At 34.2% G+C, this 72089-nt stretch overlaps 1 pseudogene; it reads left to right on the top strand.

The window, feature by feature from the left end:
• Nucleotides 1-35348: 35348 nt before the first annotated feature.
• Nucleotides 35349-69352, top strand: LOC139874999 (disease resistance protein RUN1-like; annotated as a pseudogene).
• Nucleotides 69353-72089: the final 2737 nt, after the last annotated feature.

The following is a 72089-nucleotide window of genomic DNA, read 5'->3' as shown; positions in this document are numbered from 1 at the left end:
CCAAAAGGTATCTACACCATCATTACCACGACTACCCGCCAATAACATGAAAACTCATTCTACAATCCCGCTAGACATCACCGATACTCCGGAGTCTAGACTTTACACGTATAGAGATTATCAATCAACCACTCTCTCGCATTCATCAACGCCTCTTACCATGAAATTTAGTACAACAAACTTCCAATGATCGAAACATCTGCTTAGGAAACACGGAAGGCACCACGCATTTCTACGACTTCTCTTAAGTACTTCTCTCGACAAGTTACTTTTCATGACTACATCGCCCACTGCGTTCTACCAAGTTCGTTAGGACGTGAACTTAGTCTTGAATTAATCCAAATCGGGAAGGATTCATGTAGCAATAAATTCTCCGTACTTCCTCAGCTTACACCGATATAACACAACCGGTCGCACATCCGCTTGCGCGTGAGCATTCATTTTCCCCAACTACAACATGTAATACTCAGTTTGGAAAATCAATGCTAATGGAGCAATCGACACGCTCCTCAAGTGAGCAATTCTTACGATGGTGCTCCAATACTTTAGCACCAGGCTGTCATCGTAATAGAATTCCACTAATGGCAATAATCTATACTGAAACCAAGAACATTACCAGACCCTTCAATCGACCTCATGTAATCCCACAACACTGAGTTTCTTCATCATACCTTACCGCGCATCAACATAAGGCGGCTCCTAGTGCTAGCAAAAAAGCTATTATTATACTAGCATTCCACCCACAAGAGGTTTTCACCCCATCAAATGCCGTAACCCGTCACACAACCCACAATATGCTCACCAATGCCGGATGAGCATCCCGCCTTGACCGCCCGCTAAGGATGGTCTTGGCAACCCAACACAACCCAAATCTCAGCGATTCACTCCCAACACTAGGGAACACGCACGTGTACCCAAATAACAACTGTGTGTCTCTATAATAGACATTCGGAACTAGAACTTCAAACTAAGCAGTCGTCCTTATAGTGGAAAAATCCACTAATGATACCCACGAACATATTTCCCGAACAGGGAAAATGCATCAACTGACTTGACACAACTCGAAATCTCTCGCAACACTAGGGTCGCACCCTTACAATCAAACAACGCCCGCGCGTCTCTACGTGAGACAATTGGAATAAACACTTCATGAATAACAATCGTCCTTAAGGTGGAGTAATCCACCGACGATTCACACGATCACACTTCCCGATTAGGGGAAATGTCTTAAACACCTCGACACATAACTCGTGATCCATTCAAGATTCACATCACCCCGGTTAAATGTTGCGAAAACACCCTTCACAATATACTCAAACAATCACTTCGGGATTTCTAGAGATCATTTTAGACTTCCACCCCCTTAACGGAGATACCCAATTGTTCTTCATACAAGATCCAACTCTTCACCCAAGCACATCACCATAGACTCCTCACATGGCATTCGCGAAACATATCAGCGATCGAAACATCCAACCTCAAGTTCGTTATCAATGTCTCGTTATTCTACCTCGTTAGGAAATTTGAATCCTCATTATGGCCTAGAACGGTACACCCACAGACTTATTCTGATATTATGCCACTAGAGCTTCTCCGTGCTGTAGTATAAACTCCCTCTCTTAGAACTCTCCACCACACCCACATCACCAAGATGATAACACCCCGCGAACTCACCACACTCCGACAAACATAACCGTTCTTATCGTTGGTCATAACCCTTGAATTCTCAAGAATTCATCTCAAGTCATTAAAGCCAACGTACACACTCACCCTTTGGCGTTAGTCAGGAGGTGACATAGCGCCTACGTAACATATACCTCGTACAACACATCACTGCTACCCATTAACTAGGCTTCTTTAAAAATCCTACCTACGCCTTTGAACCTAGGCATAAGCCATCTCGCTTCAACAATCATTCTATCGGTTGGGTCCACTCGACCCTTTACTCACATTACCTTCCAACTGCCAACATACATTTGCTCACTCTCATGGGAAAGAGTGATCACTTCGGCATCATAAATGTGTCGCCTACATTTAACACTTCAACACCTCCCTTGACCTAACCGGCCGTTAAGTCCGTTATGGTCCCACCGGGAAAACTTATACTCTACATTATGTTAGAGAGACGAGATTCACCCACCTCATAACTTATACCATCAAACTTTGCTCCAACGCAGAGCATACGAAGGATCTTAGATTGTCCTACTTCAACTTCATGTAAAATGTTTACTACAACGTTCTCAAACTTCGACCTTCGTAATCGTCGCATCGTTAACACCTGTCGTACAACACGACCATCCACCATTACCCTCAAGGGTCTCTCACTGGTCCTCTAAGCACGACACGACTTCATCTTCACTGGAGTCAAACATTACACTAACAGGTATAAAAAGGGCACCTGATGTAGCGTTATGTAGACTCCCACTACCAACCACCGAAGTTTAGAAACTTGGTCCCTAGGGTTCCATACACCCGATGTCACCCAATACGCAACTAAATGACCAGAGGTCATACTTACCCGATGAACCTTACGGTCGATTAGCTCACCAATCCTCCTTACGGACACACGCCCCATACGAACTCACCTATGCTAAGCAATATAGCCTGGCTAAAACCTTCACAACACACTAAGGAATTGCTTGGAAAGACCAAGTCTTGCATTCCTCCGAACTGATACCATTGTCAATACAGGGAAAATTCCATACGGAACTTACCCTTCATTCCCGCAAACATACTAACACGAATCGTCTTCATAAGGGTCTCACTCCCAAGAGCTTAACGACCTAAAACTCACCTACACATCATCATCAGAGATGACTTACCATTGGAATCACTCTCGAATTCACTAACCCCTTACTCAATCAAGTACCGATACATAATACACTTACGAGACTTATTGCATCCCAATACGGGGTCCAAGTCTCCATTACACACCTGATCGGTCATCCTAGTATACTTGAAGACCACAACCATACAACCTCAATCACTCACCCACTACTTGGGGTGGCTACAACATAAAATCTCACAAGCCCACCTACTTACCCTAGGTGTAGATTTACTCATCTCAATTGCTTTGTGACAACCCGCACATCACTCGAGACCACTACAACCTAGGAACCACAACACGATTCCTAATTCACCCCGAACATATCCCAACCATGCCACATTTCCTCCGCTCAGTTGAAATGTCCCGTTCATATTGATTATAAACGTTCCATATTAATTGATTTCATTGCGAGGTTTTGACCTCTATATGAGACGTTTTTCAAAGACTGCATTCATTTTTAAAACAACCATAACCTTTATTTTATCAATAAAGGTTTTAAAAACATTATGTAGATTATCAAATAATGATAATCTAAAATATATTGTTTACACACGACCATTACATAATGGTTTACAATAGAAATATATTACATCGACATATGTTTCTTGAATGCAGTTTTTACACAATATCATACAAACATGGACTCCAAATCTTGTCCTTATTTTAGTATGCAGCAGCGAAAGCTCTTAATATTCACCTGAGAATAAACATGCTTTAAACTTCAACAAAAATGTTGGTGAGTTATAGGTTTAACCTATATATATCAAATCGTAACAATAGACCACAAGATTTCATATTTCAATACACATCCCATATATAGAGATAAAAATCATTCATATGGTAACACCTGGTAACCGACATTAACAAGATGCATATATAAGAATATCCCCATCATTCCGGGACACCCTTCGGATATGATATAAATTTCGAAGTACTAAAGCATCCGGTACTTTGAATGGGGTTTGTTAGGCCCAATAGATCTATCTTTAGGATTCGCGTCAATTAGGGTGTCTGTTTCCTAATTCTTAGATTACCAGACTTAATAAAAAGGGGCATATTCGATTTCGATATTTCATCCATAGAATGTAGTTTCACGTACTTGTGTCTATTTTGTAAATCATTTATAAAACCTGCATGTATTCTCATCCCAAAAATATTAGATTTTAAAAGTGGGACTATAACTCACTTCCACAGATATTTCCTTCCTCGAAAATAAGATTTGGCCACGGATCGATTCACGAACCTATACAAATATGTACATATATATCAAAGTATGATCAAAATATAATTACAACCATTTTTATTATGTTTTAAAGATTTGAGTGTATTAAGTCAGCTATCCTCGTTAGTAACCTACAACTAGTTGTCCACAGTTAGATGTACAGAAATAAATCAATATATATTATCTTGAATCAATCCACGACCCAGTGTATACACGTCTCAGGCTAGATCACAACTCAAAGTATATATATTTTTGGAATCTACCTCAACCCTGTATAGCTAACTCCAACATTACTGCATATAGAGTGTCTATGGTTGTTCCAAATAATATATATACATGGGTCGATATGATATGTCAAAACATTTGCATACGTGTCTATGGTATCCCAAGATTACATAATATATTAGAATGCATGTATAATACAATATAAGTTAGCTAGGATATGATTTGTATAGATTTGTTAAACATTTCCCGTAGCTAAAAAGATCAAAAATATCCAATCTTGTTTTACCCATAACTTCTTCGTTTTAAATCCGTTTTGAGTGAATCAAATTGCTATGGTTTCATATTGAACTCTAATTTAAGAATCCAAACAGAAAAAGTATATGTTTATAGTCGAAAATTTAAGTTACATGTCAATTACTAAAGAGGTAGTCATTTCCGTCGAAAGAACGACATCTTGATGACCATTTTGAAAAACATACTTTCACTTTGAGTTTAACCAAAATTTTTGGATATAGTTTCATGTTCATATGAAAAATCATTTTCCCAGAAGAACAACTTTTAAATCAAATTTTATCATAGTTTTTAATTATCCAAACCAAAACAGCCCCCGGTTTCACTACGACGGCGTATATCCGATTTTTATGGTGTTCATCGTATTTCCAGGTTTTAAATCATTAAGTTAGCATATCATATAGATATAGAACATGTGTTTAGTTGATTTTAAAAGTCAAGTTAGAAGGATTAACTTTTGTTTGCGAACAAGTTTAGAATTAACTAAACTATGTTCTAGTGATTACAAGTTTAAACCTTCGAATAAGATAGCTTTATATGTATGAATCGAATGATGTTATGAACATCATTACTACCTCAAGTTTTCGGGATAAAACTACTGGAAATGAGAAAAATGGATCTAGCTTTAAAGGATCCTTGGATGGCTTGAAAGTTCTTAAAGCAGAATCATGACACGAAAACAGTTCAAGTAAGATTTTCACTCGAAATAAGATTGTTATAGTTGTAGAAATTGAATCAAAGTTTGAATATGAATATTACCTTGAATTACAAAGATAACCTACTGTAAATAACAAAGATTCCTTAATCTTAGATGATTACTTGGAATGGATTAGAAAGCTTGGAAGTAGACTTGCAAACTTGGAAGTATTCTTGATTTTTATGAAACTATACTTATGGAATTTATGAAGAACACTTAGAACTTGAAGATGGAACTTGAGAGAGATCAATTAGATGAAGAAAATTGAAGAATGAAAGTGTTTGTAGGTGTTTTTGGTCGTTGGTATATGAATTAGATATAAAGGATATATAATTTTGTTTTCATGTAAATAAGTCATGAATGATTACTCATATTTTTGTAATTTTATGAGATATTTCATGCTAGTTGCCAAATGATGGTTCCCACATGTGTTAGGTGACTCACATGGGCTGCTAATAGTTGATCATTAGAGTGTATATAGCAATAGTACATACATCTAAAAGCTGTTCATTGTACGAGTACGAATACGGGTGCATACGAGTAGAATTGTTGATGAAACCGAACGAGTATGTAATTGTAAGCATTTTTGTCAAGTAGAAGTATTTTGATAAGTGTCTTGAAGTCTTTCAAAAGTATATGAATACATATTAGTACACTATGTGTATATACATTTTAACTGAGTCGTTAAGTCATCGTTAGTCGTTACGTGTAAATGTGGTTTTGAAACCTTTAGGTTAACGATCTTGTTAAATGTTGTTAACCCGTTGTTTATTATATCAAATGAGATGTTAAATTGTTACATTATCATGATATTATGATATATAATATATCTTAGTATGATATATATACAGTTAAATGTCGTTACAACGATAATCGTTACATATATGTCTCGTTTCGAAATCATTAAGTTAGTAGTCTTATTTTTACATATGTAGTTCATTGTTAATACACTTAATGATATATTTACTTATCATTTAACATAATTAACCAAGTGTATCAATATCTTAATATGATTCATATGTACCTAGTAAGACGTTGTTATAACGATAATCGTTATATATATCATTTTCGAGTTTCTTAATTTAATAGTCTCATTTTTATGTATATAACTCATTGTTAAAATACCTAATGAGATACTTACTTATAATAAAATTATGTTAACTATACGTATAACCATATATATGTCATCGTATAGTTTTTACAAGTTTTAACGTTCGTGAATCACCGGTCAACTTGGGTGGTCAATTGTCTATATGAAACCTATTTCAATTAATCAAGTCTTAACAAGTTTGATTGCTTAACACGTTGGAAACATTTAGTCATGTAAATATCAATCTCAATTAATATATATAAACATGGAAAAGTTCGGGTCACTACAGTACCTATCCATTAAATAAATTTCGTCCCGAAATTTTAAGCTGTTGAAGGTGTTGACGAATCTTCTGGAAATAGATGCGGATATTTCTTCTTCATCTGATCTTCACGCTCCCAGGTGAACTCGGGTCCTCTACGAGCATTCCATCGAACCTTAATAATCGGTATCTTGTTTTGCTTAAGTCTCGTAACCTCACGATCTATTATTTCGAAGGGTTCTTCAATGAACTGAAGTTTTTCATTGATTTGGATTTCGTCCAATGGAATAGTGAGATCTTCTTTAGCAAAACATTTCTTCAAATTCGAGACGTGGAAAGTGTTATGTACAGCCGCGAGTTGTTGAGGTAGCTCCAGTTGGTAAGCTACTGGTCCGACACGATCTATAATCTTGAATGGTCCAATGTACCTTGGATTTAGTTTCCCCCGTTTACCAAATTGAACAACGCCTTTCCAAGGTGAAACCTTAACCATGACCATTTCTCCAATTTCAAACTCTATATCTTTTCTTTTACTGTCCGCGTAGCTCTTTTGTCGACTCTGGGCGGTTTTCAATCGTTGTTGAATTTGGATGATTTTATCGGTAGTTTCTTGTATTATCTCCGGACCCGTAATCTGTCTATCCCCCACTTCATTCCAACAAATCGGAGACCTACACTTTCAACCATAAAGTGCCTCAAATGGCGCCATCTCAATAATAGAATGATAACTGTTGTTGTAGGAAAATTCTGCTAATGGTAGGTGTCGATCCCAACTGTTTCCGAAATCAATAACACATGCTCGTAGCATGTCTTCAAGCGTTTGTATCGTCTTTTTGCTCTGCCCATCAGTTTGTGAATGATAGGCAATACTCATGTCTAGACGAGTCCCCAATGCTTGTTGCAATGTCTGCCAGAACCTTGAAACAAATCTACCATCCCTATCAGAGATAATAGAGACGGGTATTCCATGTCTGGAGACAATCTCCTTCAAATACAATCGCGCCAACTTCTCCATTTTGTCATCTTCTCTCATTGGCAAGAAGTGTGCTGACTTGGTGAGACGATCAACTATTACCCAAATAGTATCATAACCACTTACAGTCCTTGGCAATTTAGTAATGAAATCCATGGTAATGTTTTCCCATTTCCATTCCGGGATTTCAGGTTGTTGTAGTAGACCTGATGGTTTCTGATGTTCAGCTTTGACCTTAGAACACGTCAAACATTCTCCTACATATTTAGCAATATCGGCTTTCATACCCGGCCACCAAAAGTGTTTCTTGAGATATTTATACATCTTCCCCGCTCCGGGATGTATTGAATATCTGGTTTTATGTGCTTCTTTAAGTACCATTTCTCTCACATCTCCAAACCTTGGTACCTAAATTCTATCAGCCCTATATCGGGTTCCGTCTTCCCGAATATTAATATGTTTCTCTGATCCTTTGGGTATCTCATTCTTCAACTTTCCTTCTTTTACAACCCCATGTTGCGCCTCCTTTATTTGAGTAGTAAGGTTAGTACGAATAATTATATTCATAGCTTTTACCCAAATAGGTTCTCTGTCCTTTCTACTCAAAGCGTCGGCTACCACATTCGGCTTCCCCGGGTGGTATCGAATCTCAAAATCATAATCATTCAACAGTTCAATCCACCTGCATTGTCTCATATTCAGTTGCTTCTGATTAAATATATGTTGGAGACTTTTGTGGTCGGTATATATAATACTTTTGACCCTATATAAATAATGCCTCCAAGTCTTTAATGCAAAAACAACAGCACCCAATTCCAAATCGTGAGTTGTATAATTTTGCTCGTGAATCTTCAATTGTCTAGACACATAAGCAATCACCTTCGTTCATTGCATTAATACACAACCGAGACCTTGCTTTGATGCGTCACAATAAATCACAAAATCATCATTCCCTTCAGGCAATGATAATATAGGTGCCGTAGTTAGCTTTTTCTTCAATAACTGAAACGCCTTCTCTTGTTCATCCTTCCATTCAAATTTCTTCCCTTTATTCGTTAATGCAGTCAAGGGTTTTGCTATTTTGGAGAAATCTTGGATGAATCTTCTGTAGCAACCAGCCAATCCCAAAAATTGACGTATATGCTTCGGAGTTTTTGGGGTTTCCCACTTTTCAACGGTTTCGATCTTTTTCGGGTCCATCTGGATACCTTCTTTGTTCACTATGTGACCGAGGAATTGAACTTCTTCTAACCAAAATGTACACTTTGAAAACTTAGCGTACAGTTTTTCTTTCCTCAATACTTATAGCACTTTTCTCAAATGTTCTTTGTGCTCTTGATCATTCTTTGAGTAAATAAGCATGTCATCGATGAAAACAATGACAAACTTGTCAAGATATGGCCCACACACTCGGTTCATAAGGTCCATAAACACAGCTGGTGCGTTAGTCAGTCCAAACGGCATAGCCATAAACTCGTAATGACCATAACGAGTCGTAAAAGCAGTTTTTGGAATATCATCCTCCTTTACTCGCATTTGATGATATCCAGAATGTAAATCGATTTTCGAATAAACCGACGAGCCTTGTAGTTGATCAAATAAGTCGTCAATTCTCGGCAGTGGATAACGGTTTTTGATGGTAAGTTTATTCAACTCTTTGTAGTCAATACACAACCTAAATGTACCATCCTTCTTCTTGACAAACAAAACAGGAGCTCCCCATGGTGATGTGCTTGGTCGAATGAAACCACGTTCTAATAGTTCTTGTAGTTGGCTTTGCAGTTCTTTCATCTCGCTGGGTGCGAGTCTGTAAGGAGCACGAGCTATTGGTGCAGCTCCTGGTACAAGATCTATTTGAAATTCAACAGATCGATGTGGAGGTAGTCCCAGTAATTCTTTCGAAAATACATCGGGAAATTCTTTTGCGACGGGAACATCATTGATGCTCTTTTCTTCAGTTTGTACTTTCTCGACGTGTGCTAGAACAGCATAGCAACCTTTTCTTATTAGTTTTTGTGCCTTCAAATTACTAATAAGATGTAGCTTCGTGTTTCCCTTTTCTCCGTACACCATTAAGGGTTCTCCTTCTTCTCGTACAATGCGAATTGCATTTTTGTAACATACGATCTCTGCTTTCATCTCCTTCAGCCAGTCCATGCCAACTATTACATCAAAACTCCCTAACTCTACTGGTATCAAATCAATCTTAAATATTTCGCTACCCAGTTTAATTTCTCGATTCCGGCATATATAATCTGCTGAAATTAATTTACCGTTTGCTAATTCGAGTAAAAATTTACTATCCAACGGCGTCAATGGACAACTTAATTTAGCACAAAAATCTCTACTCATATAACTTCTATCCGCACCCGAATCAAATAAAACGTAAGCAGATTTATTGTCAATAAGAAACGTACCTTTAACAAGCTCCGGGTCTTCCTGTACCTCTGCCGCATTAATATTGAAAACTCTTTCGCGGCCTTGTCCATTCGTGTTCTCCTGGTTTGGGCAATTTCTAATAATGTGGCCCGGTTTTTCACATTTATAACAAACTACATTGGCATAACTTGCTCCGACACTACTTGCTCCACCATTACTCATTCCGACACCATTTATTCCTTTCGTTCTGTTAACCCCTGGTCCGTAGACCTCACACTTTGCCACGCTATGACCATTTCTTTTACACTTGTTGCAAAATTTGGTGCAGAACCCCGAGTGATACTTTTCACACCTTTGGCATAGCTGCTTCTGATTGTTGTTGTTGCTGCGGTTGTTATTGTTGTTGGGATGATTGTTGTAGTTGTTGTTGTTGTTATTGTTTTGCCGTTTGTTGTAGTTGCGATTGATGTTGCGATTATTGGGATAGTTGTTGTTGTTTTGGTGACTCTTATCATCGTTTTCCTCCCACTTTCTTTTGACTAGCTTCACGTTGGCCTCTTCAGCCGCCTGTTCTTTAATTCTTCCCTCAATCTGGTTCACTAGTTTGTGAGCCATTCTACATGCCTTTTGTATGGAGGCAGGCTCGTGTGAACTTATATCTTCTTGTATTCTCTCCGGTAACCCTTTCACAAACGCGTCGATCTTCTCTTCCTCATCTTCGAACGCTCTCGGACACAATATGCACAATTTTGTGAATCGTCTTTCGTACGAAGTAATATCGAATCCCTGTGTTTGTAACCCTCTAAGTTCTGACTTGAGCTTATTGACCTCAGTTCTCGGACGGTACTTCTCGTTCATCAAGTGCTTGAATGCTGACCACGGTAGCGCGTAAGCAGCATCTTGTCCCACTTGCTCTAGATAGGTATTCCAGCATGTTAACGCAATACCTGTGAAGGTATGCGTAGCGTACTTCACTTTGTCTCCTTCAGCACACTTACTTATGGCAAACACCGATTCAACTTTCTCGGTCCACCGTTTTAATCCGATTGGTCCTTCGGTCCCATCAAATTCTGAAGGTTTACAGGCAGTGAATTCCTTGTAGGAGCATCCTACACGATTTCTTGCGCCGTTAGCTGTGTTGCTAGATTCAGAGTTATTGTTGGTATGTAGCGCGGCCTGTACTACGGCTATGTTTGAAGCAAGAAAGGCACGAAATTCCTCTTCGCTCATATTCAAGGTGTGTCGAGCAGTCGGTGCCATTTCCTTCAAAATAGTCAAATGAAACAATTTAATCATACAGAATATTAAGAGTTGTCAATAGTATCTCGTAGCATAATATGAACTCATTTATAAAAGCTTTTTCTTCATATTAGCGTTTTATAAGTTTAAATTCAGGTACTACCTACCCGTTAAGTTCATACTTAGTAGCTAATATACAATTCAACTACTACAATTCCATATGAAAAACTGATTATAACAATATATCACATACAAATATTCTTCAAACTTACAACTTCGCTATATTACATATAACATGAAATATAGTACACTATGATACAGGACAGTTTTGAAGATAAATCTAGTTAATACACAAGTTGTTCAGCAAAGGAAATAAAGACACGTAATTCATAAGTCCAGAAACAAGTCATGCATTCTGGTTTTACTAAGACGACTTCCCATCCTTGGTCTTGTGGAAAATAACCGTTATGACCATTAGCTAGGCAGCATGTTGTAATGTCGTCAAAAGGACGAGGGTTTCGTAATGTCCAACAGCCCCGTAATAATCTAAAAAACTTGTTTCTCACCCCAACTACTGAATCCGTCACTTGTGGGAAAGTTTTATTTAAAAGCTGCAATCCGATGTTCTTTTTCTCACTTTGGTAAGAAGCGAACATCACTAACCCGTAATGTGATGACCCGAAAATTTTCGACCAAATTTAAACTTAATCTTATATGATTTCGATACGATAAGCAAAGTCTGTTAAACTGAATCTCAAAATTCTTGAACTATTCAATTACCTTTCGTTTATTCACGATGATGCACGAATAATTATATGTAAATAGATACATATACTATAACTTGAAAACGTAACTAAGTGTTGGGTATATGATACTGTGCATTAATCTTATTTGATTGATTACCTGATTGATATATTTAACTATGGAGTTAAAAGATTATGCCAAACGATTCAAGTAAAAGACATTTACTAAGTCTCTTAAGGATTATGATATCATTACGGGTCTCTATTGAGAGGTCCACGTTTATTTGAGAAATCATTCATTTTTAACGGTATTCGGAACAAATGATAAAGTGTTTGTTTAAATAACGTAACTTGGACACATACAATAATAAGGAATATTAACTGTTGGAATTAGATATATGAATAACCTGTGTTATGTATTTTAAAAACGTGTTTATTAAATATTGAAGATATATATTTAAATATAATATTAACTTGGTCATAAAACAATCTGTTATTATATATATAATAACAAATAACGAGACGATGATTTATAGAAGTAAATGACCAAAATACTCGAAAGTTTAAGATATACTTTGAGTGGTATAGTTTAGGAATAATTTAAGACTATATTTTGACAAAGGTACGAGTCGCGAAACGTAATGTACAAGTTTTCTCAACGTACGAAGAGACACTCGAAAAACCGGAACCGGGACATAAGTCGAGTGATGACGTACGACTTATCGGAACAAAAATTACAAGTCAACTATGCATGTGAATTTAATATAATATATAATTAATTATTTAAATTAAATATATTATATATATTATATTAAATTATGTCGACAAACAAAATTACAAAAAATATGTGAGCTGGATCTGACGGCCATGCGATCGCATGGCAAATAGGCATAAAACCCATGCAATCGCATGGGCATCAGAATCAGGCCACACCTATAAAAGGTCAAGCATTTTGGTCTCTGTCTTACACACATACATATCATACTCCATATTTATATTATTATTATTATTATTATTATTATTATTATTATTATTATTATTATTATTATTATTATTATTATTATTATTATTAAGATTAATATTATTATTAATCTTATTATTATTAATATTATTAATTAGTATTATACATAAAATACTACGACGAGGTTATGAGTGTGTCGCTTTCAAAATGGTTTTAAGAGCGGGATAGAGCTAAGGAAATTATGGGTTATTGCCAAGGAGGTTATGGGTAATGTTCGGGGATATATTTATGAATCAAACCTAGTGTTTATCATCTCGTTACGTCTACGTACTTTCCTACAATATTGAATCTCAATATTAATACGTAAGTACTTATATTTTATCTATTATATATTAATAGTGTATCCATGTCTAGTACTCGAGTATATATATTTATAAATGCTTGTATGCTAAATTTCGTCGTTAAACAGTTTATAATGAATCACGAATTAAATCCATATATTACTGATAAAAGGTATATGATATACATGTTTTTGGAAAGCTGGCGAAAAATCGATAACTTTTCATTTAGACACCGAATAGTTTCGATGAACGGATTAAAAGATATGATCAACTGAATTATGATTGACGTTAATTGAAATTGATTTTGAATCTACAATTAAGATTTAAACAACTTGTTTACGAGATTGATAAAGTGAATTTTTAAATATTGCTAACCGAGTAAATGAATCTTTATATAAGGCACGTCTCATTTTGTTAAACTATTGTCAAAATTGACTTTTTAAAACGACTTTGGATAACTTTTGTATGTCGATCTCGAGCATTAGGATTGTGATACACTATGACCTGACCTAGCTTGATAGACATTTATTGACCAACATATGTTCTCTAGGTTGAGATCTACGATTCTTTGATATACCGAGTTTCGGTCACATTACGATGAACAACTGTATGTGCTGCTAAGGTGAGTTTCATATGATCCCTTTTACTCCCTACATTTTTGGGCTGAGAATACATGCAAATGCTTTATTAACCGATATACAATATTTATATGCGTGAGTTTCATTTGCTCCCTTTTTAATTGCTTTTGCAATCTATATTTTTGGGCTGAGAATACATGCACTTTATTTTAAACACAATGGACACAAGTACATACTAAATTCTATACTGAGTTTGAACCGAAAATCCCTTAGCTTTGGTAACTAGTAACTGCCGGTTATAAGAACTGGTGGGCGCGAATAGTAGTATATGGATCCATAGGGCTTGATATCCCCGTCCGAGCTAGAGCACTAGCCTTTTAACGGACGTATGCTATTTGAGAAGCGTACACGTTGGTTTGCGTGTATTATTAAGATGATTATACAAAGGGTACAAATTATATATACGTTAAGTTTAGTTACCAGGGTGCTCAATTTCGTAGAATATTTTGATAAACGTTTCTGGATGAAACAACTGAAATCTTGTTATCCACTTTTATATGCAGATTATGCGAAACACTAAAACTATGAACTCACCAACCTTTGTGTTGACACTTGTTAGCATGTTTATTCTCAGGTTCCCTAGAAGTCTTCCGCTGTTTGCTTATATGATAGACAAGCTATGTGCATGAAGTCTTACATGGCATATTTTTCAAGAAAACGTTGCATTCACCAATTCATCACCATGTACCTTATTTAGACTGCATTGTCAATAGAAGTACTGTTGTAAACTATTATATAAGGTGATTGTTTATATGTAGAAATCATCAGATGTCGAAAACCTATGATTTAATATTCATTTATGGTGTGCCTTTTCAAAAGAATGCAATGTTTATAAAACGTATCATATAGAGGTCAAATACCTCGTAATGAAATCAATGAATGACGTATTCGGCCAAATGGATTTGGAGCGATCGTCACACGTAAGCATAACATGCTTCTTTATGTTGCATGTTAGAAGCTCTTTCTTGAAATGTCCCGTTCTTATTGATTAAAAACGTTCCATATTAATTGATTTCGTTGCGAGGTTTTGACCTCTATTTGAGACGTTTTTCAAAGACTGCATTCATTTTTAAAACAAACCATAACCTTTATTTCATAGATAAAGGTTTTAAAAAGCTTTACGTAGATTATCAAATAATGATAATCTAAAATATCCTGTTTACACACGACCATTACATAATGGTTTACAATACAAATATGTTACAACAAAATAAGTTTCTTGAATGCAGTTTTTACACAATATCATACAAGCATGGACTCCAAATCTCGTCCTTATTTAAGTATGCGACAGCGGAAGCTCTTAATAATCACCTGAGAATAAACATGCTTAAAACGTCAACAAAAATGTTGGTGAGTTATAGGTTTAACCTATATATATCAAATAATAATAATAGACCACAAGATTTCATATTTCAATACACATCCCATACATAGAGATAAAAATCATTCATATGGTGAACACCTGGTAACCGACATTAACAAGATGCATATATAAGAATATCCCCATCATTCCGGGACACCCTTCGGATATGATATAAATTTCGAAGTACTAAAGCATCCGGTACTTTGGATGGGGTTTGTTAGGCCCAATAGATCTATCTTTAGGATTCGCGTCAATTAGGGTGTCTGTTCCCTAATTCTTAGATTACCAGACTTAATAAAAAGGGGCATATTCGATTTCGATAATTCAACCATAGAATGTAGTTTAACGTACTTGTGTCTATTTTGTAAATCATTTATAAAACCTGCATGTATTCTCATCCCAAAAATATTAGATTTTAAAAGTGGGACTATAACTCACTTTCACAGATTTTTACTTCGTCGGGAAGTAAGACTTGGCCACTGGTTGATTCACGAACCTATAACAATATATACATATATATCAAAGTATGTTCAAAATATATTTACAACACTTTTAATATATTTTGATGTTTTAAGTTTATTAAGTCAGCTGTCCTCGTTAGTAACCAACAACTAGTTGTCCACAGTTAGATGTACAGAAATAAATCGATAAATATTATCTTGAATCAATCCACGACCCAGTGTATACGTATCTCAGTATTGATCACAACTCAAACTATATATATTTTGGAATCAACCTCAACCCTATATAGCTAACTCCAACATTCACATATAGAGTGTCTATGGTTGTTCCGAAATATATATAGATGTGTCGACATGATAGGTCGAAACATTGTATACGTGTCTATGGTATCTCAAGATTACATAATATACAATACAAGTTGATTAAGTTATGGTTGGAATAGATTTGTTACCAATTTTCACGTAGCTAAAATGAGAAAAATTATCCAATCTTGTTTTACCCATAACTTCTTCATTTTAAATCCGTTTTGAGTGAATCAAATTTCTATGGTTTCATATTGAACTCTATTTTATGAATCTAAACAGAAAAAGTATAGGTTTATAGTCGGAAAAATAAGTTACAAGTCGTTTTTGTAAAGGTAGTCATTTCAGTCGAAAGAACGACGTCTAGATGACCATTTTAGAACACATACTTCCACTTTGAGTTTAACCATAATTTTTAGATATAGTTTCATGTTCATAATAAAAATCATTTTCTCAGAATAACAACTTTTAAATCAAAGTTTATCATAGTTTTTAATTAACTAACCCAAAACAGCCCGCGGTGTTACTACGACGGCGTAAATCCGGTTTTACGGTGTTTTTCGTGTTCCCAGGTTTTAAATCATTAAGTTAGCATATCATATAGATATAGAACATGTGTTTAGTTGATTTTAAAATTCAAGTTAGAAGGATTAACTTTTGTTTGCGAACAAGTTTAGAAATTAACTAAACTATGTTCTAGTGATTACAAGTTTAAACCTTCGAATAAGATAGCTTTATATGTATGAATCGAATGATGTTATGAACATCATTACTAATTTAAGTTCCTTGGATAAACCTACTGGAAAAGATAAAAATGGATCTAGCTTCAACGGATCCTTGGATGGCTCGAAGTTCTTGAAGCAGAATCATGACACGAAAACAAGTTCAAGTAAGATCATCACTTGAAATAAGATTGTTATAGTTATAGAAATTGAACCAAAGTTTGAATATGATTATTACCTTGTATTAGAATGATAACCTACTGTAAGAAACAAAGATTTTTTGAGGTTGGATGATCACCTTACAAGATTGGAAGTGAGCTAGCAAACTTGAAAGTATTCTTGATTTTATGTAACTAGAACTTGTAAAATATATGAAGAACACTTAGAACTTGAAGATAGAACTTGAGAGAGACAAATTAGATGAAGAAAATTGAAGAATGAAAGTGTTTGTATGTGTTTTTGGTCGTTGATGTATGGATTAGATATAAAGGATATGTAATTTTGTTTTCATGTAAATAAGTCATGAATGATTACTCATATTTTTGTAATTTTATGAGATATTTCATGCTAGTTGCCAAATGATGGTTCCCACATGTGTTAGGTGACTCACATGGGCTGCTAAGAGCTGATCATTGGAGTGTATATACCAATAGTACATACATCTAAAAGCTGTGTATTGTACGAGTACGAATACGGGTGCATACGAGTAGAATTGTTGATGAAACTGAACGAGGATGTAATTGTAAGCATTTTTGTTAAGTAGAAGTATTTTTATAAGTGTCTTGAAGTCTTTCAAAAGTGTATGAATACATATTAAAACACTACATGTATATACATTTTAACTGAGTCGTTAAGTCATCGTTAGTCGTTACATGTAAATGTTGTTTTGAAACCTTTAGGTTAACGATCTTGTTGAATGTTGTTAACCCATTGTTTATTATAACAAATGAGATATTAAATTGTTATATTATCATGATATTATGATATATAATATATCTTAGTATGGTGTATATACAGTTAAATGTCGTTACAACGATAATCGTTACATATATGTCTCGTTTCGAAATCATTAAGTTAGTAGTCTTATTTTTACATATGTATTTCATTGTTAATACACTTAATAATATATTTACTTATCATTTAACATAATTAACCAAGTGTATCAATATCTTAATATGATTCATATGTACCTAGTAAGACGTTGTTATAACGATAATCGTTATATATATCGTTTTCGAGTTTCTTAAATTAATAGTCTCATTTTTATGTATATAACTCATTGTTAAAATACCTAATGAGATACATACTTATAATAAAAACATGTTAACTATATATATAACCATATATATGTCATCGTATAGTTTTTACAAGTTTTAACGTTCGTGAATCACCGGTCAACTTGGGTGGTCAATTGTCTATATGAAACATATTTCAATTAATCAAGTCTTAACAAGTTTGATTGCTTAAAATGTTGGAAACATTTAATCATGTAAATATCAATCTCAATTAATATATATAAACATGGAAAAGTTCGGGTCACTACAGTACCTACCCGTTAAATAAATTTCGTCCCGAAATTTTAAGCTGTTGAAGGTGTTGACGAATCTTCTGGAAATAGATGTGGGTATTTCTTCTTCATCTGATCTTCACGCTCCCAGGTGAGCTCGGGTCCTCTACGAGCATTCCATCGAACCTTAACAATTGGTATCTTGTTTTGCTTAAGTCTTTTAACCTCACGATCCATTATTTCGACGGGTTCTTCGATGAATTGAAGTTTTTCGTTGATTTGGATTTCATCTAACGGAATAGTGAGATCTTCTTTAGCAAAACATTTCTTCAAATTCGAGATGTGGAAAGTGTTATGTACAGCCGCGAGTTATTGAGGTAACTCAAGTCGGTAAGCTACTGGTCCGACACGATCAATAATCTTGAATGGTCCAATATACCTTGGATTTAATTTCCCTCGTTTACCAAATCGAACACCGCCTTTCCAAGGTGCAACTTTAAGCATGACCATCTCTCCAATTTCAAATTCTATATCTTTTCTTTTAATGTCAGCGTAGCTCTTTTGTCGACTTTGGGCGGTTTTCAACCGTTGTTGAATTTGGATAATCTTCTTGGTAGTTTCTTGTATAATCTCCGGACTTGTAATCTGTCTATCCCCCACTTCACTCCAACAAATCGGAGACCTGCACTTTCTACCATAAAGTGCTTCAAACGGTGCCATCTCAATGCTTGAATGGTAGCTGTTGTTGTAGGAAAATTCTGCTAACGGTAGATGTCGATCCCAATTGTTTCCGAAATCAATAACACATTCTCGTAGCATGTCTTCAAGCGTTTGTATCGTCCTTTCGCTCTGCCCATCAGTTTGTAGATGATAGGCAGTACTCATGTCTAGACGAGTTCCTAATGCTTGCTGTAATGTCTGCCAGAATCTTGAAATAAATCTGCCATCCCTATCAGAGATAATAGAGATTGGTATTCCATGTCTGGAGACGACTTCCTTCAAATACAGTCGTGCTAACTTCTTCATCTTGTCATCTTCTCTTATTGGCAGGAAGTGTGCTGACTTGGTGAGACGATCAACTATTACCCAAATAGTATCAAAACCACTTGCAGTCCTTGGCAATTTAGTGATGAAATCCATGGTAATGTTTTCCCATTTCCATTCCGGGATTTCGGGTTGTTGAAGTAGACCTGATGGTTTCTGATGCTCAGCTTTGACCTTAGAACACGTCAAACATTCTCCTACGTATTTAGCAACATCGGCTTTCATACCCGGCCACCAAAAATGTTTCTTGAGATCCTTGTACATCTTCCCCGTTCCAGGATGTATTGAGTATCTGGTTTTATGAGCTTCTCTAAGTACCATTTCTCTCATATCTCCAAATTTTGGTACCCAAATCCTTTCAGCCCTATACCGGGTTCCGTCTTCCCGAATATTAAGATGCTTCTCCGATCCTTTGGGTATTTCATTCTTTAAATTTCCCTCTTTTAAAACTCCTTGTTGCGCCTCCTTTATTTGAGTAGTAAGGTTATTATGAATCATTATATTCATAGATTTTACTCGAATGGGTTCTCTGTCCTTCCTGCTCAAGGCATCGGCTACCACATTTGCCTTCCCCGGGTGGTAACGAATCTCAAAGTCGTAATCATTCAACAATTCAATCCACCTACGCTGCCTCATATTCAGTTGTTTCTGATTAAATATGTGTTGAAGACTTTTGTGGTCGGTATATATAATACTTTTGACCCCATATAAGTAGTGCCTCCAAGTCTTTAATGCAAAAACAACCGCGCCTAATTCCAAATCATTCGTCGTATAATTTTGCTCGTGAATCTTCAATTGTCTAGAGGCATAAGCAATCACCTTCGTTCGTTGCATTAATACACAACCGAGACCTTGCTTTGATGCGTCACAATAAATCACAAAATCATCATTCCCTTCAGGAAATGACAATATAGGTGCCGTAGTTAGCTTTTTATTCAATAACTGAAACGCTTTCTCTTGTTCATCCTTCCATTCAAATTTCTTCCCTTTATGCGTTAATGCAGTCAAGGGTTTTTCTATTCTGGAAAAGTCTTGGATGAACCTTCTGTAGTAACCAGCTAGTCCTAAAAACTGGCGTATGTGTTTCGGAGTTTACTCGTAATGACCGTAACGTGTTCTGAAAGCAGTCTTTGGAATATCATCTTCTTTCACCCGCATTTGATGATACCCGGAACGTAAGTCAATCTTTGAATAAACAGACGAGCCTTGTAGTTGATCAAATAAGTCATCAATTCTCGGTAGTGGGTAGCGGTTCTTGATGGTAAGTTTGTTCAACTCTCGGTAGTCGATACACAACCTGAATGTACCATCTTTCTTCTTGACAAACAAAACAGGAGCTCCCCACGGTGATGTGCTTGGTCGAATGAAACCACGCTCTAAAAGTTCTTGTAATTGGATTTGCAGTTCTTTCATCTCGCTGGGTGCGAGTCTGTAAGGAGCACGAGCTATTGGTGCAGCTCCTGGTACAAGATCTATTTGAAATTCAACGGATCGATGTGGGGGTAATCCCGGTAATTCTTTCGGAAATACATCGGGAAATTCTTTTGCAATGGGAACATCATTGATGCTCTTTTCTTTAATTTGTACTTTCTCGACGTGTGCTAAAACAGCATAGCAACCTTTTCTTATTAGTTTTTGTGCCTTCAAATTACTAATAAGATGTAGCTTCGTGTTGCCCTTTTCTCCGTACACCATTAAGGGTTTTCCTTTTTCTCGTATAATGCGAATTGCATTTTTGTAACAGACTATCTCTGCTTTCACTTCTTTCAACCAGTCCATACCGATTATCACATCAAAACTCCCTAACTCTACTGGTATCAAATCAATCTTAAATGTTTCGCTAACCAGTTTAATTTCTCGATTCCGACATATATTATCTGCTGAAATTAATTTACCATTTGCTAATTCGAGTAAAAATTTACTATCCAAAGGCGTCAATGGACAACTTAATTTAGCACAAAAATCTCTACTCATATAGCTTCTATCTGCACCCGAATCAAATAAAACGTAAGCAGATTTATTGTCAATAAGAAACGTACCCGTAACAAGCTCCGGGTCTTCCTGTGCCTCTGCCGCATTAATATTGAAAACTCTTCCGCGGCCTTGTCCATTCGTGTTCTCCTGGTTCGGGCAATTTCTAATAATGTGGCCCGGTTTTCTACATTTATAACAAACTACATTGGCATAACTTGCTCCGACACTACTTGCTCTGCCATTACTCGTTCCGACACCATTTGTTCCTTTCGTTCTATTAACCCCTGGTCCGTAGACCTCACACTTCGCCGCGCTATGACCATTTCTTTTACACTTGTTGCAAAATTTGGTGCAGAACCCCGAGTGATACTTTTCACACCTTTGGCATAGTTGCTTCTGATTGTTGTTGTTGTTGCGGTTATTATTGTTGTTGGGATGATTGTTGTAGTTGCTGTTGTTGTTGTTGTTGTTGTTGTTGTTGGGCCGTTTGTTGTAGTTGCGATTGATGTTGCGATTGTTGGGATAATTGTTGCGATTATTGTTGTAATTGCTGTTGTTGTTGTATTGGTGATTCTTATCACCGTTTTCCTCCCACTTTCTTTTGACTTGCTTCACATTGGCCTCTTCAGCAGTCTGTTCTTTAATTCTTTCTTCAATCTGGTTCACTAGTTTGTGAGCCATTCTACATGCCTGTTGTATAGAGGCGGGCTCGTGTGAACTTATATCTTCTTGGATTCTTTCCGGTAATCCTTTCACAAACGCGTCGATCTTCTCTTCCTCGTCTTCGAATGCTCCCGGACACAATAGGCACAATTCTGTGAATCGTCTTTCGTACGTGGTAATATCAAATCCTTGGGTTCGTAACCCTCTAAGTTCTGTCTTGAGCTTATTGACCTCGGTTCTGGGACGGTACTTCTCGTTCATCAAGTGCTTGAATGCTGACCACGATAGTGCGTACGCATCGTCTTGTCCCACTTGCTCTAGATAGGTATTCCACCATGTTAACGCAGAACCTGTGAAGGTATGCGTAGCGTACTTCACTTTATCCTCTTCAGTACACTTACTTATGGCAAACACCGATTCGACCTTCTCGGTCCACCGTTTCAATCCGATCGGTCCTTCGGTTCCATCAAATTCCAAAGGTTTGCAGGCAGTGAATTCTTCGTAGGTGCATCCTACACGATTTCCTGTACTGCTAGATCCAAGGTTATTGTTGGTATGTAGCGCAGCCTGTACTGCGGCTATGTTTGAAGCTAGAAAAGTACGGAATTCCTCTTCATTCATATTCACGGTGTGTCGAGTAGTCGGTGCCATTTCCATCAAAATAGTCAAATGGAACAAGTTAATCATACAGAATATTAAGAGTAGTTAATAGTATTTCGTAGCATAATATGAACTCATTTATAAAAGCTTTTTCTTCATATTAGCGTTTTATAAGTTTAAATTCGGGTAGTACCTACCCGTTAAGTTCATACTTAGTAGCTAATATACAATTCAACTACTACAATTCTATATGAAAAACTGATTATAATAATATTTCGCGTTCAAACTTTTATACAATATTTTACAAACTTACAATACCGCTTATTTTACATAAAGCATGAAATATAGCACACAATAACTTTGATACAAGATAGTTGTGAAGATAATTCTAGCTAGTACACAAGTCGTTCAACAAAGGCAATAAAGACACGTAATTCATACGTCCAGAAACAAGTCATGCATTCTGGTTTTACTAGGACTACTTCCCATCCTTGGTCTTGTGGAACATAACTGTTATGGCCGTTGATAGGATAGCATGTTGTAACGTCGTCAAAGGGACGAGGGTTACGTAATGTCCAACAGTCCCGTAACAATCTAAAAACCTCATTTCTTACCCCAATTACCGACTCCGTCACTTGTGGAAACGTTTTGTTTAATAGTTGTAGCCCGATGTTCTTGTTCTCACTTTGGTGAGAAGTGAACATTACTAATCCGTAAGCATAACATGCTTCTTTATGTTGCATGTTAGCCGCTTTTTCTAAATCACGAAGTCCAATATTCGGATATATTGAGTCAAAATAATTTCTTAAGCCGTTGCGTAAAATAGCATTTGGGTTCCCCGCAATATATGCGTCAAAGTAAACACATCGTAACTTATGGGTTTCCCAATGTGATATCCCCCATCTTTCAAACGAAAGTCTCTTATAAACCAAGACATTCTTGGAACGTTCTTCGAATGTCTTACAAACTGATCTCGCCTTAAATAGTTGTGCCGAGGAATTCTGACCGACTCTAGACAAGATTTCATCAATCATGTCTCCGGGTAGGTCTCTTAAAATATTGGGTTGTCTATCCATTTTGTGTTTTTAAACTGTAAAATAGACAAGAGTTAGATTCATAAAAAAATACTTATTAATACAAGCAATTTTTACATATATCATAAAGCATAAGCACACTATATTACATATATTACACCACACGAATACAACTATCTTATTCCGACTCGCTCATTTCTTCTTCTTCGGTTTTGGTTCGTTTTGCCAAGTTTCTAGGGATATATGATGTTCCCCTAATACTAACTGTCGTTTTCCACAACGGTTTAGAAAAACCTGGTGGTTTAGAGGTTCCTGGGTCATTGTTACAACTTAAGGACTTCGGGGGTTGACGATACATATAAAGTTCATCGGGGTTGGAATTAGATTTCTTTATTTTTATGCCCTTTCCCTTATTATTTTCTTTTGCCTTTTTAAATTCAGTTGGGGTAATTTCTATAACATCATCGGAATTCTCGTCGGAATCCGATTCATCGGAGAATTGGTAATCCTCCCAATATTTTGCTTCCTTGGCGGAAACGCCATTGACCATAATTAACCTTGGTCGGTTGGTTGAGGATTTTCTTTTACTTAACCGTTTTATTATTTCCCCCACCGGTTCTACTTCTTCATCCGGTTCCGATTCTTCTTCCGGTTCCGATTCTTCTTCCAGTTCCGACTCTTCTTCCGGTTCCTCTTCGGGAACTTGTGAATCAGTCCACGAATCATTCCAATTTATATTTGACTCTTCATTATTATTAGGTGAGTCAATGGGACTTGTTCTAGAGGTAGACATCTATCACATAATATCAAACGCGTTAAGAGATTAATATATCACATAATATTCGCATGTTAAAAATATATAGTTTCCAACAAAATTTGTTAAGCAATCATTTTTCAAGTAAACACGGTCGAAGTCCAGACTCACTAATGCATCCTAACAAACTCGATAAGACACACTAATGCAAAATTCTGGTTCTCTAAGACCAACGCTCTGATACCAACTGAAATGTCCCGTTCTTATTGATTAAAAACGTTCCATATTAATTGATTTCGTTGCGAGGTTTTGACCTCTATATTAGACGCTTTTCAAAGACTGCATTCATTTTTAAAACAAACCATAACCTTTATTTCATAGATAAAGGTTTTAAAAAGCTTTACGTAGATTATCAAATAATGATAATCTAAAATATCATGTTTACACACGACCATTACATAATGGTTTACAATACAAATATGTTACAACAAAATAAGTTTCTTGAATGCAGTTTTTACACAATATCATACAAGCATGGACTCCAAATCTCGTCCTTATTTAAGTATGCGACAGCGGAAGCTCTTAATAATCACCTGAGAATAAACATGCTTAAAACGTCAACAAAAATGTTGGTGAGTTATAGGTTTAACCTATATATATCAAATAATAATAATAGACCACAAGATTTCATATTTCAATACACATCCCATACATAGAGATAAAAATCATTCATATGGTGAACACCTGGTAACCGACATTAACAAGATGCATATATAAGAATATCCCCATCATTCCGGGACACCCTTCGGATATGATATAAATTTCGAAGTACTAAAGCATCCGGTACTTTGGATGGGGTTTGTTAGGCCCAATAGATCTATCTTTAGGATTCGCGTCAATTAGGGTGTCTGTTCCCTAATTCTTAGATTACCAGACTTAATAAAAAGGGGCATATTCGATTTCGATAATTCAACCATAGAATGTAGTTTAACGTACTTGTGTCTATTTAGTAAATCATTTATAAAACATGCATGTATTCTCATCCCAAAAATATTAGATTTTAAAAGTGGGACTATAACTCACTTTCACAGATTTTTACTTCGTCGGGAAGTAAGACTTGGCCACTGGTTGATTCACGAACCTATAACAATATATACATATATATCAAAGTATGTTCAAAATATATTTACAACACTTTTAATATATTTTGATGTTTTAAGTTTATTAAGTCAGCTGTCCTCGTTAGTAACCTACAACTAGTTGTCCACAGTTAGATGTACAGAAATAAATCGATAAATATTATCTTGAATCAATCCACGACCCAGTGTATACGTATCTCAGTATTGATCACAACTCAAACTATATATATTTTGGAATCAACCTCAACCCTGTATAGCTAACTCCAACATTCACATATAGAGTGTCTATGGTTGTTCCGAAATATATATAGATGTGTCGACATGATAGGTTGAAACATTGTATACGTGTCTATGGTATCTCAAGATTACATAATATACAATACAAGTTGATTAAGTTATGGTTGGAATAGATTTGTTACCAATTTTCACGTAGCTAAAATGAGAAAAATTATCCAATCTTGTTTTACCCATAACTTCTTCATTTTAAATCCGTTTTGAGTGAATCAAATTGCTATGGTTTCATATTGAACTCTATTTTATGAATCTAAACAGAAAAAGTATAGGTTTATAGTCGGAAAAATAAGTTACAAGTCGTTTTTGTAAAGGTAGTCATTTCAGTCGAAAGAACGACGTCTAGATGACCATTTTAGAACACATACTTCCACTTTGAGTTTAACCATAATTTTTGGATATAGTTTCATGTTCATAATAAAAATCATTTTCTCAGAATAACAACTTTTAAATCAAAGTTTATCATAGTTTTTAATTAACTAACCCAAAACAGCCCGCGGTGTTACTACGACGGCGTAAATTCGGTTTTACGGTGTTTTTCGTGTTCCCAGGTTTTAAATCATTAAGTTAGCATATCATATAGATATAGAACATGTGTTTAGTTGATTTTAAAATTCAAGTTAGAAGGATTAACTTTTGTTTGCGAACAAGTTTAGAATTAACTAAACTATGTTCTAGTGATTACAAGTTTAAACCTTCGAATAAGATAGCTTTATATGTATGAATCGAATGATGTTATGAACATCATTACTACCTTAAGTTCCTTGGATAAACCTACTGGAAAAGAGAAAAATGGATCTAGCTTCAACGGATCCTTGGATTGCTCGAAGTTCTTGAAGCAGAATCATGACACGAAAACAAGTTCAAGTAAGATCATCACTTGAAATAAGATTGTTATAGTTATAGAAATTGAACCAAAGTTTGAATATGATTATTACCTTGTATTAGAATGATAACCTACTGTAAGAAACAAAGATTTCTTGAGGTTGGATGATCACCTTACAAGATTGGAAGTGAGCTAGCAAACTTGAAAGTATTCTTGATTTTATGTAACTAGAACTTGTAAAATATATGAAGAACACTTAGAACTTGAAGATAGAACTTGAGAGAGATAAATTAGATGAAGAAAATTGAAGAATGAAAGTATTTGTATGTGTTTTTGGTCGTTGATGTATGGATTAGATATAAAGGATATGTAATTTTGTTTTCATGTAAATAAGTCATGAATGATTACTCATATTTTTTGTAATTTTATGAGATATTTCATGCTAGTTGCCAAATGATGGTTCCCACATGTGTTAGGTGACTCACATGGGCTGCTAAGAGCTGATAATTGGAGTGTATATACCAATAGTACATACATCTAAAAGCTGTGTATTGTACGAGTACGAATACGGGTGCATACGAGTAGAATTGTTGATGAAACTGAACGAGGATGTAATTGTAAGCATTTTTGTTAAGTAGAAGTATTTTTATAAGTGTCTTGAAGTCTTTCAAAAGTGTATGAATACATATTAAAACACTACATGTATATACATTTTAACTGAGTCGTTAAGTCATCGTTAGTCGTTACATGTAAATGTTGTTTTGAAACCTTTAGGTTAACGATCTTGTTGAATGTTGTTAACCCATTGTTTATTATAACAAATGAGATATTAAATTGTTATATTATCATGATATTATGATATATAATATATCTTAGTATGGTGTATATACAGTTAAATGTCGTTACAACGATAATCGTTACATATATGTCTCGTTTCGAAATCATTAAGTTAGTAGTCTTATTTTTACATATGTATTTCATTGTTAATACACTTAATAATATATTTACTTATCATTTAACATAATTAACCAAGTGTATCAATATCTTAATATGATTCATATGTACCTAGTAAGACGTTGTTATAACGATAATCGTTATATATATCGTTTTCGAGTTTCTTAAATTAATAGTCTCATTTTTATGTATATAACTCATTGTTAAAATACCTAATGAGATACATACTTATAATAAAAACATGTTAACTATATATATAACCATATATATGTCATCGTATAGTTTTTACAAGTTTTAACGTTCGTGAATCACCGGTCAACTTGGGTGGTCAATTGTCTATATGAAACATATTTCAATTAATCAAGTCTTAACAAGTTTGATTGCTTAACATGTTGGAAACATTTAATCATGTAAATATCAATCTCAATTAATATATATAAACATGGAAAAGTTCGGGTCACTACATTTCTAATTCACGAAATCCTATATTGGGATATGTTGAGTCAAAATAGGTTCTTAACCCGTAGCGTAAAATTGCATTTGGGTTCCCCACATTTAATGCTTTAAAGAAAACACGGCGTAACTTACGGTCTCCCCAATGTAATATATCCCACCTATCAAAGGAAAGCCTTTTATAAACTAAGGCATTTCTGGAAAGTCTTTCAAATGTTTGACAAGTTAATTTCGCCATAACTAAATGTGCTGATGAATTCTAACCGACTCTAGACAAGATTTTCTCAATCATATCCTCTGGTAGGTCTTCTAAAATATTCGGTTGTCTACCCTTAACGTCCATTTTTTTTACTGTAAAATAGACAAGGATTAGATTCGTAATAACAAACAATACAAGCAATTTTTACATAGAACATAAAAGTACAAGCACACTACAATATATTTATTACACAACATGCTCACACCCCTCTAATCTGAATCACTGGTTTCTTCTTCTGCGGACTTGGTTCTTTTTCCTAATCTTCTAGGGATATATGATGTTCCTCTAATACGATTCATCGTTTTCCACATTAGTTTAGAAAAACCTGGTGGTTTAGAGGTTCCCGGGTTATTGTCACGATACTGAAAATACGGGTGTTGGCGGTACATATAAAGTTCCTCGGGGTCGGAATCAGATTTCTCTATTTTGATGCCTTTTCCCTTATTATTTTCTTTTGCCTCATTAAATTGGGTCGGGGTAATTTCTATAACATCATCGGAATCCTCATCAGGATCCGATTCATCGGAAAATTGATAATTTTCCCAATATTTTGCTTCCTTAGCGAAAACACCATTGACCATTATTAACTTTGGTCCATTGGTTGAGAATTTTCTTTTATTTGACCGGTTTTCTGTGGTTCCTACTATTCCCCCCTCCGAAACCTCTTCTTCTTCCGGTTCTTCTTCTTCCGGTTCCTCTTCTTTCAGTTCCGTTTCCTCTTCTTCCGGTTCTTCGGGAACTTGTGAAGCTTGCCAATATATATTTGACGCTTCGTTATTATTAGGTGAGTCAATGGGATTTGTGCTAGAGGTAGACATCTATCACACAATATCAAACATGTTAAGAGATTAATATATCACATAATATTTACATGTTAATAATATATAGTTTCCAACAAAAATGTTAAGCAATCATTTTTAAAGAAAACACGGTCGAAGTCCAGACTCACTAATGCATCCTAACAAACTCGATAAGATACACTAATGCAAATTTTCTGGTTCTCTAAGACCAACGCTCTGATACCAACTGAAATGTCCCGTTCATATTGATTATAAATGTTCCATATTAATTGATTTCGTTGCGAGGTTTTGACCTCTATATGAGACGTTTTTCAAAGACTGCATTCATTTTTAAAACAACCATAACCTTTATTTTATCAATAAAGGTTTTAAAAATTTTATGTAGATTATCAAATAATGATAATCTAAAATATACTGTTTACACACGACCATTACATAATGGTTTATAATAGAAATATATTACATCGACATATGTTTCTTGAATGCAGTTTTTACACAATATCATACAAACATGGACTCCAAATCTTGTCCTTATTTTAGTATGCAGCAGCGGAAGCTCTTAATATTCACCTGAGAATAAACATACTTTAAATGTCAACAAAAATGTTGGTGAGTTATAGGTTTAACCTATATATATCAAATCGTAACAATAGACCACAAGATTTCATATTTCAATACACATCCCATACATAGAGATAAAAATCATTCATATGGTGAACACCTGGTAACCGACATTAACAAGATGCATATATAAGAATATCCCCATCATTCCGGGACACCCTTCGGATATGATATAAATTTCGAAGTACTAAAGCATCCGGTACTTTGGATGGGGTTTGTTAGGCCCAATAGATCTATCTTTAGGATTCGCGTCAATTAGGGTGTTTGTTCCCTAATTCTTAGATTACCATACTTAATAAAAAGGGGCATATTCGATTTCGATAATTCAACCATAGAATGTAGTTTCACGTACTTGTGTCTATTTTGTAAATCATTTATAAACCCTGCATGTATTCTCATCCCAAAAATATTAGATTTTAAAAGTGGGACTATAACTCACTTTCACAGATATTTCCTTCCTCGAAAATAAGACTTGACCACGGATCGATTCACAAACCTATACAAATATGTACATATATATCAAAGTATGATCAAAATATAATTACAACCATTTTTATTATGTTTTAAAGATTTGAGTGTATTAAGTCAGCTGTCCTCGTTAGTAACCTACAACTAGTTGTCCACAGTTAGATGTACAGAAATAAATCGATATATATTATCTTGAATCAATCCACGACCCAATGTATACACGTCTCAGGCTAGATCACAACTCAAAGTATATATATTTTTGGAATCCACCTCAACCCTGTATAGCTAACTCCAACATTACTGCATATAGAGTGTCTATGGTTGTTCCAAATAATATATATACATGGGTCGATATGATATGTCAAAACATTTGCATACGTGTCTATAGTATTCCAAGATTACATAATATATTCAAATACATGTATAATACAATATAAGTTAGCTAGGATATGATTTTTATAGATGTGTTAAACATTTCCCGTAGCTAAAAAGATCAAAAATATCCAATCTTGTTTTACCCATAACTTCTTCATTTTAAATCCGTTTTGAGTGAATCAAATTGCTATGGTTTTATATTGAACTCTAATTTAAGAATCCAAACAGAAAAAGTATAGGTTTATAGTTGTAAATTTAAGTTACATGTCAATTACTAAAGAGGTAGTCATTTCCGTCGAAAGAACGACATCTTGATGACCATTTTGAAAAACATAATTTCACTTTGAGTTTAACCAAGATTTTTGGATATAGTTTCATGTTCATATTAAAAATCATTTTCCCATAAGAACAACTTTTAAATCAAAGTTTATCATAGTATTTAATTATCCAAACCAAAACAGCCCCCGGTTTCACTACGACGGCGTATATCCGATTTTTATGGTGTTCATCGTGTTTCCAGGTTTTAAATCATTAAGTTAGCACATCATATAGATATAGAACATGTGTTTAGTGGATTTTAAAAGTCAAATTAGAACGATTAACTTTTGTTTGCGAACAAGTTTAGAATTAACTAAACTATGTTCTAGTGATTACAAGTTTAAACCTTCGAATAAGATAGCTTTATATGTATGAATCGAATGATGTTATGAACATCATTACTACCTCAAGTTTTCTGGATAAAACTACTGGAAATGAGAAAAATGGATCTAGCTTCAAAGGATCCTTGGATGGCTTGAAAGTTCTTGAAGCAGAATCATGACACGAAAATAGTTCAAGTAAGATTTTCACTCGAAATAAGATTGTTATAGTTGTAGAAATTGAATCAAAGTTTGAATATGAATATTACCTTGAATTATAAAGATAACCTACTGTAAATAACAAAGGTTCCTTGATCTTATATGATTACTTGGAATGGATTAGAAAGCTTGGAAGTAGACTTGCAAACTTGGAAGTATTCTTGATTTTTATGAAACTATACTTATGGAATTTATGAAGAACACTTAGAACTTGAAGATGGAACTTGAGAGAGATCAATTAGATGAAGAAAATTGAAGAATGAAAGTGTTTGTAGGTGTTTTTGGTAGTTGGTATATGGATTAGATATAAAGGATATGTAATTTTGTTTTCATGTAAATAAGTCATGAATGATTACTCATATTTTTGTAATTTTATGAGATATTTCATGCTAGTTGCCAAATTATGGTTCTCACATGTGTTAGGTGACTCACATGGGCTGCTAAGAGCTGATCATTGGAGTGTATATACTAATAGTACATACATCTAAAAGTTGTGTATTGTACGAGTACGAATACGGGTGCATACGAGTAGACTTGTTGATGAAACTGAACGAGGATGTAATTGTAAGCATTTTTGTTAAGTAGAAGTATTTTGATAAGTGTCTTGAAGTATTTCAAAAGTGTATGAATACATATTAAAACACTACATGTATATACATTTTAACTGAGTCGTTAAGTCATCGTTAGTCGTTACATGTAAATGTGGTTTTGAAACCTTTAGGTTAACGATCTTGTTAAATGTTGTTAACCCATTGTTTATTATATCAAATGAGATGTTAAATTGTTACATTATCATGATATTATGATATATAATATATCTTAGTATGATATATATACAGTTAAATGTCGTTACAACGATAATCGTTACATATATGTCTCGTTTCGAAATCATTAAGTTAGTAGTCTTATTTTTACATATGTAGTTCATTGTTAATACACTTAATGATATATTTACTTATCATTTAACATAATTAACCAAGTGTATCAATATCTTAATATGATTCATATGTACCTAGTAAGACGTTGTTATAACGATAATCGTTATATATATCATTTTCGAGTTTCTTAATTTAATAGTCTCATTTTTATGTATATAACTCATTGTTAAAATACCTAATGAGATACTTACTTATAATAAAATTATGTTAACTATATGTATAACCATATATATGTCATCGTATAGTTTTTACAAGTTTTAACGTTCGTGAATCACCGGTCAACTTGGGTGGTCAAGTGTCTATATGAAACCTATTTCAATTAATCAAGTCTTAACAAGTTTGATTGCTTAACACGTTGGAAACATTTAGTCATGTAAATATCAATCTCAATTAATATATATAAACATGGAAAAGTTCGGGTCACTACATCGGTACCCGACATGTCATGTTTGGTGCTAAGATACATGATTGTAATAATGGTGATCAAGCACTATTACGACTGAGTATCTTACCACTTCCACATGGCCACGAAAAGTACTTTACCCGGAGTAGTGCGATATTCACACAAAACCAACACGCAACAATTCCAATACGCCCGAATAATCAAAGTTTTTACTGTGAAATTGATCATTCATAATCACCTAATAACCAAATCTCTCCAATAGATTCGTCTCTATGACTCCACATAAAATATAATATAGTATTATATACATATACGTACTCTATAATAACACGTCAACCTACTACCTAGGTGACTATTATCCAAACAACGTCCAGTTCTGCCTACCTACCATTAGGCACTATCTACTTAAGGCAAAAATTTTAAGCACAAAATAAGGCCCCACATAATCACACATTGGACAACGCAAGTCCTAGTTATTCCACCTATTCGCTAAGGCACTAACTATTCTAAGTGCGACATGTATTTCTACAAGTCCCTCAATTAACGCATACACAAATCAGTTTAAGTCTAGGCACCTATCGCAAAAGTCACCTAGATCCCTCAGACCATGCTCTGATACCACTTGTAACAACCCAAATCCAGTTTATAAAAAACAACACTCTTTTTTTTTAAAGTAGAAAATCATCTGGCATGGGAAAACCGCACGGCGCGCAGGTTTGTGGCGCGGCGCGCTAATTCATTGTGCCAGACACCCAAAATCCAGTTTGCTGTCAGGATTAAAATCATGCCCACTAGCACGGCGCGCAAGGTTTTGGCGCGATACTCTAAGACACTGAAAAGTTGATGCAGTTTATAAGTTTTAAATCAAGACTTTAATTACCAACCACCATATACAAGTTATGAAATCTCATGTTCTTTAATTACCAACCACCTTGAAGAGATTCCAACTCCTTCCTTTGATCTAGCACTTTCTCACTCTAGTTCTTGCCTCTCTCTCTCTAAAATTGAAGATGAATGTGAGAAATGAGGATAAGATAAGTTATGGATCAGGTTTTGTGGCTCCAAACCGTCCTCCAAGTGAAAAGACCAAAGTGCCCCTCTTTGTTTAACTAATTTGCGAACCAGGACTGATCTGCCCGCTAACCAGCGGCGCGCGAAAACATGGTGCGGCGCGCCATTTAACTGCCTCAGAATCAGGGTGTTACACGTTTACTGCTTTCGTGATTAAGAAGATGAAAATAATCATTTGAGTAACATAAATATAATATCCGTCACCTAATCGTAATATGAGTGAGATCCTATTTAAATGATTGGATCCCAAAATAATGACATTAAATCATAAATATACAAATTATATATATTAAATTTTTTAAATTCGGTTTTGAATTCGGTTTTCGGTTAAACAGAATTCAGAATTTTCAAAACCGAAAACCGAATTCAAATTCGGTTTCGGTTTTACTCGACCCGAAAACCAGTTTTCAAATTCGATTTCGATTTTTTTCGGTTTGGTTCCTGTTTGGTTTTCAGGTTAAACAGTTTCAAACTAAATACTTATCACCCCTAATGCTGATGGGTTACGCTGCCGATGTCTTGTTTAAGAGGTTGCGGTGGTGATGGGTTGCTATGGTAAAAAGGTTGTTTATGGTTGCTCTGTTTTGAATTGAAATTCATATAATGTCTAGGTGTTGGTACCGTAAAAGTACCAACCTTAGTAACATTGATATTACTACTATTTTGGGTTGATTGATTTGAACAAGTTAGGCTATCGACTTTGGATATGGCAGCTTGATTTGAGGTTTATGATTGAAGCTAATTGAGTCTTTTAATCTAAGATCAACACCGGAGCTAATTGAGTGTTTTACACCAAAGTTGTAAAATAACTATGCATATGACATATGATATGATGATCGAAGAAAATGTGCGACTTCATTTCTTGACAATTATTTAGAAACACATCAAGATGAATTTTTCCCCGAATATATATATATATATATATATATATATATATATATATATATATATATATATATATATATATATATATATATATATATATATATATATATATATATATATATATATATATATATATATATATATATATATATATATATTGTTCACTCACTAATGTTTTGACGAATATATATACATATTGTTCATTCATGACTTGATCTCAATATTACGCAATGAAACTTACATTACATAATGTGTTTAACCACAAAGATAGATTATATCATAATTTGTATAAATAATGACACTGTGTGAAACCGGTGCATTGACTAAGTAAAAGATGCGACTTCCTAATGACAAGTTTAAAACGAAGTGGCATACTTATTTTTGTAAGTTTCCTAACAACTTCTTTATGAAAAAGTGATTGTTTACTTGGTGTTTAGTGTTTACTTGGTATAAGGGCATAATAATAATTTAAATTATTCAATCCCACATTATTTTTGTAACTTTTCTTTCAACTTCCTTATAATAAAAAGTAGTTGTTTACTTGGTAAAGTAAGGGGTAAAAACAGTGCCCTGTGAATCTAAAACTAACCATATTATACTTGTGTATATTCATCTCTCAAATTACTATTGCCTTTTACATTTCATTAATGGTTATCCTCTCATCAGAAGTTTCAGAATGATCACCATCGGGTAATCATCATCAAAAGTATGACGTATTTCTAAGTTTTTTAGGTGTTGATACCCGTCTTAGATTCGTTGATCACCTCCATAAAGCCCTTGAAGGTGATAATTTCAACACCTTTTTGGACGATAAAGAGATCGAAACTGGGCTATACTTGAAACCAGAATTGGAGATTGAAATCAAAGGATCAAGGGCTTCTGTAATCGTGTTATCTGAGAATTATGCTTCGTCATCATGGTGTCTTGATGAACTTGTATTGATCCTTAACCAACATAAGATCTGCAACCATATTGTCATCCCTATCTTTTATCATGTGGAACCCACATATGTTAGGAAGCAACAAAAAAGCTTCAAAGTTGCAATGGATGAACATAAGAAGAAAATGGAAGCAGAGTCAGATTTGGAAAAAAGGTGTATGTTGGCTAACAAGATAGACAAGTGGAGGGAAGCACTAATACAAGTTGCTGATTTAAAAGGGCAAAGATGCAAAGGGCAGGTAACTACTTTTTAATTTAATTTTGAAGTTTTCAGTATCATATCCCTACTAATTTATAAAACTGAATTTTCGGTAATCTTTTAAAAGTATAACTCAATATAACTAACTATATAAGCTCCATAAAATTTATTGTAACATACAACCACAAATAGTTATCTAAATTAATGGTTAAAGAGTAAGATTATATTACACATTAATTGAAGCTTATTGGTTGACTACTTTGACTTCCTCTAATTTTCAGGCCGGAAACGGAGTTAATAAAAGAAATCATTGATAATATCTACCGTAGATTAGGTGGAAGTATAAGGAATTCTCTTCCCCTCCTTACTGGAATGGAGAATTCCATTAAATTTATCACTTCCTGGTTGAAAGATGTCTCTTCACATACGGTCAACATTCTTACTATTTCAGGCATAAGTGGGATCGGAAAGACATCTTTAGCTAATCACGTGTACAAGTTACATGGTCGTGAATTTGATGCGAGTAGCTTTATTGAAAATATCAGTAGCGTATGTGCTCCTCCTAATGGAATGCTTGGTTTACAGAAACAACTTCTCAGTCACGTTTTGAAAACACGTCCGATAGAAGTTCAACGGGCTTCTGAATACACATCCATTATTGTTGGGAAAAATATGTTAGAATCTGATGAGTTAAACCATACTGGTTAAGTTTGTTTAAGTCTGTAATATAGAGTCTGGCGAACAGAGTCTGGGATACAGAGTCAGAAGCAATACAGACTCAATTAGCTCTTGAAGATACAGACTCAAAATGATAACTGGCAGCTGGAAGACTTATTCAAATACGCGTGTATCTTTGAAGATAAGAATGAAGAGATTACATCTAAGCGAATGTCTCTGCATTCTAATAGAAGATTTGATTTGATTCGATATTATCTAGTTTCCTATTATTTTGGTTAATTAGTTAGGAAACGATATATTACGAGGATGATGCTGTTGGTTTATTTTGGCTAGTAGAAGATATGTTTATCCCACATTGGTGGGAGGAAGATGTGAGGGGTGAGTGACTTGATTATATAAGAGGGGCTAAGTCTTCATTCCAAATAGCACCAATCAATACACTTTAAGTATTTGATTATTTCTTTCTTTCTTACCCTTGTTTGAGAGTTGTATTAGTTAAATATTTTGGAGAGTGTAGTTGGCTTAAGAGAGTCGTCTATATCATTGTAACAATTTGTGATATAGTGTATTTTCTCTCTTTGGGGGCCGGTGGTTTTTCTCCTGTTTTGGAGTTTCCACGTTAAATCTTGTGTTGTGTATTGTTCTTATTTCTTTACTATTATTGTTGGGCTGGGTGGTGGGAATTAGTGAGACCGTAATTTCCCAACAACTGGTATCAGAGCGTCAGGTTTGACGGGGGTCTCGGTTATAGGAGTCGGAGTATGCTCTGTGGTTGCCACGGGAGTGGATCGTCCACATCGGAAACGAGTTCTATTGATCGTATAGGGTATCTGGTTAGACAATATTTTTTCTGATTCGTAGTAATAGTTGGATTTGTTAGTAGCGAGTTGTGGATTTCCGATTTAAAGGGTCCTGGCTACCTGCTACATCTTTTGGCTATTCGAAACGTGAGCAAAATCAGAGAAAGTTGTTGTCTATAGGATACGGATACGATGTCGAAGTTCAGTCCAATGAGGTTTGATGTAGAGAAATTTGATGGGATGATCAATTTTGTCTTATGGCAGGTTCAAGTCAAGGATGTGTTGATTCAGTCCGGTTTACACAAGGCTTTGAAGGGTAAACCCACCCTTGTTCCTGGCAGTGATTCTAGCAGTAAGTTCGATGAAGAAGAATGGGATGATATGGATTTGAGGGCAGCAAGTGCGATTCGTTTGTGTCTTGCAAAGAACGTGCTTGCAAATGTGCACGGGTTATCACCGGCAAAGGAGCTTTGGGTTAAACTAGAGCAGTTGTACCAGGGCAACGGCATCTCAAATCGGTTGTGTCTTAAAGAACAATTTCATACTCTGCGTATGGATGGGGGTTCAAAGATTTCAGATCATCTAAGTATTCTTAACGGTATTGTTTCAGAACTGGAGGCTATTGGAGTTAAAACGGATGATGAAAATAAAGCTTTGAGGTTGATATTATCTTTATCATCGTCTTATGAACACATGAAACCTATTTTGATGTATGGGAAGAAAACTCTGAAGTTTGAAGACGTTACTAGCAAGCTCCTATCCGAGGAGAAAAGACTGGAAGGTAACGGGGTCTCGTCATCAGGAGATACGATAGTGTTGTGTTCGGATAGGCAGAAGAGAAACTCTAGAAAGAATCTGACATGCTGGAAGTGCGGGAAGACTGGGCATGTAAGGGTTAATTGTCCAGGTGGAGCTAATCCGGCAAATGGCTCCAAAGACGCTAACATTGTCTCCGTTGTTACGGAGAGTGACGAATTCCTCTGAAGTCACGTCATCCTCATGGTGTTTCCGTGCCACCGTGGAAAGGGATGTTCGTTAGCGGTTCCACAATTACACATGGGCATTGGTTTGGCGTTGATGCAGGTTGTGTGGTGGAAACTGATGTTGATGTTGTAGCTGATGGGACTTTCGGGAAAGCCAAACAGCGAAGTTGCACCATAAAGTTTCAGCTGGTTGTTCAACAACATGTGCCGAGGTGAAATGCTTGGAATGTGATATTCTAAGTGCTATACTCTTAATGGTGGAGTATGATAATTCTTGTTAAGAGTTATGCTTGTCTGTGATGACAATGATTGTCGGTTTAGACAATGTTCGATGAAGATGCAAGTTTTGTCTCTTGGGAGATAATGTCAACGGCATGAAGATGAGGATCTTGAAGTTGTCATCGAGGAAGCGTCTACATCGGTTATCCTAGCAATGTGGAAGCATGGTTATCTTCTTCTATCCAAAAGGTGGAGATTTATTGGTTTATTTTGGCTAGTAGAAGATATGTTTATCCCACATTGGTGGGAGGAAGATGTGAGGGGTGAGTGACTTGATTATATAAGAGGGGCTAAGTCTTCATTCCAAATAGCACCAATCAATACACTTTAAGTATTTGATTATTTCTTTCTTTCTTACCCTTGTTTGAGAGTTGTATTAGTTAAATATTTTGGAGAGTGTAGTTGGCTTAAGAGAGTCGTCTATATCATTGTAACAATTTGTGATATAGTGTATTTTCTCTCTTTGGGGGCCGGTGGTTTTTCTCCTGTTTTGGAGTTTCCACGTTAAATCTTGTGTTGTGTATTGTTCTTATTTCTTTACTATTATTGTTGGGCTGGGTGGTGGGAATTAGTGAGACCGTAATTTCCCAACAGATGCTTCCTCGGTTTCTTAGTATAAATAGATGATATGTTCTTCATTGTAAAACATCGATTACTTCAATAAAATCAAATCTTCTCTATCAATTATTCTTATCATTTCATATTGTGTGTTTGTTCTTATTATTCACAAATCAATTACTCTGCAACAAGACTATTCTTCGTTATTGATAAAGAAATCTTGTTTATTGATCACTGTAAAAGTTCTAGGTTGTTTAATCGGACCTAACAACTGGTATCAGAGCGGTTAAAGATATAAATTCACTTTGATATTCTTTAAACGGTCTAAATATACTTGGAACACATTTGAACACACAAAATCTTTTTAAAAAATGGTTGTTGCAGTTGCAACTCTAATTATGGCAAGAAAAGGTGTACCAATCTTTGATGGTACTGATTTCACAACGTGGAAGTTAAAAGTACTTTGGTATCTTGGCTCCATTCATGATGAAATGGAAACTGTGTTGAAGGAAGGACCAATTATCCCTGGAAGATGGACAGATCCATGTAACAATGGTCGTCTATATCATTGTAACAATTTGTGATATAGTGTATTTTCTCTCTTTGGGGGCCGGTGGTTTTTCTCCTGTTTTGGAGTTTCCACGTTAAATCTTGTGTTGTGTATTGTTCTTATTTCTTTACTATTATTGTTGGGCTGGGTGGTGGGAATTAGTGAGACCGTAATTTCCCAACAGATGCTTCCTCAGTTTCTTAGTATAAATAGATGATATGTTCTTCATTGTAAAACATCGATTACTTCAATAAAATCAAATCTTCTCTATCAATTATTCTTATCATTTCATATTGTGTGTTTGTTCTTATTATTCACAAATCAATTACTCTACAACAAGACTATTCTTCGTTATTGATAAAGAAATCTTGTTTATTGATTACTGTAAAAGTTCTAGGTTGTTTAATCGGACCTAACAACTGGTATCAGAGCGGTTAAAGATATAAATTCATTTTGATATTCTTTAAACGGTCTAAATATACTTGGAACACATTTGAACACACAAAATCTTTTTAAAAAATGGTTGTTGCAGTTGCAACTCTAATTATGGCAAGAAAAGGTGTACCAATCTTTGATGGTACTGATTTCACAACGTGGAAGTTAAAAGTACTTTGGTATCTTGGCTCCATTCATGATGAAATGGAAACTGTGTTGAAGGAAGGACCAATTATCCCTGGAAGATGGACAGATCCAGTTAGCAATGCTGATGGAACTGTTGTGAAGCCTGCAGAATTCATCAAAACTCCTAGAGAACGTTGGGATAAAAAGAAGCTATTCAGTATAGATTGGAAAGCAAAATCAGAAGTATTATTGGTAATGCTGTTACTGTTCCTATTTTGAGAAAAATAGGACATATTAATACTGCTAAAGATATGTGGTAAATTCTGCTGGATAACTTTGAAGGGGTTACTGTTGTGAAGACTCAACAGAAGAAGAACTTCATAAGATGTTATGAAAACTTTGCTACTGAACCTAAAGAATCATTATTTGACATCCATTCAAGATTCCAGGTGTTAATTAATGATTTGGAAGGGGTTGGTATTGTCAAAACTCAGCCTGAGCTTTGTCAGAATTTTGTTGATGTTCTTCCAGAATCATTTGAATCTATAATCACTTCTATGACTATAAGTGAGAAAATAGATAGTTATGATCTCAGTGAACTATTTGGTATCCTGTCAAACTTTGAAGAAACAAAGTTAAAAAAGAAAATTAATGCAAAAAGAGTTTCAAAGGATTCTGATGCTGCCCTTGTTGCTACTACTAAGAAGAATAAGGAGCTATACTCAAGTTACTCATGCACAGTTGATTCAGATGAAGAGAGTGATGAAACATCTGAGGATGAGGATGTTAAGGAGCTGGAAGAACAAATGGCACTGTTGACACGGAGAATAGAAAGGAAGAACTTTGGTCCAAGGAAAGGGAAGAGTACTTTTGATACAAAGAAAGCTACATGTTTTAGATGTGGTAAAGTTGGTCATGTTGCAGCTGATTGCTGGTCAAAGGTTGATGGAAGTTCTGATTCAGGAAATTACATGAACAAAGCTAAAAAGTACTTGAATTTAAGAAGGATGGAGGAAAGCCTAAATAGAAAAAGGTGGAGAAAGCTTTGTTTACAAAAACCTGGGATGATGAAGACTCATCATCAGATGAGGAAGAAGATAAGTGTTTAATGGTAATTGAAGAGCAATGTACTACCAGTCAATTTGAAGCAGATCTGAAGATGGCTGAAAAACTCAATAATCAATCAAATAGTGAAAAGTCCCTTTCATATAAGGTTCAAAATTTTGTTCACTATCTTGGTAATGAAAAATTAAGCATGTTTCAGTATTTGTTGTATGATTTTAAATCTAGTCTTGAAGAGAACAGTAGGCTTAAATCGGAACTAAATAAACTTAAAACATTAGTAAAAGAAAAATACCTGCATATTGATGAGTTAAAACAATGCGGGATTGATCTAGAGGCATACAAAGTAAGTTTTAAGAATCAAGTTTTAAGTTCTGATGATGAAAAGAAAATTATTACAGAAAGAGCAAACAAGTATGAAAAAATCTGTAGGTCTTAGTTTATATCTTCTAGAACCACATCTGAAATTATAGCTAGACAGATACCTGCTGATATAAGGGTTGTTCTTGGTGTTGGATCTGATTTTGGGTTAGGCTTTGAGTTCAATAGTAATAGTACTCCTAATAAGAATCCAAACAGATTTAAACTGGTTATCTTACCTAATGCCTTTTTAGTTACTGATGGAGATAGAAAGTATCTAACAAATGCTTTTGTAAGACCTGAGGCAAAAACTGTAAAGGCTAGTTGTAATAATGTAGATGTTGTAGAAGAATGTAGTCCACCTAAGGTTGTGTCAGATGAAAGAGAATCTAAGACATATGAATCAAATGATGAATGTGAAATTGTGCTTGTATCTTTTAGGATTATGGATGAAAACTTAGAAGAAGAACTAGAAGATGTATGTGTTAAGAAAAGACGTGGGAAAAGCAAAAAGAAGAATAAATCTGCTAAATCATGCATCGTAGATAATGTGAAATCTACATCAATTCCAGACAAACAGTTTTCTTCTGAAGTCAAAAATGAAAAACAAATAATTTCTAAACTTAAAAGAAAATTTTCAAAATTAAGTAAGAAATTAAAAGGAAAATCCAAGTCTGGAACACAGACTCAAGATAAAACTGAGTTAAAAAGATTAAAATGCTTTGAGAAAGTTAGCCAATGGCTAAAAGCAAGTAATCCAAAAAGTCTGTGGAAAAGCACTAAGGAAACCTCTAATGAAAAACTTCTCTGGATAGATGATAGACCTTTTGTGTGGAGAGTCAAGGACTCTTCATATGAACCTACTGAAAAGTGGGTTCCCAAGAGTGACTAATTTTTTACTTGTTGTGTCTTGTGCAGAAGGAAAGAAAGTGGTTCCTGGATAGTGGATGCTCAAGACATATGACTGGATGCAAAGAGTATCTGAAGGATTTTGTTGAAGAAAAAGGTCCACCTGTCAGATATGGTGATAATTCAGTTGGAAAGACTGTTGGTTATGGTACTGTAAAAGCTGGAAGTGTTACTCTGAAGAAAGTTGCCTTAGTAGAAGGGTTAATGCACAATCTGCTTAGTGTTAGTCAAATTGCTGATGAAGACAATGAAATCGGAATTAGAAAGAAAGCTGGAATTATTTATGATCCCAAAGGAAAACCAATCCTGGTAGCATGGAGACAGAAAAATGTCTATGTGCTTGATCTTGATTCTGTAGATTATGGTATTGAAACCTGTTTGTACTCACAAACCACTCCTGAACTTAACTGGTTGTGGCATAGAAGACTGTCTCATCTGAATTTCAAAAATATTAATGAACTGTCAAAGAAAAACTTGGTAAGAGGGCTACCACAGCTCACTTATAAGAAAGATAAAACATGTTCTGCATGTGTAATGGGAAAGCAAACAAAGACACAATTTAAATCCAAAACCTTAGCTACTATAAGTGAACCACTTCACATGCTGCATATGGATTTGTTTGGACCCATGAGCATTGGTAGCTTAGGAGGGAAGAAGTATACTTTGGTAATAGTTTATGAATATTCAAGATATACTTGGGTTGTGTTTCTAAATGCTAAAAGTGATACACCAGAAGAAATTATCAATATCATAAAGAAGGAACAAGTGCAAAAGGGTAAGACAGTCAAGCAGCTTAGGAGTAATCATGGTACAGAATTCAAGAATGTTACCTTAATTAAATTTTGTGAAGACACTGGAATTGGCCAAAATTTCTCTGTTGTAAGAACTCCACAAGAAAATGGTGTTGCAGAAAGAAGAAACAAAACTCTTATTGAAGCTGCAAGAACTATGTTGTGTCAATCTAATGTAGACATAAGATGCAGGGCTAAGGCTGTTAACACAACATGTTATACTTATAACAGATCACTTATAGTAAAGAGACGTGGCAAAACACCATATGAGTTGTATCATAAGAAAACTCCAACTGTTCATTACTTCTAAATTTTTAGATGTAAATGCTATATTTTGAATCAAATAGATCAGCTTGGCAAAATGGAACCTAAATCTGATGAAGGTTTATTCATGGGATATTCCTCTATCTCAAAAGCATATAGAGCTTACAACTTAAGAAGATTGAAAGTTGAAGAATCTATTAACATTACATTTGATGAAGGTTCTGTCACAACTGATCAAATTGCTCAAACTGAGCCCAATATGCTTGGGGAATTATCCCCCAGTATTGCAGAATCTGGAAGACAGACTATGTCCTCTGATTCAGAAGAAGATGAGGTTACCAAGCAGAAATAAAGTAATGGAGAAGCAGTAAATTAAAATTCTCAATCTACAGAAGATATTGGTTCATCTGAGGCTACTGTGCAGAATGATAATGAGGAAAATGAAGAAGTTGTAGTTTAACAAAATCTTCAAACATCTGCAAGAAGGTCTTCTAGGTCCATAAATGCTCCAAAGTATTTAGATGACTACATGGTTGATAGTAGAGGGTTACCAAAAACAGGGTCAACTTCTCAAGAACCTATGTCTGATGAGGGTATTGCAAATTTCTACTTCTATACAAGCTTCTTGTCACTAATTGAACCAAAGTCTGTTGATGAAGCTTTGAAGGATGATGATTGGGCTGAAGCTATGACAGAAGAGTTAATGGATTTTGATAGAAATGAGGTTTAGACTCTTGTGCCAAAACCTGATGATAAAACTATCATTGGTACAAAATGGATATTCAGGAATAAGGTTGATAAAGATGGGATTGTTGTAAGAAACAAAGCAAGATTGGTTGTACAAGGTTATTGGAAGAATGAAGGAATAGACTATGATGAAACATTTGCTCCTGTGGCTAGAATTGAAGCAATCAGATTATTTCTTGCTTATGCTTCTCATATGGATTTCAAAGTATCTCAAATGGATGTGAAGAGTGCTTTTCTTAATGGTAAACTGCAAGAAGAAGTGTATGTAAAGCACCTCCTGGTTTTGTAAGTAAAACACTTCCAAATCATGTGTATAGGCTTGACAAAGCCTTGTATGGCTTAAAGTAAGCTCCTAGAGCCTGGTATGATACTCTGACTACATTTATTTTGTCAAAGAAATTTGTTAGAGGATCAATAGACAAAACTCTATTCATTAAAAAGGATAGAGGTGATGTCTTATTAGTTCAAATATATGTGGATGATATTATTTTTGGGTCTACTAATCCTCATCTAGGAAAACGGTTTTCTGATACAATGTCTAGAGAATATAAAATGAGCAATTTATGTACTCTAAATCACTTTTTAGGATTACAAATTAAGCAAAGTCATGAAGGTATTTTTATTAATCAAAGTAATTATATTACTGATTTAATTGTTAAGTATGGCTTTAGAAATTGCTCAACTTTGAAAACTCAAATGAGTGTGTCTGAAAAACTTAGTAAAGATGAAACTGCTAAGTCAACTTGTCAAAAGGCATACACAGGGATGATTGGATCCTTACTGTACTTAACTGCTAGTAGACCTGACATAATGTTTGCCACATGTATATGTGCAAGATATCAGGCTGACCCAAAAGAATCAAACTATAAAGCTGTGAAAAGAATCTTTAGGTACCTAAAAGGTACTCCTAATCTGGGCCTTTGGTATCCCAAAGGCTCAGGGTTTGATCTAATTAGGTACACAGATGCACATTATGCAGGTTGCAAGTTAGACAGGAAAAGTACTTCAGGAGGATGTCAATTGCTTGGTGATAAGCTTGTGAGTTGGTCAAGTAAAAATCAAAATTTTGTGGCTACTTCAACTGCAGAAGCAGAATATGTTGCAGCTGGAAGTTGTTGTGCACAACTACTATGGATGCAACATCAATTGGCAGATTATGATGTGAAGATTTCAAAGACACCAATCATGTTTGATAATGAAAGTGTGTTTCATTCTAGGACTAAGCATATTGAAGTAAGGCATCATTTTATCAGAGATTGTGTTGAAAAAGGCAAGGTTGTTCTTAAATTTGTTGGCACTAATGATCAATTGGCCGATATTTTTACCAAACCTTTGAGTGAAGAAAGACATTTTCATCTTCTTGGACATTTGGAATGTTAAATCCATCCCCAGAACTATTGTCCACAGAGTCTGAAAACTGATTATTTTTTTAAGTCTGGCTTATAGACTCTAAATTTTTAAAGTCAGACTCAAGTGTAAAATTTTTCTGTTGTAAAATCTTTTGTAAATTTGTTAATGATATCGGTTAAGGATTAGATTGTTTTCTATTTTGGTAATGATTGAGCGATTGTTTGTTGTGTGATTAACGGATCTATTCTTCAAACGGTAAAGTTATTTATGCCAAACGGTAACTTTTTGGGTCAAATCACGAAATTGGCGGTTTAGGGTTAAAATTGAACATATAAATATCGTTGATAAACCCTCATACTTCACTTTTACAATTCGCAAACACTCAATCGCTCTATATCGTTATCAATCGCTATTCTGCTCTTTACTTTTAATCACACGATCAAGTACTCTGTTTCTGTAAAAAAAAAAAAAAAAATCTTTCTCTGTGTAAAAATCTTTAATCATGGTGAAATATATTCCATATGTTCTTTTTCCTACTCCTAACATGAATAGGGCTAAGCCGATCAAGAACAACAAGGATGTTCAGGTAAATCTTAAAAATCGTGTTGCTTATGTTGATATACCAGAAGCTTTTCAAAACCAGGGTTATGAACAACTTGTTTCTTTCTTACAAAACCATCCTCTCAGAGATGGATTTTTTCGATGTCCAGCGTACATGTATCCTGCTATGCTTGCAGAATTTTGGTATACATGTACAGTTAACCCTAAGGCTCGTTCTATTACTGGTACTTATAACAATGGTGGTAATTTTATAACTGTTGTTACTGAGGACTCTTTGAGAAGAGTTTTAAACTTCCCATTAAGGGATGATTTTGTTGAGTTTGCAAACAAAACCACTGCCAAACAAAGTTTTATTCTTGTGGGTCAACATATGGTTACTGGTGTTGTAAGGATGAACATGTTTTCATCCAGATAGAGCTTTTTAATTTCAAATATTTTGAGGTGTTTAAGCTATAAATGTGGTAGTCTCAGTGAGATGAATGAGATGGAAGTTCAACTTTTTAATGCTTTGGTTATAGGGAGAGATATAGACTTTGCACATTGAATCTTCGATGAACTCTTAATGCTAGTTGATAGGAGCAATAGGGCTCACAATGTCCTATTCATTAGATTCCTGAGTCTAATGTTTGAGGATACCATAACTCCAATTGTTTATGCAGGTCTTGATCAGGAATTTGAGCACATGCCAATCCCAAAGTGTAGCACTAAAATGTTCCACTCTCCAATCAATCATCTTGAGGTTGATTTGATACCATCTATGATGGCGTGGGTACAACAAGATACCAATGTCCAACCAGCAGAACCAGCTAGGAGTTCATCCTCAGAATCTTGGGAACCAGAGACCTGAGGATGACATATCATCAACAGAGTCTGATAACTCAGACTCAGATGCTTCTAATGATTCTGGTCCATCTGCAGGTACTGATCATGGTGCTCATTCATTTGCTGCAGAGTCTAAGCAATCAGGCTATGGAGTAGATTCGACAGCACCCTCTAATGCTGGTGATACAGGTGTTCATTCATCTGGTTTAGGAGATGAGCAATCAAATCCTGAGCTAGTTTCGATAGCACCTACAGGTATGACTTCTGAAACGCAGACTGAAGAGAATGATGAGGTAAATCCATCTCATTCTAACCCCTCTTCACCCACTGCTACCGAAGAAATGCATATTCCATCAGAAGACCACCAGATGACCTCACCAAGTCATTCTGAGCATACTACCATACTTGATCCTGTAGATGATCAAGCAGCTGTGGATTCTCAAAATCAATCTACTCCAATTAATCCATCTTCATCTCTTCTAGAGACTGAAGGTGAGATTGATCCAACCCATCCTAAACCATCTAGTGTAGATAACTTGGATCCCCACATTACTATCACTGAAGAGACACCCTCAGCTGGTACTACTAGAGATGTCCCAATCCTGGACACAAATACCCAATCCACAGCTCCACCCCAAGCGCCTAAACCCACTACTACCTCAGATGCAAATCTGACTCACTTATCTCCCACTCAAAACTTCTTACACATGCTAGCACGGGCTGCCAATGCATCTCCTACAACACAAGCCAATGCATCTCCTACAACACAAGGAAATGTACAGTGTCACGACTCGGAATTTTTTGACTAATTTTAAACCAAACTCTCGATACAATTTTATATTTTTGACACGATAAGCAAAGTCTCTTATCCCGAGTCTCAAAATTTTTGAACTGTTTTCATATATGCAATTACCCTTCGACTGTTCTCAACGATTCAGGAACAATTATTTGTAAATAAATACATATATATTTAAAAATATAAATATATATATTAATTCGAAATATAATTTGAAATATTATATTATTTATTTATTAGAATTAATTTTGTAAAATAAAATAAAATAAGATATAATAAAATTTAGTATTAAAATGAATCTACATATAGATATAAAAGTTTATTGAATACATTTATTAATTAATTGTTATACTCAGTTGGCATTTCGCTAGTGTTCATATAGATCTAATACGAATTCAAGAAGATTTAAAATAAAACCTGAACTGTAAATCGATTACGAAGATTTTAGGTTTGATAAAAATATTTTTACCTTTTTAAATTAAGTTTTAGTACTCCGTACATATTGATTGGAACATAAGATAAATAATTAATGAACCTTTTTTATCAGGTTTTAAACAGTTAATGATTGAAATAATAAAATATATTTAAGATAAAAATTTGAGATTTTTAGGAACACTTTTATACGTTAACTGTTTAGCATTGGACACGATATAGTCATCCGTGAAAAACTGTTGTCAGATTTAAAATTTATGAGAGGCTGCTATGTATTATTTATTATATTATAATTCACACATGGGATATTTATATATCCTTATTCTGTATATTGGATCCACCCACATGTAACCATCACTCACCCACTATCTCTAATATATATTTATGCATATGCAATGGTTACAAAAACCTCACATTAACCACTTAATGACCATTCCTTTTGCTTTGTATGTCATTTGTTTGTTATTTGTTTGCTATTGGTGATACAACTAGTTCACTTCTATTCTTTGTTTCAATCACCCATTGTTGGTCTGGTTAAGGATCAAAAACAACCATGAAAGAGCAAAATTAAAGACGGAAGAGATAAACACGATGAATCAAACATAAATCAATATTATTAATATGAACGTTAAACTTACAATTGATTTAAACTGAGAAACATCGGTGGCCAGGGGAGATTGAGCATGATCTCCCCTATGCACAGGATCGCCGAATGCGGCTCTCCCAAATTAGGGTTTAGACTCCTGATCTCTTAACCCTAAAGACACACATAAACTGATATATATAGACGACCTAGACTTAAGTTGCCCTAATGGGCCTATCAACATGAATAGCCCAACAGTTACATATGCTCCTATAACTGATCAGTTTCACGCGTGTATATAAACTAGGTGTAGTGACCCGGAAATTTCCGATCAAATTTAAACTTTAATCTTTATATGTATCCGACACGATAAGCAAAATCTGTAATGTTGAGTCTCGAAAAGTTTGAAAACTATATTCATGTAATCAATTACCCTTTGACCATGTCTGACGATTCACGAACAAAAATGTGTAAATAGAAATGTATGTGTATGTACATATGTGTATTTTTTTTAAGCTAAGAAATATTGATAAAACATTTAAGAGCTTGGTGATACAAAAATAGATTATGAGATTATTATGTGACTTGAAAGCATTGAACGAATTAGTTGATATGAATATAAGCTACGAGATCTATTTTATGAACATAGAAATGCTATCACAGTAGTTAGTAAATAATACTTTACTTGAACGTATTTGTTCGATGTAAGTTTATCAATGAGATTAAAAGATAATATCAAGTGATTGATTTATCAGGTACATTGAATTATAATTACGAGTCTTTGTTATGAGGTCCACTTGAATTAGAAAACTCTTACTTTTAACGGTATTCGGAATATTTAGTAAAGTGATTCCATGTAAGAACAAAAGTGTTATTATTGAGGATTAGACAGAGGTTAGCGGAGAGTCTCGTTTAATTATCAAAAGCGTACCTTGCAATGATTGACTTGTGTCACTTGGTAGGTTAATTATTTAGTTTTCTTAATATTGAAGACGTTTTACGATATAGATGAAACCTTTTAAAGAATGATTTTGAATATAACTAATTCTGGAAAACTAAATTATATTTATTCAATTTAGTACAAACACATTTTTTTTCGATATAATAGAATTTGATTATAAAATATTTTTATGGATTTTCAATGATATAAAAATAAAAATAAATATAAAATAAAGATTTCTAATGAGCACCAAAAGACTACAACATTTCATCACAAGATTGAAAGTTAAAATGTTGGAAATCACTAAACCTGCGCACTTGCACGAGAAAAATCATAACTAAATCATACTGACTCGAAAAAGGGTGATTCCGGTGTCCAAACGACCGTAACTCAAAAATCTACAACTTTCATGAAGACACCATACACGAATCGTGTACCTATCTACACGAAACGTGTAATCTTGTGCCGACATATTTTGGTGGCGGCTCACTATGCAACATGTTTTTAATTTTTATTAATATTATATTATATTATTATATTATTTATAAATCTATATATATAGGATCGATCATAATTGTTTTCTAACTATCTATCTCTCACACTCTCTCTATAATTATATTTATTATTATTATTGTTAGTGTTATTATTATTATTATTATTAGTATTATTATACATAAAATACTACGACGAGGTCATGGGCGAGTTATTTCAAAACGGGTTTTATGAGCGGGATAGAGCTAAGGAAATTATGAGTTATGGTTATGGAGGTGATGGGTATTGTTCATGGGTATGCTTGTGAGGTTAAACTAGTGTTTGTCACCTCCATTGCGTCTACGTACCTTTCCTACAATATTGAACCTCAATATTGATACGTGAGTACTCCTAATTTAATTTTTACATACTAATAGTGTATCCCTGACTAGTGCTCGAGAAAATAGGATTATGCATGCTTGTAAATTTGATAGTGCCCTTAGATAGGTTATGCCGAATCTTAAAGGTTGTTATATTATAGTTGAAGGAAGATATAAGATTTGCATGTCCTTAAAAAGCTAGAAAAAAATTAAGAACTTTTCCTTTAGATGCCAAATAGATTTGATGGACGGATTAAAAGTTATAGTCAATTAAAATTTCGTAAAAATGATTATTATCGTCGTTAATATCGTTGTCTTAATTTTTTTTATCAAATTGTTATTATTCCAAAATAACACGACTGTTACTTATTATTATTATCAATACTATATTATTAACTAGAAATGTAATACAAATTATATAACTACCTTAATAGAATCTATCGCAGTATTTTTATGATATTAAATGAACTTTATAAGTTTTATTACTTAAGATATATAAAAGTATATTTTAATATAAAATTTTATTTATAAACGAATTATATTATTTACTTTATTAAATCTTTAAAAAAAAAAAAATATTTTAAAAATATAAAACGACGATATTTAAATTATAAAACATTTATAAAGTTTTGAAATCATTTGGAGTTAAACTAATTTTTGTCGACCTTTGCATACTAGACTCGAGCATTAGGATTGTGGTACACTATGACTTAACTTAATGTATTAGACAAATATTGACAAATACATAATTATATATAAATAATTTAGGTTCGTGAATCCAAGGCCAACCTTACACTTGTTCAATGATGTTATATGTATTTTTACTACAAAATACAGTATGGTGAGTTTCATTTGCCTTTTTACCCTTTATATTTTTGGGCTGAGAATACATGCGCAACTTTTATAAATGTTTTACGAAATAGACACAAGTACGTGAAACTACATTCTATGGTTGAATTATCGAAATCGAATATGCCCCTTTTTATTAAGTCTGGTAATCTAAGAATTAGGGAACAGACACCCTAATTGACGCGAATCCTAAAGATAGATCTATTGGGCCTAACAAACCCCATCCAAAGTACCGGATGCTTTAGTACTTCGAAATTTATATCATGTCCGAAGGAGGATCCCGGAATGATAGGGGATATTCTTATATGCATATTGTTAATGTCGGTTACCAGGTGTTCACCATTTGAATGATTATTTTTGTCTCTATGCATGGGACGTATATTTATGAGAACTGGAAATGAAATTCTTGTGGTCTATTAAAATGATGGAAATAAATGATTATGATAAACTAATGAACTCACCAACCTTTTGGTTGACACTTGAAAGCATGTTTATTCTCAGGTTTGAAAGAGATCTTCCGCTGTGCATTAGCTCATTTTAAAGATATTACTTGGAGTCATTCATGACATATTTCAAAAGACGTTGCATTCGAGTCGTTGAAGTTCATTAAAGATTATTATTAAGTAAATGACAGATTAGGTCATTTATAGTTTGGATATTATGAAATGGTATGCATACATGTCAATTTTCGATGTAAAGAAAGATTGTCTTTTAAAAACGAATGCAATGTTTGTAAAATGTATCATATAGAGGTCAAATACCTCGCAATGTAATCAACTATTGTGAATCGTTTATAATGTATATGAACGGGTCCTTTCAGTTGGTATCAGAGCGGTGGTCTTAGCGAACCAGGTCTGCATTAGTGTGTCTAACTGATAAGTCGTTAGGATACATTAGTGAGTCTGGACTTCGACCGTGTCTGCATGTCAAAAGTTTTGCTTATCATTTCGTGTCGAAAATTACCTGCTTATCATTTTTAAGTCTAGACGCGCTTTCCTGCATTTATTGCATAATAGTGTATAGACGAATTCTTATCTTAGCATATCTGATACTGTGAACTTTGACTTACATTTTTCAAAGATTCTCCGTAATTTATGGGATTTTGGTATTATATATACATATGTAAATTATGTATAGAAAGATATCAAATCTAACTCCTATAATCTATTTCATATCAAAAATTCATTCCCTTGATCATACGAGATGGATCCCTCAACCAGTTCGAATTCCTCAGATTACGACAGCTATTCCGATATGGAGTCTCATTCCAGCTCCGAAAGCAGTATGACCGGAATAGATCAACCAATCAGTCATCACCTATTCTGGATGAAATGGGGATGGGTTCGTAGCCTCCTCAATTATTGGAGACAAGAAGAAGGTGATCCTTTCCATCCACCAAATTGCCCTATTGACAATGAACCTGAGGCACTTACCGGCGAACCTGTTCGAGAAACCATTTTCTCTCTCATCTCCAGAGTATCTCGTCACGATTATATACTACACCAAATTCTTGATTATATTTATCCGCTCGTCCGAACCGACGATCACCCCGGTGTAATAGAAGAAGTTAACGAGCTTCGCGCTCGGGTAGTGGCTTTGGAGAATACGGTGCGAAGGTTACAAACACCATCAGCAGCACCAGCAGCGTAACCAGTACCGCCAGTAACATCCACATCGCAAGTCTCAATACTAAAAGCACCAGCAGCATCACCGACATCAACATCAACCACCATTATTAACATCAACAGGATCATTACCACCACCAACAATCACATCCGCATCACACACCTCAATATCCCAATCTGTATATCGGATATCAACGTCACACGCACCAAAGATACCAAGGAGTACCAACAACAACAAACGATGAAGTATTGATTCACAACTTCATCGGAGAAACATTCTGTGGTGATTAGGTAATCTCTAAAGTTTTAGAGATTATCTATCTCAGCCTTAACCGTAAACCAGATGAGTGGACAGAGATGATAGAGAGAAGAACCGAAACCCTAACAAGACTGGTGCGTAAGGTACAAGCTAGACTTGTTTTACCAACATCATCAGCAGTACCAATAGCCTCACCAACACAGTCAATGCTGTCAACATTGTTAGAATCGTCAGCACCTCTAACCTCACAAGTTTCGCCAATTCAAGAATCACTGTGGAAACCATTACAAATTAATAACAAGTATATTGTATCAACGAGTTATGAAGTATTAACTCAGTTCCTCCGAAGAATTTATATGTATATTCTATAAAAAAAAATTTTACCATAATAAATCTTTCTGTACTAAGCTATTATGTATGGAACTTAACTATCTGGTTAATTCATATTACTAATTTGCTATGATGTACATTCTTCGTTAACAATTTAATCATTGTTAACTACAATCTCTGCTTCAACTCAATGAATTTTATTTCATAATAAATCAAGTGTATCATTCAATAACATGTTTGATTATACACTTTCATCTTTGATATACCCGAAATTTACGGGAAAACAATATTCGTATCTTACGAAGTTAGCAAGAGTTCCATGAGCATCAGCATGATTCACTAAGGAAATACATATAAATATTGAAGCATTGATTACATTAGTGAAATACTCCGCAAAGTTTATGTAATCTCTAATGTTTTAGAGAAAATTCATTTCTAATTCAATCCGAAAATCAAATGAGCTTAGTATGATATTAACTCATTGAATCTGTACTACATCTGAAGAAAATATACCCACATATATTTTCATAAAGATTGTAATGAGAATTCTTGTTCAAAATATTATTTGTGAAATTTTTTTAACGGGTAGGTAATACCCGAGAGATATATAAAATCACAATTAATATGTTACATTCTTCAATTCTGATTCAATAATCATCAACTAAACCAATATACATTCTTCTATAGAAATCAAAACAATCATACTCATTCGAATCTAATTACATATTCTGATTTTGGGAATTTCAGAATTCAACTCGAGATACAACCAAAATCATCACTCTTAGATCCTTATATTTTTCAAAGCTATACTTTGACTTCAAAACTGTGATAGCACATCACTTTTAATCGTAACACACAAGATGGATATGAGAAATCATTCGGGATTTAGGACGATTTCATCATTTGGATATTGACTATGACAATCTGCAATCAAAACCCTCCGAAATTCTAGAAGACACTTCAAATAATAAACAATTGAGATGATGATCCAACCACACGTTACCCGAAGTTTTGTACCTGAAAAACTCTCGAAACCAAAGTCATAATCTAACATGTACCTGCGTCGAATTCTTCTAGCAAGAACAACATTTCGATTCCTTTTCAAAGTAGCCAATTTTGTCACGGATCCAGCAAGTCAACTTCGATTTTTTCAGTCGGACCAGTCTTATTATAACCCTGCTAGATACGTTGCCCTTTCGTCATTATTACTGGGGAACCTTTCATATTCCACCATATTACCACCAGCGTTTAATCATCTAAAACACGATTCTTCTGAACCCACCTCAGATTGATAACCAGAGATTCAGATATTATTGCATTAAATGCAGAGGAAACATAAAAATGGTAGATGGTTTAAACGGTCAAAAGTTTGATGATAAAAGATAGTGAGTTGGTAAAGCTCAGAAAAAGAAAGGATTTGGTACTGAAAAATGGATTGAGCAAAGTATGAAGGAAGCCATGGACAAATCACAGAGACTGAATCTGCCTTCAAAGGATCCAAATGATTCAGTGCCTGCTGAACTCGTTAGCGAACACCTTATTTCTTATTCTAAATCTCCACAGACAAATATTCTTCATCATCATCATATCTTGAATATTTTAAGATATCATAGTATCTTTCATTATAAATATCCTTGATAATTCTGAAGATATTTTCATAAGTATTCTCATTTGAAATCAATTATCTCTCTGTAATATCTGCAACATAAAAAGAAACTGTGTTAGTTTCTAAATACTGAAAAATTCGAATATGAATGTTTTTGAAGTAGTGTTGGGAACTGATACATGAGTTAATATAATATAATGACACTTGATCAACGTCATTATATTACAGTAGGTCATGTTAAGTTTCTAATGGGATGTGATGATTCACAGCACCATCATCATGTGCCATTTACACGACTCTTACATTCGATCTAATCCTTAAACATAGCAAGAAAATATTTCTTGATGATTTGATCTTTTACAGGATATTCTGGTAATTTGACAAGTCAAAATCGCATCATTAAGATTTCCTTCTTAGAACATTAACTATGTTCATTCCGAAATTCATAACTGCAAATTCTGGACCATTACTCGCTTGACTCGAGGACGGGAAGAGGAAACGAAAGAATGAAGCTCCAAACTAGAAATTGGAGCATAAACCGCAGCAAATAAAAGAGAATATTAATTATGGGTGACAATGATTATAGAAGACAGATGCAGGGGCATCGAAATATAAGGGAAGATATAAAACTCAACAACCACCCTGAAGCTACAAACCGTGCATATCAATACGTATTACCACGTAAAGGCACGGAAAAATTAATAACACTATAACCCCAAGATAATAGTAGAAGTAAATAAAATCTTCCGGTGGTAGATGAAAGAGAAGGATGACAGATGTAAAAATTAAGAGTATATCAAGGATCAAAATGGGATGGAGCATATTGACGAATGTTTTAAAGTATGAACTGAGGAGAAACAATAGAAGGTGTGAGTTGTAAGGAAACAAAGAGGGTGGATTTATAGAAAAATATCCGACAGAGCAATCGGAACAGATTATTACATTTACTCAAAGAAGATCCTGATTTCCTAAGTCGCCGAAGAACCAAATCTTATTACGAAAATTTTCTTTAAATCTCTTAAATTCCGGAAATCAATCATAGCTACGTCATCAGTTAAAACAAATCTACATTTACTCATTTCGCTCTTTTACGATAGCTTCACTCATACGCTTCGAGAAATCGAATTATTTTATCCGTACTTCTTAATCATGATAAAACTCTATGTATCAGCTTATATTCGTCATAATAACATTCTTACTATTAGCTATGACGACCTCTATCAAATTTCGGGACGAAATTTCTTTTAACGGGTAGGTACTGTAGTGACCCGGAAATTTCCGATCAAATTTAAACTTTAATCTTTATATGTATCCGACACGATAAGCAAAATCTGTAATGTTGAGTCTCGAAAAGTTTGAAAACTATATTCATGTAATCAATTACCCTTTGACCATGTCTGACGATTCACGAACAAAAATGTGTAAATAGAAATGTATGTGTATGTACATATGTGTATTTTTTTTAAGCTAAGAAATATTGATAAAACATTTAAGAGCTTGGTGATACAAAAATAGATTATGAGATTATTATGTGACTTGAAAGCATTGAACGAATTAGTTGATATGAATATAAGCTACGAGATCTATTTTATGAACATAGAAATGCTATCACAGTAGTTAGTAAATAATACTTTACTTGAACGTATTTGTTCGATGTAAGTTTATCAATGAGATTAAAAGATAATATCAAGTGATTGATTTATCAGGTACATTGAATTATAATTACGAGTCTTTGTTATGAGGTCCACTTGAATTAGAAAACTCTTACTTTTAACGGTACTCGGAATATTTAGTAAAGTGATTCCATGTAAGAACAAAAGTGTTATTATTGAGGATTAGACAGAGGTTAGCGGAGAGTCTCGTTTAATTATCAAAAGCGTACCTTGCAATGATTGACTTGTGTCACTTGGTAGGTTAATTATTTAGTTTTCTTAATATTGAAGACGTTTTACGATATAGATGAAACCTTTTAAAGAATGATTTTGAATATAACTAATTCTGGAAAACTAAATTATATTTATTCAATTTAGTACAAACACATTTTTTTTCGATATAATAGAATTTGATTATAAAATATTTTTATGGATTTTCAATGATATAAAAATAAAAATAAATATAAAATAAAGATTTCTAATGAGCACCAAAAGACTACAACATTTCATCACAAGATTGAAAGTTAAAATGTTGGAAATCACTAAACCTGCGCACTTGCACGAGAAAAATCATAACTAAATCATACTGACTCGAAAAAGGGTGATTCCGGTGTCCAAACGACCGTAACTCAAAAATCTACAACTTTCATGAAGACACCATACACGAATCGTGTACCTATCTACACGAAACGTGTAATCTTGTGCCGACATATTTTGGTGGCGGCTCACTATGCAACATGTTTTTAATTTTTATTAATATTATATTATATTATTATATTATTTATAAATCTATATATATAGGATCGATCATAATTGTTTTCTAACTATCTATCTCTCACACTCTCTCTATAATTATATTTATTATTATTATTGTTAGTGTTATTATTATTATTATTAGTATTATTATACATAAAATACTACGACGAGGTCATGGGCGAGTTATTTCAAAACGGGTTTTATGAGCGGGATAGAGCTAAGGAAATTATGAGTTATGGTTATGGAGGTGATGGGTATTGTTCATGGGTATGCTTGTGAGGTTAAACTAGTGTTTGTCACCTCCATTGCGTCTACGTACCTTTCCTACAATATTGAACCTCAATATTGATACGTGAGTACTCCTAATTTAATTTTTACATACTAATAGTGTATCCCTGACTAGTGCTCGAGAAAATAGGATTATGCATGCTTGTAAATTTGATAGTGCCCTTAGATAGGTTATGCCGAATCTTAAAGGTTGTTATATTATAGTTGAAGGAAGATATAAGATTTGCATGTCCTTAAAAAGCTAGAAAAAAATTAAGAACTTTTCCTTTAGATGCCAAATAGATTTGATGGACGGATTAAAAGTTATAGTCAATTAAAATTTCGTAAAAATGATTATTATCGTCGTTAATATCGTTGTCTTAATTTTTTTTATCAAATTGTTATTATTCCAAAATAACACGACTGTTACTTATTATTATTATCAATACTATATTATTAACTAGAAATGTAATACAAATTATATAACTACCTTAATAGAATCTATCGCAGTATTTTTATGATATTAAATGAACTTTATAAGTTTTATTACTTAAGATATATAAAAGTATATTTTAATATAAAATTTTATTTATAAACGAATTATATTATTTACTTTATTAAATCTTTAAAAAAAAAAAAATATTTTAAAAATATAAAACGACGATATTTAAATTATAAAACATTTATAAAGTTTTGAAATCATTTGGAGTTAAACTAATTTTTGTCGACCTTTGCATACTAGACTCGAGCATTAGGATTGTGGTACACTATGACTTAACTTAATGTATTAGACAAATATTGACAAATACATAATTATATATAAATAATTTAGGTTCGTGAATCCAAGGCCAACCTTACACTTGTTCAATGATGTTATATGTATTTTTACTACAAAATACAGTATGGTGAGTTTCATTTGCCTTTTTACCCTTTATATTTTTGGGCTGAGAATACATGCGCAACTTTTATAAATGTTTTACGAAATAGACACAAGTACGTGAAACTACATTCTATGGTTGAATTATCGAAATCGAATATGCCCCTTTTTATTAAGTCTGGTAATCTAAGAATTAGGGAACAGACACCCTAATTGACGCGAATCCTAAAGATAGATCTATTGGGCCTAACAAACCCCATCCAAAGTACCGGATGCTTTAGTACTTCAAAATTTATATCATGTCCGAAGGAGGATCCCGGAATGATAGGGGATATTCTTATATGCATATTGTTAATGTCGGTTACCAGGTGTTCACCATTTGAATGATTATTTTTGTCTCTATGCATGGGACGTATATTTATGAGAACTGGAAATGAAATTCTTGTGGTCTATTAAAATGATGGAAATAAATGATTATGATAAACTAATGAACTCACCAACCTTTTGGTTGACACTTGAAAGCATGTTTATTCTCAGGTTTGAAAGAGATCTTCCGCTGTGCATTAGCTCATTTTAAAGATATTACTTGGAGTCATTCATGACATATTTCAAAAGACGTTGCATTCGAGTCGTTGAAGTTCATTAAAGATTATTATTAAGTAAATGACAGATTAGGTCATTTATAGTTTGGATATTATGAAATGGTATGCATACATGTCAATTTTCGATGTAAAGAAAGATTGTCTTTTAAAAACGAATGCAATGTTTGTAAAATGTATCATATAGAGGTCAAATACCTCGCAATGTAATCAACTATTGTGAATCGTTTATAATGTATATGAACGGGTCCTTTCACTAGGTGTACAATGTAAGGATAGATGTTAGTCGCTCAGTGACGGCCATACAAAATATGCATCAACACCCATCAACCTTTGAACCATCCACCCACATCACCACCGTAGCCACTAAAACATCACCATTTAGTTCTTTTTAGTTTTCTGTCCAAATACCACCATGATATCGAAGTATGTTGCTGCTTATTTCGCCAACCAAACCCCAACCACAACCTATGAACAGCTGCTATTTCTTCTTGCTCGAGCACCACCTTATTCGAAACCCACCACAATCGTCACCTTCATAAACCCACGAACGATTCTCTTTTTTCTGTTTCTACTTGAATATAACCTATTTCTAATTCCGTTCTATGATCACCAAGCACCCAATAATATTTTTATGTCCTGTCGTGAACCAATCAACAGAACCCAGAAGACTACTATTGTGTTCTTGTTTTCACTCTAATAAATATGATGAATAGTGAACCTGGTTTACAGCTTGAAAAGTGACAACCTACAACTCGTTTAAAACTATTGTTACTGCTCAACCGTTGTCACTATTATAATTCGGTTCCTTCTGTGTTCACCACCCAAACGTCCCAAAATTCACCATCAATCCAACATTAAAAACCAACCTGTTGCCATCATTGTTTCAGGCCATCAAACAACTCCATAAACATCATCATCCTTTTCTCTTCTCCTTCTAAAATTCTGTTCGAACTCCAAAACAACCACCATAAACCACTCTCACCATAACAACAAACACCATCGACTACCTTCATCAAATACCATCGATCACATCACCCACTTGATACCCGTTTTCTGTTTCAGTCGAAGTTCACCATATCCACTTTTGCTGCAGCTACTACTTTTCTTTTCTCTTTTATAATCGTCGGAAACAACACCCACGAACCATGTTTCTATTTTCTGATTAATTCATCACGAACCACTATCATACTTATATATTTTTTTTTCTTTCGTTTCTAACAGCAAGTTTGCTATTTCTGTGTTAATTAAATGCGAAGAAGAATGATGATGAAGATAACATAATGATGATGATAACGATGGTGAATTAAAAACCGAAACCCTATTATTATTATTTTTTCTTTTCCCTTTCGACTGCTATTTCGTGAACCTATCTGGGCATCGAACCCTTATACATCTTGGACCAATTAAATCATAAGTGGGCTGTTGTGAGATCCATTAAGTATGTTGGGTCGTGTACTTATTGTATGAGTTGGGCTAGAATCAAGGAGTTGGGCTGAGATCGAGTAGTTCGGCTTTTGGAATTGGGCCACGAAAACATGTTAAATAAAATTAAAGCGTGAATTAAAATAGAAAAGAAAAAAATAGAGGAACGGTTAAGGGCTTTGTTTTGAAGGTAGTCTCTTTATTATTATTATTATTATTATTATTATTATTATTATTATTATTATTATTATTATTATTATTATTATTATTATCATAAATATTAGTAGTATTATTAGTAATATTATTATCATTATAGTTATTAAAGCCTAAATTAAATTTCAGGTTGGATTTAAAACTCATGGAAATTTGATTTTACCATTTTCATGGAGTCTCAATTTTATTTTTAATTTAATTTAATTATTTTAAAAAAATTTCCTACTTATTGGCCGGAGGTCCACTCGGAAGCAATCTCTCTATCCGTCGAATAGAGAGATGGATGACTTTCTCTACGTTTGAGAGTGTTTCCACTTTGGGTGGAGAAATGACTTGTCTTTATTCTCGGATAGGGGAAGGATTGTCTACATCTCACCTCCCCCATACACCACTTATGTGGTATTGGGTTTTGTTGTTGTTGTTGTTGTATTATAGTTATTAATATAAATATTAGTATTACTATTATTAGTACAATTATTATTTTTATAGTTATTATTATTAGTATTCATTATTATTAAAAGTATCCTTTTTATAAAAATTACCATTTTATTATTATAACTAGTATTATTATTATAGGATGAAACAACTTTTTATTTATTATTATCAATATTATTTTATCAAATTACTATTAATTATATAAAACTATATTTACTACATATAACATAACTATATTAATATTTTTATAATAAATATTAATAAATGTAATTAATTAGGTTATTAATGAAACACATAATTAAAATAACAATTAATTCACTAATAATACATAAATTTGTTCGATTACAATTATATGTGTTAATATATATATAAATTATATAGGTTCGTGAATCCGAGGTCAACCCTGCATTATTCAGTACCGTCGTATGCATATTTTACTACAAATATCGTATCGTAAGTTTCATTTACTCCCTTTTAAATGCTTTTGCAATATATATTTTTGGGACTGAGAATACATGCGCTGCTTTTATAAATGTTTGACGAAATAGACACAAGTACTTAAAAACATTCTACGAATGAGTTACGAATACACCGGATATCACCCATTTTTAGTCTGGTAATCTAAGAATTAGGGAACAGACACCCTAATTGATGCGAATCCTAAAGATAGATCTATGGGCCTTGACAAGCCCCAGTAAGAGAATTTGAACTGCTTTAGTACTTCGATTTTAGTATACAAATGCCAACTTTAAAAGAATTGACCTGTTTGTGAGGTGTACACACAACCGTCATTTTTAAAAGAGTGGCATGTTTGTATGTTGTGAGCATATTTGCGAATTCAGTATGCGGGGGATATTCTATATGCATTTTGTTAATGTCGATTACCAGGTGTTTAATTCGTATGAATGGATTTTCAGCAGTGAGCAGACTTGCACCTTATTTATGAATTTGAAATCTTGTGGTCTATAAAAATTATGGAAATGATTGATTATGAAAAACTAATGAACTCACCAACCTTTTGGTTGACACTTTTAAGCATGTTTATTCTCAGGTATGAAAGAAATCTTCCGCTGTGCATTTGCTCATTTTAAAGATATTACTTGGAGTCATTCATGACATCTTTCAAAAGACGTTTCATTCGAGTCGTTGAGTTCAACAAGATTATTATTGAGTCATTGATAGTTTAAATATATTATGAAATGGTATGCATGCCTGTCAACTTTCGATGTAATGAAAGTTTGTCTATTAAAAACGAATGCAATGTTTGTAAAACGTATCATATAGAGGTCAGTACCTCGCAATGGGACCAAATGTAATGTAATCGTCCATATGGATTTGGATGGGTCGTTATATACAGGCCTCAAAATCTTCTGTGTCTTATGATCACTCACAACCAGAGACTCGTGAGGACACTCAACCACCACCTACACAAGCTCCTGAGGTTCCACCCCAACCTAAGGCACCAAATCATTTGGTTGGCATTTTAAATGCTTTGACTAACATGACTATGCAGTTTGATGTCAAGCTGGCAGGTGTGCAGGCTGGGTTAAATAACTTGAATAATAACTTGACAACCAGTAATCAGCTGGAGGAGGTAAGGAGGTTGGTTGGGAATTTGACAAGGTTGATGATGCAGGTACAAGCAGGTAACCACCTCTTGCCAATTCTGCTGAGTTGCAGCAAGTTAATAGCAGATTGGAATCTTTAGAGGTTGCTATAGGTGATGTGCATAGCTTACGTTCTGAGGTTTTATGACTTGTCTTCTGAACTGGGGAATATTAAACATTTTCAAGAAAAGATTTATGATCACATATCTCATGTGGATCCTCCTCATTATTCCACTAAAGAGGATGATGTCAAAAAGGGGGAGATGAAGAAGAGGAAGGCAGAGATTGAGAAAATCCCAGTTAAAAGGTATAAAGTTTTTGATGATAATGTACAGGGTTGGAGAGCATGGACTGAAGGTAAAGGAGAAGCTTCCAACAAAGACAACAAGGATGACTCAAATGCTGAGGGGGAGTCAAAGGCTCAGGGGGAGCAAGAAAAGACATATATGTTGAGGGGGAGCATTCACAACAACAAGATGCTGATCAACAACAAAAAGGTGCAGAGCAACAACAACAAAAGGAAGCTGAGCAACAATCTGAACAGCAAACACAACAAGATACTGAGCAACAACAAAAAGAGCAAGAACCATAACAAACAACAGATGAACCCAAATCACCACATTTAAAGATGACAAGAAAGAAGCAAATTTCAAAAAGAAAGATTGGATCAGGATGCAAGCCTGGGTTTATTCACTTGGATGATTATGATAGTGATGAAGACTCAGATGAACAAGACAACATGCCTATAGCTTCTTTGAACAGAAGGTTGACCAAAAGTCAAAAGAAGAAGGATACTACCAAGCAAACTTCAACATCTACCTGGTCACAAAAGCAGAAAGAAAAAGCTGCAGGGAAGAGAAAGCTAACTCCAAAAGAAGAGGTTAGTGATGATCTGTTAAGAAAAGTTGCTGCAAATGCAGGTATGTCTGTTGAAGGTTATTTGAAGAAGATAGAAGATGAAGAAAAAGCAGCAAAACTTGATAAAGGTTAATTGAAGAAGCTCAATGAAGAAATAGAGTTAGGAGAAAAGCTGAACAGGTGTTTTGTGTACAAAAGTTATGAAAGCTACATAATTTTGGGTAGTACTGTGAGAAGAAGAGAAGATGGAATGATTAGTCTGGGATATGCTTTATCTGATGGAAGGCAAGCTACTGTTGATTTGGATCAGTTACATGCTTTGGGCTTTGTTGAATGGAGGGTGTTGGCTAGGTGCATTAAGAATTATCAAGACTGGGATGTTAAAACAGAAGTGTTGAATAAGATTCATATGTTGGTTCATGTGTCATATGAGTTGGGGATGATAGAGCAGAAGGATTATGATTCTTATTGTATGATTTATAGTTTGGAACAGAGGAAGAAGATTGAAGGGGTAAATTTGATCTTTGAAAATGAAAAAGAACCAAGATTTCTAGTTCCAAGGCACCTGAAGTTTGAAGAAAATGTGTATGTGGCAGATCCTGAAGGGTTGATGTATAAAGATAGAAAAGGAAATTTTTGTTTGATGAAGGTTGATAAATTCAGAGATACAGAACCAAGCCACTTACTTGCACTTCTTGACAAGTGTATTTCTAAGCAAAGTTTACCATTCAGAAGAACATTGGTGAGCTACTTGTTTGGAATTCTTTCTGTAATTAAAGATAGTTCAGGTCTAAGATTCAAGGTTGAAGAAATTAAAGAAGAGTTTGACAAGTTACAAAGAATCTGAAGACTAGAATGGGTGCTTCGAAAGCAGAGGAAGAGTGGTAGAAGAAAGTGATTAATAAGCTTGTGGTTAGTTTAAGTTTTTGTAATAGTTAAATAAAGTTTGAATAAATCAAGTTTATTGTTATTTACTTTTGGGGTTTTGACATCATCAGATAGGGGGAGATTGTTCGGAAAAATATGTTAGAATCTGATGAGTCAAACCATATTGGTTAAGTTTGTTTAAGTCTGTAATATAGAGTTTGGCGAACAGAGTCTGGGATACAGAGTCAGAAGCAATACAGACTCAATTAGCTCTTGAAGATACATACTTAAAATGATAGCTGGAAGACTTATTCAAATACGCGTGTATCTTTGAAGATAAGAATGAAGAGATTACATCTAAGCGAATATCTCTGCATTCTAATAGAAGATTTGATTTGATTCGATATTATCTAGTTTCCTATTATTTTGGTTAATTAGTTAGGAAACGATATATTACGAGGATGATGCTTCCTCGGTTTCTTAGTATAAATAGATGATATGTTCTTCATTGTAAAACATCGATTACTTCAATAAAATCAAATCTTCTCTATCAATTATTCTTATCATTTCATATTGTGTGTTTGTTCTTATTATTCACAAATCAATTATTCCGCAACAAGACTATTCTTCGTTATTGATAAAGAAATCATGTTTATTGATCACTGTAAAAGTTCTAGGTTGTTTAATCGGACCTAACAATTATTGAAAATGCACTTTCCCAAGTGTTTCTAGTTCTTGACGATATTGATAGTGTCTATCAGTTAAATGTGTTACTTGGAAACAAAGGTTTTCATCCAGGAAGTAAAATTATAGTAACGGCAACGAACACCTCGTTGACAGAGAGTTGTGAACTATTCAACCTGCAAGATGGACCTAAGCCTACACAACACAGACTTGAAGGCTTGAATGAAGATGCATCGCGTATACTTCTATTTCATAATGCATTTAAGGGTGAAGAACTTAAAGACGGCTATAAAGAAGTTTCTGATAATGTTGTGAAGTATTGTGAAGGACATCCGTTGGCAATTAAAGTAATGGGTAGCTCTCTATATACAAAAGATGTTCCTTATTGGGAAGAATGCATTAACAAGCTAAAGCAAGGGCCCAATTCTAGTATAAACAATATTTTGAAAATGTGCTTAGAGTCTTTGGAGTCCGAAGACAATGAATTGTTTAAGCATATTGCTTGTTTTTTTGTTGGGATGGATAGAGATATTGCAGAAACAATATTAAAGGCATGCAAGATAAACACAATATCTGGGATAATTAATCTCAATGACAGATGCCTTCTTAGTATTGGAGGGGGTAACAAGTTCATGATGCATTCATTAATTCAAGAGATGGTAAAAGATGCAGTACATCAAGAATCACCTGAGAATCCAGAGGAGCGTAGTAGATTATGGCGTCATAAAGAGTCATACAAAGTGTTGAAAAACAAGACGGTAAGAGACCATATGTAGTTTAATATCTAATTTGTAGTAATGATATTATTTCGATTTACTTATCATGAAGTCGACTTAATATTTTTGAGGTTCCTTTATTTATAGGGAATGAGAAATATTAAAGGCCTTGCTCTTGATATGAATATGCTCCAAAAGGAAAAGTTACGTGGATCATTATTTGAGTTGGAAAAGGATGCATTAGGTGAGATGCATGATCTAAATCTACTTCAACTTAATTATGTGCAACTCAATGGGTCATACGATAAATTTCCTAAAAAGTTAAGATGGTTGTGCATGCAACGGTTCCCTTAAGAGTTAATGCCTTCAGACTTACCACTGAAGAAGCTAGTTGCTCTTGACATGTCTTATAGCAATATAACATCTTTTGACATGTCTTTTAGTAATCCAAAACAACCTAAAAAGAGGCAAAAGGTAATTAATCAAAATAATCTAATTCGTTCTTTCATGTTGAGTCGCTGAAATTAGTTGATAATATGTATACTCATTTGATGTAGTTATCTGAATCGTGCTCAAAAGATACACGATTGCTAGGATCATTGAAGATCCTTAATGTGAGTTTTTGTAAAAGGCTTCGTAGTTTGAGTGATTTTTTCGAACTTTCGGCACTTGAAAGGTTAACTGCTACAGATTGCGTAGGTTTAATTGAGATATGTGAGTAAATTGAGGAATGTCTTGAGCTTGCGTTCGTTGATTTGAGTTACTGCAACAAGCTTGAAAATCTTCTATTAGAAAGATTAAAGAAGGTTAAAACACTATTGCTAGATGGCTGTAAATTTGGTGAGTCTCAAATTGGTATGAACTCACAAACATCAACCTCTTCCATTGTGATGGCGATACCATGGAATTTGAAGTTCTTACCGGTTTCTTTTCCATGTTCATTAGTAAAGTTGTCACTAAGAAGTAATAAATTGTCAAGTGAATCATTTCCCACGGACTTTAGTAGCCTAATTATGTTGAAGGAATTAATTTTAGATGAAAATCCAATTGAATCAATGCCCAGTTGTCTGAGAACCCTTCGTAGACTCGAGTACCTTAGTATGGATCAGTGTGAAATGTTGACATCAATCGAACATCCTCCACCTTCCTTAACACGTCTTAGCGCCCTCTATTGTGCTGCATTGATACCTAAAGTCGTATTTGACCGGAAAATGTCCCCAATGGTGCTACATATGGATTTTGGTGTTTTACATTATGGCCCATAGAAATTGAAGGTGTGCTAAAACTCGAATCAATGGTAGATGTAGATGAAAGAGTATTGCGTAGTTTGGGATGGAGTAAATTAGACTTCGTTAAAAACAAGTGCATCATAACACGTAGATATGATTATATTCATGACTTTGAAGACGCAAATCCAGGTTTTGTCTAGTTAGCTTATCTTGATCTTATTTTGTATATATACTAGTGAAATAACCCGTGAAACCACGGGTTTGTTTAAACGAAACAGTTTAATAATATGTTTTAAGTATTAAGTGAGCGTAAATACTAAAGTTATTTAGTTTAATGACTTGTGAAACCACATAGTCCGACTAAGAAACTCGTCAGCTGAACATTTCATCAAACACCTAAAATGCATATTAAACAATCCACATCCAATCATAAGAGATAATATCGATTGTTATTTTATTTTAAAAGTGTAAAATTAAAATATAAATTTAGAATTGGTTTCTTTCTGCCTAGCTTTTATACTTTCTCGTATTCAATTCAAAATAATTAATTAAAACAATTCAAAATTATTTAATTTTAATAATTAAAATAATTATTAATAAGATTTAATAGTAATAATTAATAATTAATAAGATTTAATTTTAATTCAAAATTATTTAGATTAATGACATCACCCACCATGCTTAGATTTTTTTTTTTTCTTTTAATTTTTTCTTAACAAAGAAATTAGCCTAATAATGAAATCATCATTATAGGATTTTAATATTAACTATAGAAGATAGATAGATAGATATAACATGTATGTATGATTGTAATTAATCAAGTTGGTTTAATTGTAAAAATGGACAGATGTATTATCAATTTGGGATATTCAGCATAATATATGGAGGTAAAATAATGCCGAATTGCATTAGTGAAAGAAATGATGGACCATCAATATCATTTACCATTCCTTCATCTCCGAAAAAACTAAGAGGATTGAATTTCTGCTGCATTCTGTTTGACAGCCAAACACGAGCCGGTCTCTCAAATATAAAAATTAGTAGTGTAACAAAGAACCGCAATTGGATATACCAACATCCTGAAGATCTGTATTTAAGGGAAGAAGAGGAGTATTTAACATATATAAGTCATTGGATGTTTACAATAAATGAAATGGAACCTGGTGATCATGTTACTATTAACGTTTCAAACGTTGAACTTACAAAAGAGTGTGGGGTGAGTTTTGTGTATGATGATGGAAGTATTGAAGGAGAAGATGATGCGTTGAGTTATTACACATCATGGAATTATAGAATTGGTAGTGATCTCTCCCCTTTTCAGTTAACTACCGGAGAGTACTTCCTTGTCATGATACGTTTTTTCCGGATATCCTTATATATTACGCGCTTTATGACATCTTTGTATGAAACATTACGAATACATAGGTATATACAGTATCCTTCTATTAAATTAAAATTATATTTAAATATTATAGTCATATATAATATTTATTTCTACTTTTAAAAAAGTAAAAAAAAAAATACTTTTGTCCATTATAAGTGTCAAAGTTGTTAAACTAATAAAAAAAACTTAAATGATTAGATATAAAACTTGATTGGTGAAAATTTTATTTAGTGAGAATTCCCAGTAAAAAAAGGACACTTTGACTACAACTATGGGATGAAGGAAGTACGATTTATCTCTTAGTTTAATTTACTTGTGTTATGATCCAATAACTAATAATGTATGTATTTGATAGAGATCCATCCATGACCCAACCCAAGATAGACAAACCCAAGTCCAATCGTATGAAAAGCATACAAAGGAAGGATAAAGAAATAGAAGGCTGAGATGAATTGATTTGAATGGAGGCTCATATTAGATATGTTTGTTATTTCTGTTTTCAATCTAGTATTATAAATAGGTGTGTCTTGTTGAGAAAGGTATCAATGGAATTCCCATTTTGTTGAGTCTTAGAGTCGGCCATAGTTGGCTTGGGCAGAAAGCTTGCAGGTGTGTAGCTTTTCTAATTGTTACCATTTCTATTTTCAGTTATTAATAAAGTTATTTTTCCATTTACATCACTGTTCAAGCTATAATTCCTATTCTATTTACATCATTTATCCAATCGTATTATTAAGTATCTATCAATTTGGTTCCATTGCCCTAACCCACTCATCTTCATCATGGTGAACAAGATCAGCAACCTATTACCACTCGCTTACAAGCAAAAATTGATTCTCATGAAGAACAACTCATTCAGTTAACATCCAAGGTAGATGACCTCACCTCCTCTGTTCAATCGATTAAAGAATTACTTGAGAAATTGATTGCTACAAATAATCAAAAACAGAAATCACTAATCTCAGATCCAGAATCAACTCCTCACCCAACAATCATCTGTTGAATCAAGTTAAACAAACACTGCAAAATACTTAGATATAATGCTTTAAGAAGAAGACACGATTTGCACTAAGAGATGTGCTTTTTCTGGGATATATTAACATGCTGAAAAATGACATATAAATAGAGTTACATCGTAAAAGAAAACCACACCTACTTTACTCCACTACTATTAACTTATTGAAAAGCAAATGAACCACACCAACACCAATATCATGATTAGTGGATCCATGATTTGTTCCACTAACATTAACTTATTAAAAAGTAAAAGCAATAAACAGATAGCTAATCATGACTTAGACAATTGATAATGATCATGATGAGTTGATGTTGTTATGTTTAACACTCCCCTTCAACATCAACGCTCCTCATTCCTAGTTCGCCACGAAAGTATTCAAATTTATTCCTGGCTAAACTTTTTGTGAACATATGGCTATCTGATCATTCGTACCAATATGTTCCAATCGAATCTCCTCGTTCAAAACCTTTTCACGTATGAAGTGATAATGCACTTCAACATGTTTCGTCCTTGCATGAAATATAGGATTTTCAGCAAGGCGAATTGAGGACATGTTATCACAGTATAACATAACTCCCTCTGACATTTCTTGATGTAATTCAGAAAGCAACTGTGACAACCATGTGCACTCCTGGGCTGCCATTGCAGCTGCTCTATATTCCGCCTCTGTTGTTGATAAAGACACTGTTGGTTGTCGTTTGCTACACCATGAAACTGCCCCTGACCCAAGCATAAATACATATCCAGTAGTAGACCTTCGTGTATCATGATCTCCAGCATAATCTGCGTCACAATACCCAACCAGATTGTACTCTTCGCCTTTCTTGAATGTAACACCTTGACCATGTGTACCTTTTACATACCTTAGAATGCGACAAACAGCTTCTAAGTGAGGCTTCTTGGGATTTTGCATATAGCGACTCATCACACTAACAGCAAAAGAAATGTCGAGTCGGGTTAGAGTTAGGTAAATTAAGCTACCTACTAACTGTCGATACATTGTAGCATCTTCAAGATCCTTTCCTTGATGAGCACAAATCTTGAAATTTGATTCCAAAGGTGTTGAGATGGGCTTGCAGTCAACCATTCCAAACTTCTTTAACATATCAGTGGAGTATTTAGTTTGATGGAGAGTTATTCCATCACTAGTATAATCAAGCTCCAACCCGAGAAAATGCTTTAACTGTCCAAGATCCTTCATTTGAAAATGAATGCTCAAATTTTCCTTAATACGGAGGATTTCTTCCTTACAGTCACCTGTGATAATCAAATCGTCTACATATACAAGTACTACGGCCAGTTTATTTTCAAATGCTTTAACAAATAAACTAGAGTCGGCCGCTGTTGTAATATAACCATTATGTGTAAGAAATTCAGAGATTTTTCCATACCACGCTCTCGGTGCTTGTTTAAGTCCGTAGAGTGCCTTTCGAAGCTTACACACATACTCTGGATGTTGTGGATCTTGAAAGCCCATCGATTGATTCATGTAAATTTCCCGATCTAACTCGCCATGCAAAAATGCATTCTTCACATCCATTTGCCACAAGTTCCACTCCTTGTTTGCTGCTAGTGCGAGTAGAACACGTACAGTGGTTAACTTTGAAACGGGGCTGAACGTCTCATCATAATCTAGCCCGTATTGTTGTGAGAAACCACGAGCTACCAACCGTGCCTTGTACCATTCTATTGAACCATCAGTACGTCTTTTAACCTTGTATACCCATTTACATGAAATGGGTTTCACGTCACTTGGCTTAGGTACGTGAAATAACCCAACCCGTATTCCATACGATAAATTTTTTTTTTATAATACACATTTATGCGCCAATCAAATATGTAAACCATTCCACGAGTTCCATTTAAACGTACAACGATTTAAATATTTACAAAAGGCACGAAGGCCATTAATTAAGTTTAATACAAGTTTGACTCACTACAAAGATAGTTTATAATCCAAACGACCCTCGAGTATGGTTTGGGGCTAAACTACCCAAAACGTTAAGCCAACTTCAAAAGCTAACACCAAAAGCACCCCCCGACAACATAAGCGGGAGACCACTAGTCCAAACGTATGCCCTTACCCTTGTCCAAGCCGGAACCTATAAAATGGTAAACAACGAGAGGGTAAGCAAGGCTTAGTGAGTGCAACAATTATACATATA

The sequence above is a fragment of the Rutidosis leptorrhynchoides genome, chromosome 11 (genome assembly GCF_046630445.1).
Source record: "Rutidosis leptorrhynchoides isolate AG116_Rl617_1_P2 chromosome 11, CSIRO_AGI_Rlap_v1, whole genome shotgun sequence".
Classification (NCBI taxonomy): Eukaryota; Viridiplantae; Streptophyta; class Magnoliopsida; order Asterales; family Asteraceae; genus Rutidosis; species Rutidosis leptorrhynchoides.
Note: the sequence above shows the minus strand (reverse complement) of the source record. Positions and strands in the feature narration are given on the sequence as shown.